This window comes from Azolla caroliniana, unplaced genomic scaffold (genome assembly GCF_043228905.1).
Source record: "Azolla caroliniana isolate FFs.n. ecotype wild unplaced genomic scaffold, voAzoCaro1.0.p SCAF_11, whole genome shotgun sequence".
NCBI classification, from domain to species: Eukaryota; Viridiplantae; Streptophyta; class Polypodiopsida; order Salviniales; family Salviniaceae; genus Azolla; species Azolla caroliniana.
The window spans coordinates 8,871-80,959 of NW_028230446.1; the positions used below are offsets into that span (position 1 = coordinate 8,871).

A 72,089-nucleotide genomic window follows, 5' to 3' on the forward strand; every position below is an offset into this window, starting at 1 on the left:
AGAAATATACAATGGCGAGCTGCAAGGCAACGACCTTGAGCTCGCTATCCTCGCCACAGGCGGCGGTATTACACAGAGGCGTCGACCTCTCCCTCTCTCACGCTCTATCTCTCTCACGGCTGCTCTCTCTTCACTCCTCTTGAGTGGAAAAACAGAAAAATGAGTAGCAACATTAAAACTGTTTGCCCTAAGTCATATTTATACACATATGACTTTGGGGCTATTTACAACTATAGCCTCAAGGGCCCTTGGCAAACATATTCACGGATATGTCCCCGCATCCGGATCTCTCTCTCCGGGTACATTCGTCATCCGGCTCCGAAGCCGGGGTCTTCATCATCCGGTTCCGAAAACCGCAACCGGGCTTGTCGTCATTCATCTCCGACATCCGACCATCCCATCCGAAGGGACCGTAGTCCCAACAAACTCCCCCTTCACTTCGGCATGGGATGTCTCTCCAATCCGATCCTCTTCTGGCATGCTTCCAGCTTGTCGGGTGTGAGCACCTTGGTCAGCATATCCGACCCGTTCTCGTCCGTGTGGACCTTCGTCAGCACGAACTCCTTGTCTTCTATCCTTTCCCGGATCCAGTGATATCTTCGCTGGATGTGCTTCGTCCGGGAGTGATAGGCCGCGTTCTTCGCAAGGTGGATTGCACTCTGACTGTCGCAGTAGAGTCGGTACTCCTCCTGCCGGATACCGAGCTCTCTAATGAAGTCCTTCATCCATATAATTTCCTTGCCGACTTCAACAGCCGCCATGTACTCCGCCTCCGTGGTTGACAACGCAACCGTCTTCTGCAGCCTCGACTGCCACGAAACAGCTCCCCCTGCATACGTCATCACATACCCTGATGTGGACCGGCTGGTATCTGCATCAGCCGACATATCCGAATCGGTAAAGCCGTCGAGTTCGGGCTTACCAGAGCCGAATCGGAGGCACACATTTGCCGTGCCCTTCAGGTATCGGAGTATCCACTTGACCGCGTTCCAGTGCTCTTTGCCGGGATTGCTCATGTACCGGCTCACCACTCCGACTGCATATCCTATGTCCGGTCTTGTACACACCATTGCGTACATCAAGCTTCCGACGGCAGAGGCGTATGGCACTTTCATCATGTCCTCCTTCTCAGCCTTTGTCTTGGGGCTTTGCTTGCTGGACAGCTTGCAGTTTGCCGGGAGGGTCGATCCGACCGGTCTTGCTTCCGACATGTTGAATCGGTGAAGCACCTTTGTCACGTACTTCCCCTGTGACAGCCACAGTTGCTTCTTCTTCCGGTCCCGGATGATGTGCATCCCTAGTATTTGCCTCGCCGGACCCAGGTCCTTCATTGAGAAGGTTCGGTGAAGAGCCTTCTTCAGCATCCGTATCTTGACCTGGTCTCGTCCGACGATCAACATGTCGTCCACGTACAGGAGGAGTATTAGAGAGTCTCCTCCTTCGAACTTCTTCACAAACACGCAGTGATCGGACTGCGTTTTGTGGTACCCTTCGTCGGTCATGAAAGAGTCGAACTTCCGGTACCATTGCCGGGGAGCCTGCTTCAGACCGTAGAGGCTCTTCTTCAACCGTCATACCAGGTGCTCCTTCCCTTTCTTCTCGAATCCTTCCGGTTGCTGCATGTAGATCTCTTCTTCGAGGTCACCGTGAAGGAATGCCGTCTTCACGTCCATCTGTTCTACCTCGAGGTCCATGCTTGCCGCTATGCTCAGCACCGTCCGGATGGAGGTCATCTTCACTACCGGGGCAAATATCTCGTCGAAGTCGACGCCCTTCTTCTGCTGAAACCCCTTCACCACGATCCTGGCTTTGTATCTCGGGGGGTTTCCGGCATCTCCCGGTTTCAGCTTGAACACCCACTTGTTACGGAGTGCCCGTTTTCCTTTCGGCAACTCCACAAGTTCATATGTGTGGTTCTCATGCAGGGAATCCATCTCCTCCTGCATAGCACTTAACCACCTGCGGCTATGGGTGTCATGCTTCGCTTCTTCAAAGCTCTCCGGCTCCCCCTCGTCGGTTAGCAACACGTGCTCTGGTTCCGGAAATCTCCGGGGGGCCCTTCTCTCTCTTAGAGGATATCTCCGTTCCGGAGCTTCGGTAACCGGCTCCTCCGTTTCCTCTTCATCCGAATCCATTTCGGGATCGGGGCCGGTTCTGGTATCATTCTCATCTTCTTTGGCCGGTTCTGTTTCTTCACCATCTTCGGCCGGATCTTCGAGTGTTAACCGGTCCCTTGCCGATCGGGACTGCTCCTCGTAGAGTTTATCCTCACCGGTCGACTTGGAGCTCTTCATCTTCTTCTCCGACTCCCAGTCGGCGAGTGTCTTGTCCTCCATGAAGATGATATCTCGACTCCTGAATATCTTCTTGTCGACCGGGTCCCATACTCGGTAGCCGAACTCGTCGTCGCCGTAACCGAGGAATATGCATGGCCGGGTCTTTGGATCTAGCTTTCCTCTCCGGTCCTTTGCCACATGCACGTATGCGAGACACCCGAACACCTTCAGATGCCGGTAGGATACTTCCCTACCGGTCCACACTCTCTGCGGCGTGTCTCCGTCCAAAGGTACTGAGGGTGATCTGTTTATCACGTATGTCGCCGTTGACATCGCCTCAGCCCAAAACCCCTTGGGTAATTCCGCATGCGCCAGCATACTCCGGACCCTCTCCATTATGGTCCGGTTCATCCTCTCGGCCAGCCCGTTCAGTTCCGGCGTCTTCGGCACAGTAAACTCGAGCCGGATTCCCTTTGAGCGACAGTACTCCGCGAACTGCCCCCGGTATTCCCCTCCGTTATCCGCTCGTATCGCTTTCAGCTTCTTGCCGGATTCCCTTTCCACTCTCGCGTGGAGTTCTTTGAAGACGCACAACACTTGGTCCTTTGTCTTCAGTGGTGCCGTCCACAGCTTCCGGCTATGGTCATCTATAAATGTTACGAAGTACTGGGCTCCGCCATGTGACTTCGTTTCTACCTGGCACACATCAGTGTGTACCAACTCCAATGGTACACTACGTCTCATCGGTGGTCTTGAGCGGAAGGAGGTCCGGTTTTGCTTACCGGCCAGACAGTCGGTACACTTTCCCAGGTGTACGTGCTTTACCGGTATCAGGTTGTCTTCGGCAAGCCTCTTCATCCCCTTCTCACTCATGTGGCACAGTCTCTTGTGCCACAGTTCACCGGCAGTGTCGGCTGCCACGTTCAACTCTTCCGGACACAGCCGGGAATTCATCAGGTACAGTGTGTTGACCTTCCGGGCCCGAGCCACTATCAGGCTCCCTTTGCTGAACTTCATTATGCCGTTCCGGATGCTACCTGTGTAGCCTTCATCGTCTAGCCTCCTGGCCGAAATCAGGTTCAATCGAACCTCCGGAACGTGTCGGACATCCTTCAACAGCATTTTGCATCCGGTCGAGGTTGTCAACCACACGTCTCCTATGCCGGCAATCCGGCACATACCTTCATTTCCCATCCGAACACAGCCATGCTCACCGACTGTGTAGGATGAGAAGTATCTTCTCTCCGGGGTCAGGTGGAACGATGCTCCGGAATCGACCACCCAGGTCGTCTCATCGCCGGCAATGTTTAGTTCACCTTCTTCGGTGATGAGCATGATTTCTTCCTCACTTGCCGCGAGTGCCGTTGTTCCTTTCCGGTCCTGCCCTCGCCGATCCGGACCTCTCCGGCCAGTGGCTCCCCGGTATGCACCGTTTCTCTCCGGTGACTTCTTCGAATCGGTGTCATCGGCTCCGTTGTCCTTTCGGTAATGCCGACAATTCTTCCGGAAGTGCCCCGGCTTCCCATAGTGGAAGCATGTGGGTCTTCCTCTTGACTGCGACCGGGTCCCCGACTTCTCCCGTCTTTGCGGACTCCGGTTCCATTGTCTTCCCCGTTCCGATTCGGTAAGCAGCGCCTTCGAGTCGGAGGCCGGTTCTTTATCTCTCCGACGCGCTTCTTCGTTCAAAATACTTGTCTTTACCGTTTGTAGGGACAAGTTATCTTCCGTGCAGGAGGTGCTGAGAGTCACCACCAAGTTCTCCCAGCTTTCCTGCAATGTACACATCAGAATGATGGCTTGCATTGCATCCTCCAGCGGGAACTTGATCGCCGCAAGCTGGTTCACGAATCCCATGAACGTGCTTACGTGTTCCACCATACTCTCGCCGTCCCGGTACTTGAGGTTCACTATCTTCCTCATCAGGGAGGTCCGGTTCAACGCATTCTTCCTCTCGTAGAGGCCCGACAGCTTCCGCCACATCTCATATGCGTTGATGTCGTTCGCCACATGTTGTAGAACGCTCACGTCGACGTATTGCCGAATGGTTGCAACGGCTTTCCGGTTCAGAAGCCTCCATTCCGACTCAAGTACCCCCTTCGGTATTTCCGACCTGTCAATCGGTTCGTACAAGTCCCGAACAATTAGAAGATCCTCCATCTTGATCTTCCAGTCGGCGTAATTCTGCGCATTCAGCACCATCATCTCCGGCTGCCCGCTGCCGCCGCCTTCCATTTTCTGCAGCAGCCTCGCTCTGATACCACTTTGTTGAGAATCAACGCTCCGATTCGCCTTCACCACTCGGCCACAACCGAGAAATCACGAATCAATGCAGCAGAAAATAGGAAACACAGAGAAAGACACGATAACACAGGGATTAACGTGGAAAACCCTATACGGGAAAAACCACGGGAGTGCAAGACTCCAAACCAAAACTATGCACAGAGAAATATACAATGGCGAGCTGCAAGGCGACGACCTTGAGCTCGCTATCCTCACCACAGGCGGCGGTATTACACAGAGGCGTCGACCTCTCCCTCTCTCACGCTCTATCTCTCTCACGGCTGCTCTCTCTTCACTCCTCTTGAGTGGAAAAACAGAAAAATGAGTAGCAACATTAAAACTGTTTGCCCTAAGTCATATTTATACACATATGACTTTGGGGCTATTTACAACTATAGCCTCAAGGGCCCTTGGCAAACATATTCACGGATATGTCCCCGCATCCGGATCTCTCTCTCCGGGTACATTCGTCATCCGGCTCCGAAGCCGGGGTCTTCATCATCCGGTTCCGAAAACCGCAACCGGGCTTGTCGTCATTCATCTCCGACATCCGACCATCCCATCCAAAGGGACCGTAGTCCCAACACTTCTAACTCTACAAAACGAACTCTCAGAACTCCAGATCCGCTCCAGTCGGCACTTTCAAATGATAGACGAAGCCGAGCAGGAGAAATACACATTGTCGGAGTTCCTCCACCAATTGCAGATCTCCCAGACACTAGAACTCGGACAACAGTGTGACCGATGTCCACAGGAGTTAGCTGATAATTCAAATCGACTCCTCAAACGCTACGACCTACATACGAAGGAAATGGAGAAAAAGCTTGCCAGAGTTACCGTATCCTGCGAGATCCTCAAAGCCAAGCTTGAACGGAACGCCAAGACGTTAAAGAAGAACTAGATACCCTCCGTGCCAAATATGAAATGGGCGAAACCTGAGTGAAGGCACTAGTGGCGAAGCACCGGCTAAAGCTAAATAAAAAAGGCGAAGAAGCACTCGCTCGCGGATGGAATGAATGGTCGGCTCAAGCAACCGAGTTACAAATCTTCCGAGTGGATGCCAAAAACAAAAGAAAAGAAGGCATGGGGTTTTACAAGATGGACGAGAATAACATTCAGATCCTCCACGAAGATCTCACCGAGGAATTCCAACCTTTGGCCTAAACACACACCATGGCCATCGAAATGTCCTAGGGGTTCTCAATGGCCACTATTTTCTCCCATGTCTTTCCCACATTGATAATGAAGATACCGTCAGATCGTCTCTTCCAGACACATCGCTCCATCTGGAAGTCACATCTGACAGAGCGCCATAGCTGCGACCTTGGGCAGGAGCCGCAGAAGTAAACAAAGGTCTCTCTCTCTCTCTCTCTCTCTCTCTCTCTCTCTCTCTCTCTCTCTCCCCTTGAGGCTTGTCATCTGCAAGTATAAAAGCAAAGCGTTTTACCTACAGATTTCAGCTTCCATGGTAAGTCCTGTTTCTTCCTCTGTTTTTTTTTTTTTTTTTGAGAGAGAGAGAGAGAGAGAGGGAGGGAGAGCCAATTTTATCCATAGCTGGCGAACTGATTGATATGGAAATATAACTTTTATAATTTGTCTGTCTAGATGATTATCATATTAAACATTTATTGAATCTTCTAATAAACCTAAGGACATAATAATGCTTCTATTGTTTTGTTTCTATCTAGATGATTATCATACTATCACGAACATTTCTTCCATTCTTTTGAATATTCTGATAGACCTTGAAAGATCCTTGGACGTCCATCTCAGATTTTAACAAAGCATTGAAATTCTATTTTGTCATATTGTCAATTGACAAAATAGAATAGAATTGGATGGATAGTAACAAAGTATTGAAAGGTTACTATGTGTCGCATTAGCAAAGTGTCTATTGGCCTACTGACAAGCTTAAGAGCAGCAAAATTAGAAAGATTTATTTGACACCCCAAAAGAGCAAAGAAGTACTTTTGGGCCTTCTCAAACATGGGGCAATATTTCTCTTTTTATTAAATATGGTGGTATCAAAGTGTCTATTTGCCTATTAACAAGCTAAAGAGCAAAATTAGAAAGATTTATTCGACACCCTTAGGAGGAAAAAAGAAGGTACTGATGGGTTTGAAGCATGGGATCATATTTGTAAAGAGCAGAAAGCAGTTATTTTATGGGTCTTTCCAAACCAAACATGGGGTCATATTTCTCTTAAAAATTTATTAAATATAGCAATTGTTCTCTCTTTTATTTACACAACAGAAATGTCTTATCCTACCAACAACAAAAGAACAACTTCTGTGATTATTGAATCAAAATGTCTTTGCCTGACCATGGGTTTTGTGGTATTATTATTTTTAAAATAACATACTGATCTCTTTTTATGTTTGAAAATAGAAGAGTAAAAATGGAGAGGGGGAAGAGCAAGAGCAGTGCTCGAGTACTTTATAGTTTGACATTCTAGTTTAGGAGAAATGGTATATGGTGTAGCAAAGATGTATAAAAGTAGGGATTTAAACCCAAGATCTTGTGATGGATATCCCCAATAGCTTATTACTAGGGTTAGACCATCGGAGACAAGGAAGGTGAGTGTTAGACTTGTTTGACTCTCGAATTGGTCGTTGATACATTTTGTTCCAATTATAAATTTAATTTTGATTCTAACCGTTGTATATTCTAACACTTTTTGGGCCAATAACGGGTTTTTCTTATTACGTTCAAGCCAAAACAAAAATATCAGATCATCTGTCTTCTTGCTACTAATCCTCTGCATAAACTAATTATGCTACTTTCATAAATACATTTGTTACAATCCTACTATCATTTTTGTATTTAAAGGAATTTGAGTGTCACTAGGAAATAAAATTCCTGTTATGGGTGTCTTTTCTCTATTGCTGCTAGGCTTTTTGGCAACTCACTGCTGTTTCCTCATATGGCATCAGAGTGATGATGTTTCCATACCCTCACTCATATTTTTTTCTCCCATCTTTCTTTGGGGGGCTGACAATCTGTGTTACTTTTTTTCCAAGTAGCCATATTTAGTGCCATTCATACTATCATTTAAGGTGGAGTAGGCAGCCCTTCTGCACCTAGCTTCAAAAATCTGTTTATAGCTTCAAAGGAGGGATTCCATGACTAAACTTAGTGGCCACGGCAACAATTTTCATCTAATATTTTTGTTGTTTAACATCATTCTCGTTAATGGTCAGACTGTCAAATATTGCTGATTCTAACACTGTTTATGGTGTACATTGTCAGAGGGTAATAGACCATAAACATTGGCAGAGGGTGATAGACCATAAACATTGTCAGAGGCCGACAATGTACACCATAAACAGTGTGAGAATGAATGATATTTGACAGTCGGACCATTAGGGAGAATGATGTTAAACAAACAAAAATATTTGATCATTTGTCTTCTTGCCACTAATCCTCTGCTTAAACTAATTATGCTACTTTCATAAATACATTTGTTACAATCCTACTATCATTTTTGTATTTAAAGGAATTTGAGCGTGACTAGGAAATAAAATTCCTGTTTTGGGTGTCTTTTCTCTAATGTTGCTAGGCTTTTTGGGAACTCACTGCTGTTCTTAATAGTTTCCTCATATGGCATCAGAGTAATGAGGTCTCCATACCCTGACTCATTTTTTTTTCTCCCATCTTTCTTTGGGGGGCTGACAATCTGCGTTACTTTTTTACCAAGTAGCCATATTTAGTGCCATTCATACTATCATTTAAGGTGGAGTAGGCAGCCCTTTTGCACCTAGCTGCAAAAGTCTGTTTATAGCTTCAAAGGAGGAATTCCATGACTAAACTTAGTGGGCATGGCTAAGGTTTGAATCAAAAGGCTTGACCCTCAATGCCCATGCATTTAAATTTCTTCGGTCTTAATAAGATAAGCATTTGAGTCTATTTAAGATTGATACTTTCGTCGATCAAGTTAATTTGAATAGTTTGTGACAAGTTAGTTTTCCATTGTGACATATTTGAGCCTTGAAGGTAGTAGCATAATGCCACAAGGATTGGCTTCTCATGGCACGTTGCTAGAAATAAATAACTTCTATGGCTTTGATATGATGCTATATGGTTATTAAGAAAAGGATAGATGAAAACCTGAATTATCCAAATAAGTTTCAGGAAAATTAGTCGGTTTTTATAGATAGGTTTCCTGTTCTCTTGAAGATACATCCAAGCATGTCCAAAGAGGTTGAAATAGGCCTACGAAATGAATCATAAGAATATAAATTTCAACGCTTGGTCTATGTATTGAGAGGAAGACAAAGAAAGCAGGACACTTGAATATGTAATAAAGTCTAACTGTGGCCAATATCGGCCTATGAAACAAATCAGAAAGAGCTAGTTCAAAGCTTCGTCTATGCAAAGCATGCATTGATCGAAAGACATAGAAAAAAAGAAAGAAATAGATGCATTAACATATCTTCAATGCCAAATTAGTTTGCCCATGACACACATCATAATTTGAACTAATTGAAAGATTCATCTATATACAAATATACATTGTAGAGAAAGAAAGAGGATTATTAGCAAAGACAAACACCATAAGGACAAGTTCAGAGAAAATACACATGTACAGATGTGTGTACAAACTCTAGTCACGAAGTCAGTTGGCACAAGAAAATCCGGACATGGTGAGGTCAAATAGAACATATCGCTTACGGTTTGATGAGTCTGATCTTGCGTGAGAATTAATTATCATTTTGTTCTGAGAATTCATTTGGTTGCTCAACTCTTGGGGATGTAGAGGGCCTAACTTAACAACTTGGTTATGGAAAATTGTCTTCAATTAAGCCATTTTTTATCCTATATGTTGTGGCAGACCGTTGTTCGGTATGTAAGGTCAACTTGTGCTTGTACCTGGAGCACTGAACTATCAAATTCCGTATAGTTTGAATTGGGCATGGACCTGTCGATGAGTCATCGATTCGAAGTCTCAAGTCCATAGTTCCAAGGGAACCACAGTGAAGCTGCAATCTTCATTGCAGTTCCACCGTTTACTATTTTATGCTGGGTTCTTTTTCTTCACCATCTTTCCTTGGAGAAGAATCCCTCATACTCCTACCAGTGCATAGCTCTTCGTAAGAACGTTAGGTAACATCAAAGCTCACATAGGGGAATAATGAGCTTAAACAAGTGAGTACCAAGTGCCAAACCAATTCCATAGAGCAATAGATTGTGGATCCATGGGCCATAAGTTGAGGAACCCAAAACTGATTATGAGAATTGAGAAGATAGTTAGGTGGAATAATGATAAAGGACCAAACTTATAAATTTTATAACCAATTGCATGAAAAAGGAACCCATTGATATTTCACAAACACATCAAATGTTTAGAGGAAAAAGGTCACCAAATTACAAGGATCAAATTTGTTAGACCTCATCATAATTTTTATGCCCAAGGATCTAAATTATCCTAAAAAGCACCAGTTCCCAGAAAAAGCGTGGCCTAGGGAGCAACAGTTTGGGCCTCCCCTTATGAAGTCTACGATATTTCCTGAAGATGTTTCTAAACCTTTCCTGGGCGAAGAGGAAACTTGGGTGGAACTTAGACATCGAAAGAAGTTGACGAAATCCTGCGGATACGAAATTGTGAGAGAGCAAAACAAGAGGGATGAGAAGGTGATGACGAGAAATATTATCTGAAGAATGCGTCTCTCTTCATGTAGCCAGAATTCGTAGCCATTTCTATTACTCACATATTATGTGTGTGTGAAACCTCAAAGTCGGTTCTCACACACATACTATCTCTCTCTCTCTCTCTCGGAGACTTGTCCAATGGAAGAATAAAAGCAAGGCTTTACACCTAGAGATTTCAGCGTCAATGGTAAGTTTTGTTTCTTCCTCCTTTGTGCTCTCTCTCTCTCTCTCTCTCTCTCTCCTTGAGGCTTGTCCTCTGCAAGAATAAAAGAAAGGCGTTTTACCTACAGATTTCAGCTTCCATGGTAAGTCTTGTTTCTTCCTCTTTTTTGAGAGAGAGAGACAGAGAGGGAGGGAGAAACAATTTTATCCATAGCTGGAGATGGCTGTCTTGACTTTTTAATTGGTTCTCGAGTTTTTTTTTTTTTAGTAACACTTTTATTACTAGTGGGAAACCCCAAACTGAGGTGAAAACCCACAAAGAATAAAGAAAAATATACAAGTGTCAATTAGACACTACTGAGCTTAAAAGCACTCAAAGTAAAGATTGTAAATTTGGAGTGTTATGTCTCTAAGTTGCAGACAATCAAATAGAGATTGCCCGAGGGATTGCTTAAAGAAGCTAACTTCATGTAGTTGCTTTCGATCAAAGACCTTATAATCAAATTTGGTTTTGACTATACCTCCAAAAACAAAAATCCGATTTGGGTGTGCAAGTAATCAGAAGAATCAGCTCGTAATCTACTTTTTGAAAATGTGAAAATAGAGAAAGATCGCCTCTGCTGCAGCTTTCTATTCAAACTTTTGTTGTTGTAGATGGAGAGGTTTGATGTCTTCTTAGGTGGGAAGAGATAAATAGAAAGATCTGTGATCCCTATTTGGAAGGATAGGATAGAGAAAGTAACCTAAACCTGCTCTGATACCATGTAGAAAAAACATGGATCTAGACTAACTCTCATACAGCAAGATCACTTAGAAGACTTAAGAAAATATCAATAGATTAGGGAAAAACGAGCACTGATTACAAAGATGTAGAATGGTTTATATAACCAGTTTCTACAAGACTTATAGACCCCACAGTTACTATATTAGGTTCACACTATTATAACTATATTCACACCTAACAACCACTAATCTTGGTTCAAACTATTGAGTGTGTTCACACCCAACAGTTACTTGACTAGGTTCACACTATTATAACAATGTTCACACCAAAGCTTTCATAGGATACACGTTAAGTGTAACACGCTATTAGATAATGAGACTACCAATGTCTCCCATGAGTCAGGTAGTGTCATTAATAGGAAAATGGCTTTGAGCTTATCATCAAAAGGAGTTGTTCCTAAGTCTTGCAGCTGTGATAAGGTACTTGTAAACAAGGACAAGTGTTCAGCTGCACTCTTGGACTCATCGAATTGCATGCCAACAAGCTTTTGCGTTAGGTGTACTTGATTAACAATTGCATGAAAAAGGAACCCATTGACATTTCACAAACACAGTATTGAATGTTTAGAGGAAAAAGGTCACCAAATTACAAGGATCAAATTTGCTAGACCTCATCATAAATTTTATGCCCAGGGATCTAAACTATCCTAAAAAGCACCAGTTCCCCGAAAAAGCTTGCCTTAGGGAGCAACAGTTTGGGCCTCCCCTTATGAAATCTACGATATTTCCTCAAGATGTTTCTAATCTTTTCCTGGGCGAAGAGGAAACTTGGATGGGACTAAGACATCTAAAGAAGTTGACGAAATCCTGCGGACACGAAACTGTGAGAGCAAAAGAAGAGGGATAAGAAGGTATTGATCGAAAGATATAGAAAAAAAGAAAGAAATAGATGCATTAACTTATGTTCAATGCCAAATTAGTTTGCCCATGACAATGTAAATTTCTTTTCTTATGGTTGAAATAAATTAGGCATGTGTATGTAATGTGTATTTATCTCATCAACCAAACAGTGTCCAGTCTTTAAATAGCTTTTCTTGATATGTCCAGATCACAGTGTCTGTTGTTCGTGAGTGGGTTGCAAGTAAAGGTGGGAACTTCAGAAGAGTAAGTGCCTTCAACCCTACATGCATTACAGTAATGGAAAAACCAAATTGACACATTTAAGATTATTGTGAAGGTTGTTGCAATGAGTTATGATCATAAATTATGCAACCACTAAGGCATGATTGTAATGATAAATTATATGTAACTGCTTGGTCATGAATCACGATGATACTTTATACATCGTCACTAGATCAGCACAATGCATTATACACACGTCACTAATGGAGTGTTATTTTTGCTTTTTGTTTTTTAGTTGAAAAGCCTTTGGAAGGGTTGGCAACAGCTTGCAACTAGACTGAACCATCCTCATGCCATGGCATCGTCATCATCAGCACCATCATCATCATCATCATCATCAAGGAAAACTACCACTAAAGAAGATTCCACATGGAGAAGAGCTTCTTCTAAAGTTGATAAAAAGGGATATTCCAAAGAGCAGTCTCTAGGCTACATGGCAGACAAAAAATCCCTAACTAAGCAAGATCGGATATACTATCTTGGTAGACTTTTGTAAGTGACCTTAGCTAAAGTTTTGGCATGCAACCACTGTTTGATGAAAATAAAGCATGTTTCATGTTAATATTGCTCCTTGAGACCGTTTATTTTGAAGGCAATGAAATTTGATTACACAATTACATTTGGAATCTTACGGTTTTAATTTTTTACGACTCAACTCGTCCCACCATCACATTTTGAAAATAAACCCTGAGAACACTTGGTAAGGTTATGGTTATGTCCCCAGTTAACTTAAGAGATGCAGTGATACTTTCCCATTTTATTCCCATGTAGCGCCGTCCTCTAAAAGGAAGGATAGCTTAGAAGCTGAGCGTGAGAGGAAACAAATAAACGAGAGTGAAATAGAGAAGAAAGAGAGACAGAACAGAGAAGCTTGTCTCATAAATTTCTTCTTGTCTCATAGTGGAAGTTTCTGTTCGCCGTGGTTTTTCCTTGAAATCAGGGTTTTCCACGTAAATCGTGTGCTCCTTGTTTTTCGTTTTGTTTGTGTCTTAGTATATTAGTGGTTTACGTTGGAGTAACATCTTTCAATAGGGCCATTGAAAAGTTTGGGGTATACTGGTAAATATCCAAACATCGGTGGTATTTCTATTCGGATATTATTTTAAAACAAGTTGAAAAATCCGTCATAAAATGGTGATCATTTGTTCTCCTTATTGGTAGAACAAGTATTTTGAGGCATCGTGCAGTAGACTTGAACCTGAAAATCCGTGCCGATGGCTATGTTGCAGTTGCAGACTTGCTAAAACTTGGAGTCAAAACAATGGCTGGGATACCGTTGACTGTCTACACTGTGGAAGATGTAATGAAGGTGCCACCTTGATCTGCATTAGAATAAGTTCCATAGTTTTAGCAATGGCATATAAATCTTGCAAACAACTTTGATTGAGTCTTTGTGGCCTATGTTTTTCAATTGTTTGATAGTTTTTCATGCACATCTTTCTAACTGTTTTATAGTTGGTTTTGATCATCACATCACAAATGTGGTAGTGACATAATTCATTGGTTTTTCTATCAACATGCAATATCTTTAATGATGGTTTATTTTTTTCACAGATTGGATTTTGCCCATCAAGATAATGATAATTTTTTGTCTCAAGAGATTGAAGATTACAAGAATATACCGTGTTTTCATTCTTTTTGTTTTCTTTCTGTCTATGTCTGTTTTGTTGGAGACTCTGGATTGTTTTCATGTTCTTATGTTCAAATTCTTGGCAAAGGCATATTTGTACATTGTAATTTGTGAGTTTTTTTTGTGTGGAATTGGTTGTGTAGGCTGTAGAACAAGACAATAAGCAACGTTTTGGATTATTGGAGGAAGATGGCATCCTCTTGATAAGGGCTAATCAAGGACATAGTCTAAAAGTAAGTGGAAAGCTATTTGAATCTAGTTTTGAAAGAGTTTCTCCAATTAGGAAATTTTTGCTGTTCTTGAGTGATTGGCTCTTTGTTTTAGGCCGTGAAAACAGAGAAGTTGTTGAAACCAATCTTGTTCGCTGATGAAATTCCTGGTAATTTTTGGGAATTAAATCTATCATGTGTTTATTCTATGAAATTTTATAAGAATGCCATTTGTGAATCATCATACGCCTTTATGGGAGCTTTCAATAGGCACATGTAAATTAGTTCTCAGTTTATATTATTTGACAGTTTGTATACATGGTACTTCAATGAACAATCTCAATTCAATATTGTGTTCTGGATTAAAAAGGATGGGGAGAAATCATGTACATTTTGCAACCGGTTTACCCACGGAGGATGGAGTAATAAGTGGTATGCCAATTATAATATAATCAGGTTAAATTTGAAGTACATATTGAGATCAAACTTAATAGTCATGACTCTCTAAACTTAATCATTTGATTGCAGGAATGAGATCTTCCTGTGATGTTATAATATACTTGGATTCTAAGAAAGCCCTTGAAGGTCTGAGTTTTCATATGCTTCGTTCTGTATATGAATTTGTTCTATCTACATATACATAGACATGCCATATTGTGTTTGAGTTTTCATATGTTTCATTCTATATATGAATTTGTTCTATCTACATAAATACTCACGTGCCATATTGTCTCCAGATGGCATGAAACTATATATGTCTGATAATGGAGTAGTTTTGACGGAGGGGTTCGATGGAGTTGTATTACCCAAGTATTTTGCACAAGTTGCGAAGTGGAGAAAAGGGAAAGTTGTTCCTTTGAATTTGAAGGTTAAGAAAGATTGGGAATAACACATGATCCTGTTGCCTTTCTCATGACCCTATAATGCGATAAAGATCAGAGTGGGATCAAGGAAGGATGATCAGTCAAGGATTGTGGCGATGATTGAGAAAGTACGTGCGAAGGGGGTGGGGGATATCTAAAAATCCAAATGCAATGCATTTATTACCAAATACACTGCTCACATTTCTTATTGAGATTTATCTAAAAAAGGTATTTATGATCATTTTTAATGGAATTCCGAACAAAAGGTATTACGTTCACTGTTTTCCAATAGGTTACTATATGTAAAGTAGCCCATAGATGGACATTTATTTATCTCTAAAGATATGCACACTAGTGAAATGTGGTTGATATGAGTTCATTTAGTTCCTTTGTTTGGCATGCGTACGTGCAAGGACTTCGAATGTTTAGGTGTGTTGTGATCAATGTCAGACTCTATCTTATTCTTCTCAACATCTTTCTTGAAGCTTTTAAGTAAATGAGTTTGCCATGCAAGACCTTGAAAATCACCAAATTTCTTGATCTAGGACTTTGGATAGTATTTTCGCATTGATTAGGAGTTGTTAAAAAGCTCTAGAAATAATGTTTGAGCAACAGAAGGTTCTAATCTTCTTAGACTTATGCAAGAATATTCAATGACCTCATTATGCTTCTAATATCATTAACCCACCCATGGCTCAGGTCCATGGCTCTGTAGTTTTTTGGGTTTTTACCAATTTTATGCAAGTCTTGTATGAAGTAATGCACAAGTCTTGTATTGAGTAATACTGTTTTGTGAAATCTCAACCTTTTATCATTTTGTATTTCATACTTGTACACGTGACAATGTGAATCAGCTACATCATGATATAGCCAGTTGAACCATAATAAGATGTATAGTTTTTACCTTTACAATGCACATCGTTGGATCTTGTCCTTTTCATACCTTAATGAATAACACTATCTCATATCATTGAATCTAATTCATTGAATACTAGAATTTAATGCTCCTCTCCATCAAGAACTTCTTTGAGGGGGATTTGCAGTTATAAGCTCTTCAATAGTGGCTTTAAATGTTCAAGAGCAATTTTTTTCGAGCTCTTGTGACAAATCTTTGTTTATTTGAATAATTATCAATCTCTTTTGTGTGCCAGTATTTTGGCAAGACTCCCACCTTGGACTTGCCTTACTAGTAAGCTTAGAAGTAGTATAGTGAAGATCGTTCATTGTACAGTCGATTATGGTTTTAGATCCATGTCCAAGGAATTTGTGCAATGAGAGAAACATGTTCAAGATCATCTAACATTTGATAAATGATGCAATCAAGCCCCAAAGCTTTCTTCCCAAGCAATATCAATATCAAATACATTTTGGGAATGAGGATATAAATTCGAGATGGAAGCTGGGGGCAAGAACACACAACATTCAAAATTTCAAAATTTGAATAGAAAAGGGATGCATATGTACAAACTTATGAGCAAAAGCACGTCTAAGGACCAACATTTGACCAAATGCATGTTTAGTCAATCATATGTAATAATACTCGAAAGTTTTAAAATGGTTAGAGACTAGTAAAGACATAAAATAATGTGATGCAATGCATGATAAAGTAAGTTTTGAATAGTTTCATTTGAAAACTCTTAAAATGTTGATATTTATTATGTAGAACAATATTGTCAATATCTTGTTCACCATCATGATTTGATGACTCCGTTTCCATTATCCTTTTCCATTATCCTTGTCAACTACAAGTGGAATACTTTCTTCCTCTTGTAAGCAAATAAAACTTTCATTTGCATCATCACAAAGAAACGAAAATTTAGTCAAATGCATATTTGTTGCCAGAAAATCTTAGCCATTGGTTTTTTCTAGTGCCAAGGTAATTTCTCCTCTTGGTTGCAATGTTACCCATGGTGCTAAACAATCTCTCCATTGATGAAGAGCTACAAGACTATAAAAGGATATTAATGGCCAATGCTTGTATTCATTGTTATTTGAATGAGCTCTTTTTGGGTTTCTTTTTGTTTACCTTTTTATTATTTCTCATTTAATACTATGAATGTTGCTCCCAACAGTTGAGAGTGATGCCACATCAATTGATGCCAAAGGTGTCAATCCTTGTTTATGGTGCCGCACCAATTAGAACATTGGCTATATAATATATGGTACATGAGAGTTTTCGTAGATTTGGAAGGAATTACTTTTGTGGCAAAGGGATGCCCACATGACGAGGCATAAAATTAGTCACAAAAATAATTGGTGTTATGGAGCATGGTGTATGAATATACGCATGATTGATTACTAGCCTAGGGAAATCTAAAGATATCATTCCTCATCATGAGACGTTTAAAACATCTCGAACAGTGTTAACAATATCTTATCTTTATTTGTTTGCCAAATCAACATGGGGATGATTACATATGAGAAAATTCTAGGAAGGGTTGCCCACAAGGCATGACATGGTAATTTTTTGCAGTGACATCGGCGGGCATGGCACTATTCCAGACTTGAAATTCTTTTTATAGTGGTCACATTGGTTGTGTCAGTACTTTTCTACACAAACAATGAACATTTATCATGATTTACCTTAAGGCAGATACCTTCGTAGCAAGGAGAGATAAAACATAGAAATAGAAATATTTGAGCACCAAACAAGTTGTTAAATAAACACTTAAAAAAATGTTGACATTTGTAAAGACTAAAAACTTGATATTTGAGGGTCTATTGGAAGAGAATATGCTCATTGCTGCTGACACTACCTACCCTAGAAACATAGCACATAAAGCACTAATGCACATATGATTCCTTAATATCCATATTTTCACAATGTGATTGTATTACACACTGATTCCCCTATCACATGTCTTACTATCTTCATTTGTTCTTGATGGTTTTGCAAACATATTCCAATTGATAAGTGAATGAGAAGTGATGCATTTTAAGATTCGCAACAATGGAAGCATTCCATCTGATTGTCAAATGGAAGGGTGAGAAGAAGGATGCAAAGAAGATATTTAAGGGAAGTGACCCGACTAAAATGTCAGTCATATGACTAAGGATTGTAGAAAGAACCAGAAAGATGGGAAGAACACATCAAGCTTTCTTTGAACATAAAGAATTTGCTAATTTGGTTGGTAGATACATTGGATCTATGGTAGTTGTAAAGAATCTAACTCTCGTAGAGTTGGGGTATGCAAAAGTGTAGTGTGTGTGTGAGAGCGGACATTGAAGAGAAAATTATATTAATAAACTAAAGATCATCAACTAAATACAATGGGCCAAGGCGGTTTCATATATAAGTCCTCAATGGACTGCCACATTAAATGTGGTTGGTAGAATCTAATCAAGATATCCACTTGAGTATGATTGTGTCACAAGAATATCAGATATTCTTTGATCACATTCACACTTGATAACTACACGGATTACAGTAAAGTGTGTTCACACACTTTATCACACATTGTGTTTTATCACACATTGAGCTTGATTCTCAACATAGTGTTGTACTAAAACTTTGTCGACGGATTAATCCTGGCTCCTCGATAATGGAGTCACATGACTAAAAGATTAATGTATCTCTTTGATGCCCCTCAAAGGCCCAATTTGGTGATGAGTAGCAATGCTAAAGTTTGTCTGCAACTTTGCTAGTGAGCCTATTTTTGTTGTTTTGAATTAAATGCTTAAAAACTGATTTGACAACAGCCAAATAAAGGAATTGCTTTATGAAACGTACCATAATGTTAAGCTAAACCTATGGACATGCATGTTTGCAAGTTTCTAAAAGACCCTACTATTAAAGATATAAACCTACAAATACAAGGAGGTAGGAAAAATCACATCCATTGTAACTTTATCATTATTAATAACATTTTACATTTTGTAAGTCAATGCCAACCACCACGAGTCTACGTACTAGAGGCTCTTCGTCCAAGCTACCTAGTGTTCTACCACAATAGACAACTCATCGACCACTTTGGATTCCATAAGTTGCTACATCACATTCAATCCCTCTACAATTGGACCAAGCTCATCGATCCATCTCCCAATTCCTACAAGCATGTCCAATGTGTCAGTCAATGAAGGGTCTGCAACAATCGTACGGGCATTACACCCACAAAGCCCTTCGACTTGGTGGGATGGGACCTCATGGACCCTTTACCGAGTTCGTTGATTCACGACAATAAGTACATTTTGGTGATCACCGAATAACTAACCCGCTGGTGTGAAGCAATTGCCCTATTCGATGCCACAACTTTTTTCGTTACACTTTTATTACTAGTGGGAAACCTCAAAGTGAGGTTAAAACCCACAAAGAATAAAGAAAAATATACAAATGTCGATTAGACACTAAAGATCTTAAAAGCACTCAAAGTAAAGGTTGTATATTTGGAGTGTGATGTCTCTCAATTGCAAACAATCAAATAGAGATTGCCTGAGGGATTTCTTAAAGACGCTAACTTCATGCAGTTGGTTTTGATCAAAGACCTTATTATTGCGGGTTGTCCAAATGGTCCAAAGTGCCCTGAATCGTGTCCATTGGAGAAAATAGGCATTGTCGAGCATTGTCGAATATGGCGCATGGAATTTGTCCAAATATCCAAAAGTAGTTACCAAACCTTCGGCTAGGAAATCTGTGATAAAGAGATGCACTTAGTCTTTGTACAAATGTTGTAGTGAATAACCGAGTCCATAATAAGTGTGGGACCATTTCCAATCGTCCACCACATCTTGCACAATGTAACGAGGCTATTGATCTCTTTTGAAGATTCGACCCAGTCGGGAGCACACCCAATAAGAATCTCCATAGGAATACCCTAATGTCATTCCTGTTTATGACTCCAGTGTTGTTGTTGGAATGACGTCACTCTTGATTATGAGCTCAATGTTCCTTAGTGTTGTTGTTGGAATGATGTCTCTCCTCTTGATTATGAACTCAATGTTCCTCTTGTTTATCTCTGTGTTAACTATAAACCCCTTTTTTCAAAAATGGAGTGTTCCTCTTGTTTATCTCCGCGTTAACTATAAACCCCTTTTTTTCGAAAAGGCAAGAGAGGGAGTGTTTCGTGATAAGCCCTAACGCCAAGGGGGAAGTGTCATGTAGTGGAGCAAGATTAGTAAGTAGTTAGTTAGGAGACGCAACAAGTAACTAAAAATATTACAAATAGAAAGTAAGGAAAAGGTCAAGGGGCATACTTTCAGCTATCTTGTGTATGTTACTATATATCTAATGTGCTATTGGTTCCTACCCACAAATAATGTATTGTTTGATGAATGGGTTGCCCTATCCTAAGCAATACATGGTCTCATGTTGAATAATTTCAATCAGTATATGCCAACTCCCATGCTAAATTAAAGATGGCCCACCTAGAGTTCGATGTAATATCAACACTAATGCACAAATTATTAATATAATTGAATTGAATATTACATAAAGAAAAGTTCAATTCACATGATGAGATGAGGCATGCATTGTTTTTTTATTGTTGTGTTGGTTTGATACACATGCAGACATACATACACACACACACACACACACACACACACACACACACACACACACACACACACACACACACACACAAAACTTTTAGAGATATAAATAGACGATTATATAAGTGTGACCGTACGGGGACAAGGTCCACATGGCTAATCATTGTCATAAAACAATGTCCCCGATTGAGTGGGCGGGGAACTTAGAAATAGAAAGAAGATCTAAAAGCACAAAACATTAAGTTAGTTGTGGATTTCAATGTGATGGTCTTCCATAATGGTTTCGAATAGATGAGTGAAGAGCATGTCTAACGTCACATATAACATTTCACTCCAAACTAGGAGTTCTCAAAAGTTTGCACAACTCTTGTATGAACTCGCCAATCTAATGAAATTAACGAATCAAAGTATATTGATGCAATTTCTTCTTTTTGTATAGAAATCTTGGAAAACCTCCTAATTGACTCGAAAGGGTCATTACTTTTACCAAATGCTTGAAGTTTTCTAGAGCCCACTACAATCGTCCTGGTTAGCAACAAACACCCTTCCCCTCTGCAAGCGCAAAGCGGTTATGATGAGTTCATACCCTTTTTTCTTCATTTTCTTGAATGCTCCAAGTCTCTTTATGATCGCCTTGGTAACCAAATGACTCTCCTCTAGAACAACAAGGGATTAAGGCGAGATTCATCATTGGGCCCTCTCCTCTGTTTAGTCTCAAACGATACATGCTACATAAAATGATACTGGAGCCATTAAAAAAAACGTTGTAAAAACTCAACATCCCCATGTTTCCTTCTCCTCTCTTGGAAGGGGTTTAAAGAGGAGTCGGATTGAATGGTAGAAGAGATTGAGGTTGTGGGTTCAATTCTCCAATCTCTTGTTTCTTCTCTCAAACGATGCGTGAAACATAAAGTGCTATTGCAGCCAATCAAAACAAACGGTAAAAACTCAATATCCCCATGTTTCCTTCTTCTATAAGTTGGAAGGGGTTTAAAGCAGAGTCAGATTGAATAGTAGAAGAGAGGGAGGTCGTGGGTTCAAATCTCCACCCTCTATTTCTTCTCATGGGATATGTAATGTCATCATCATCCATTCATATTTCTATTCCTCCTCCCCTCCCCCTCCCCCTTATAAGAGAAATTAAAGAGACAAAAGAAAGAGAGAAGAGAGAGGAAGATTGAGGGAGAGAGAGGGGGAGAGAGAGAGAGCAAAATTGTAATATTGAATTAGTTAGTGTAAAGTTACATCATCACGTTTGATATGTGGGAGACAATACTAAAAGGTACACCTCTTCCTCTAACGTTTAGTTGAAGGGGTGTATACATATTATTTCCCAATCTAAAATGTTTCTATATTATTTATTCTAACACCCCCCCTTAATGTAAAACATTTTAGTTCTTGGCCTTTTGTAGGTAGAGGCCAATTTTATTGCAACAATTCCAATGCTTTTGGTGTGACACCGGCTTCGTTAAAAAATCTGCCCACATTGTTGTTGTTGAGGTGTAATGTAGTAGCATTTCTTTAGATTCTACCAATTCTCGAATAAAATGATGTCTTGCTTGGATATGCTTGTTTTGATCGGTGATCTTAGGAGTTGTTGATAACTTAATACATGATTGTTTATCACAAAATATCTTTATTTCCATAAGCTTAAAGATGTCAAGCTCTTCAATTATCGTTTTGATCCATAATCCTTCTTTAGCCGTTAGAGCGGCTGCCACATACTCGGCTTCGGTGCTTGAAAGTGCTACAGATACTTGGCGTTTGCTTTTCCAAGTGATTGTGGCACCACCAAATATAAAAACCATGCCTGATGTTGAGCGGGAGGTATCAAGATCCCCCCCCCCGAAATCCGAATCCGTCCATCCAACTTGTGAAGTATCGATCCATCCACTAGGTTGTGACGAATTCTTGGATTGGAAGCTTCGATATGTGAGACCCATATCCTTGGTATATTTGAGATATCGTAGGACACGTTTAAGGGCTTGCCAATGTGCAAGTCCAGGATTTCACATAAATCTAGAAAGGAATCCCGCACAATAAGAAAGATCGGGAGGAGTGCAACTCACAAGATACCTTATACTTCCTAAGATTTGCCGATAAGGAAGTGACTTCATAATTTGTTCTTCTTCAATTGACATTGGGCTATCATTTGTTGAAAGCTTGCATGGAACTGTCATAGGAGTCGAAATTGGCTTGCAATCCACCATCTCAAACTTTTGAAGAATATCATCCACCAATTTTTGTTGTGTTAAAGTTAGAGTTCCTTCTATGCGATTTCGAGTGACCTTGATTCCAAGACAATATTCGAGAGGTCCAAGATCTTTCACTAGGAACTTCTCCTTTAATTGGTTTATTGTCTTCCTTATTGAAGCTATAGAATTCGAAGAAATCGGTAAATCATCCATATAAACACCAATGATTACATAGATAGTGCCATCCTTGCGAATATAGATATTTGGTTCAGCTTGAAGATGATTGAAGCCGATGGAAACAAGATACGTATGTAGTTTGAAATGCCACATCCGCGTAGATTGCTTTAGACTATATAATGATTTGTGGAGTTTACAAACATAATTCGAAAATTGAGGATCCAAAAAGTGACTTGGTTGCTCCATATAAATCTCCTCCTCAAGATCTCCATGTAGAAAAGCGGTCTCGATGTCAAGATGGAGTTCAAGGTTGAGGCTAGCCGAAATTGAGAACATTAACCAAAGAGGCACCATCTTTAAAGTAGGTGCAAAAATATCTTTGAAATCTATGCCAGGGATTTGTGAAAATCCTCAACCACAACAACATGTGCCATAAATCAAACCACAATACCATGGGCATCCGTTTTCTTTGTAAGGACCCATTTGCATGAAATTACATTTCGATCTTTGGCACGTGGAACTAAGGTCCAAGTCTTATTCCGATGTAAAGCATCCATCTCGGCTTGCATTGCGGCCTCCCATTGCGTAGCATCGGGACCATGAAGAGCCTTTTCCGGTGTTAAGTCAAAAACTTGATCATGATTATCCATATCATTATTGTGGACATCAACCAATAGCATTTCAATTGGTTCAGTAATCTCCATAAGTTCATTAATATTCTTAAATTTTCTTTTGCTTCTAGGTTTCCTTGGTATTAATTTTTGAAAATACTCTTCATTCTTAAGATTTGAATGTGAGAAATTATCATGTGAGACTTCCTTATTAGTTCCTCCTGGGTCATCGAAATTATCACCATCTTTAGGGGAAAAATCAAGAGACGATGAAGATGACAAAACATGAGTTAGAGTACAGATAGTCTTTCTTCATTGATTTCATGAAGTTTGTCCATTGATGATTGTTGTTCTTGTTCATCATCTTCATCTTTACTTGGTTGATTTGGATGGTAGTGGTGGACATTCGATTTAAATGGATTTTGATGATGATAATGTGTTAATTCCTTTTGAATTGTTGCATCCTCATCAAGCTTTTGCACTTGTTCTCTAGGAATAGGGCCTTTGTACTATTTTCTATGCGAGATATTCAACTGCATTAGTAAATTTGTATTAAAACATTTTGAGAATGTTCTACCTTTGCTGGGAGATTTGAGAGAAGGCCCTCCTCATCGAACGTAACCGACCGGCTAGAAATAAAAATTTCTTTGTCTTGAGATCAAGTAATTTGTAGGCTTTGACTCCAGCCGATTCTCCATAGCCAACGAAAATTCCTTTTCTAGCATGTGGATCTAACTTTCTCCTTTTCTCTAGTGGAATATGACCATATGCCGTTGCACCAAATACACGAAGATGTGAAACATTTGGTTTGTGACCAAACCACTTTGAATATGGAGTATTCAATCCAAGAGCTTTATGATGTGATCGATTTTGAAGGTAGGAAGCCGTTGCGATCGCTTCTTGCCAAAATTGATTTTGAAACCCTGTGACTTGTAGCATACTCCGACTAGCATCCAAGAGTGCTCGATTCTTTCGTTCGGCAACTCCATTTTGTTGTGGAGTATAAGGAACGGTATGTTGATGCCTAATGCCATGCTCTTGACAAAACTTTATCCATACATGTGAGAAATATTCACCACCATTGTCCGTTCTTATTGTGTTTATTTTACTTTGGCATTGATTTTCCACATAAGCTTTATACGTTTTGAAAGCATTAAAAGCCTCGGATTTTGCTTTCAAGAAATATATAATTGTGAATCTTGTATGATCATCAATGAATGAAATAAAGTACTTGTTACCATTCAATGATGTAGTCGGCATTGGTCCACATAAATCCGAGTGAACTAATTGTAGCCTTCTTTCGGTTTGACTCACACTATGTGGGAATGGTTGACAACTTTGTTTTCCAAAAATACATCCTTCACATAATGGTAAATGCCTAAACGGTGTTGTCGGCATTCCTTCACTTGACTTGTGTGTTTGAATGGTTTTCATGGACTTTGTATTTAGATGTCCAAGACGATAATGCCAAAGTAGGGTTGTATTGGTGATGATGTTGCCTAATGTTGTGTGTGCTTCAATTTGGGTTTCCTCCATCATTTGAAGAGGATAGAGGCGACCAAGTTTTGGGCATGATGTTCTTAACATTTCACCATTTGGTAGTTTATGTTTAATAATAGCACAATTTGAATGGAATTCAATAATAGTTCCGTTTGTGGTTGCTTCACTAACCGATAATAAATTCTTTGTGATACTTGGAACATAGTGAGCGTTTGGAATACTCATTCTCCTTGTTTGATTAATGGAAAGTTGAACTTCTCCTTTCCCAATTGCGGCTTTGGTACCATTGTCTCCTAATCGAACTTCTAGGGCTTGTGGAAGCGCTTTATAATTGAGGAGCAAGCTCTTGTTGTGAGTGAGATGGTGTGTTGCACCGGTGTCAAGAAACCAAAGATTTGCGCCATTCTCCGATTTTGCTACCGCCATATATGCTTCTATTTTATTGGATCCACTTCGGAATCCACCTTTTGTTGGTTTTACTTCCATCTCACACATGAATGCTTGTATAAAATTGTTGTCTCCATCTTCATATTCTTTATTATTAGATTGTAATGAAGCATTGTTTGCTTGTGGATTAGAATCTTCTACCTTTTCCCTTTTGGTCGTATTGCTTCTTTCGACACTCATGTTCAAGATGGCCCGGTTTGTTGCAATATCTACAAAAAATTGTAGACATGGTGATGGCTCCCGCTCCTCCTTGAGGAGGCTTATTCCTTGGATGAAATTTTTGAAATGTCTTCGGCTTGTGGTAATTGCCTTTGTATGAGTTGCCTTTGTAATGATGTCTCATGGACACCGCCATCGCCATGTAACTTGTGTGACTTGTGTCCATTTGACCATTTGGTTTCTTTCTTCGTAGTTCGTCTTGCTTGATTTTTGCAATCAAGGTTTGGAGATTGAGATCCTTCTCGTTGCTATAGATACTCACAAATGTGATCCATGATTCTGGCAAAGAACCCATTAGTATTTCACATTTTGATGTCTCATCAATAATGTTACATGCTGAGATTGCAGCATCTAGTTGTCTTTGCCAATTGCTTATGAAGGTGTCCGTTGGTTCACCTTCACGCATCTCCATGTTCATTAGGGTTCGGTACGAGAAAATTTTGGTCGTACCATCGGAGGGTTGGTGTAATTGTTTAAGATGATCCCACATTGCTCGTGCGGATCCAAGACTTCGAACATGATCAACTTGTCGATCACTTAGATGCATGATTATCTCCATTCTTGCATCTAGGTCTCTACTTTTCCAATCACTCAAATCCGGTTCTGTTGACGGAATGACTTCAGAACCATTAACGATTCCAATAAGATTTGTTCTTTCGAGAATTAACTCCATTCTCGTTCTCCACATTCTATAGTTGTGATCGGTGAGTTTCTCCACCACATATTTTCTTGCCATTTGATTTGCTGATGTACCATTGATTGGATTTCCACCAGACTCTGAGTGATTTTCCATATCGGTGGTCGTTGACATCTTGGATCAATCTAACATGATGTACGCCACTTATTTGTTCACAAACTACTTATCTAACGTGATGAATGTCGCTTTGATACCATATAAGAGAAATTAAAGAGACAAAAGAAAGAGAGAAGAGAGAAGAAGAGAGAGGAAGACTGAGGGAGAGAGATGGGGGGAGAGAGAGAGAGAGCAAAATTGTAATATTGAATTAGTTAGTGTAAAGTTACATCATCACGTTTGATATGTGGGAGATGGTACTAAAAGGTACACCTCTTCCTCTAACATTTAGTTGAAGGGGTGTATACATATATATATTTATTTATTTCCCAATCTAAAATATTTCTATATTATTTATTCTAATACCCCTCCCCACCAAATCATTCCATTTTTCTTCTCCATGTTTGTCCCTACTACCACAACTATGCGAGTTCAACCAAGCTCATTGTAAGTTCCGGTTGAAACCATCTAGTTTCTCTTTGCTTTTCTATGTTTTTCTTTTTGCTCTTTCCATCTTCAGTTTCCATTCAATGTATTTCTTTCCCGATTGATTGATCGAGATTGTTTTCTCTCTATTTGTTATAGTACATAGAGATGACCGATCTATCTACTCATGTATAACTTTGAATCTTTTGTTTATTTATTTATTTACTTTTTCATGTGTTCATGTTTTGCACTCCATTTAAACACCTAATTTGAATCTTTCTTTTGCTAGTTTTATGGTATTTTTTGCGTTCTCTTCTATATACATGTAGAACGGGTATAATAATTACCTCTTTTTACATACTTCACTTTGCCTTTTCTTTTTTTGGTTCAATACACACGAAGATCATGGTAAATATTCAACCACCCTTTTACCTTTATTAGCCTTAAGATTTGATATGCATTTTTGAGCAATTTTACTATTTTGATTATTTCCCATTCTTCATCATCAAGCTTTGTTCTTAGAAAATCTATTCCATGATTTGTAAAGGTAGTTGTGGTTTAGCAGTTAATTTAATGTTTCCTCATATGTTTTATATGTGAATTCTCTCGCAAATGTTTTGTTTGTTCATTTAAATATGATCATTGTAAAATGATGAATTACTGTCTTAAAATTTCAAAAACATTATATATGAAAATAAAATCTTGTACCAGAGAAATTCAAACCATCACACACACACACACACTGACAATAGAAAAAATCAGATATCGTCACCAATGATAGGTTATATATATTGTCACCTTATCATATGTTTTGGATTGTACATAGTCACTGATGATAAGGTATATATAGCCACTTGATTGTGGTTATGATACGCCCATATTCCATAGGTCATGAATAATTGGTTAAACTATAGATAAAATGATGCCTTATATATGTTCACTAGCACATGAATCACAATGATAAATTATACATATTCACCCAATCAAGATGTTGCATCATGTATAGTCAGTAGATCGGGAATCATGATGATGAATTATACATAGTCACTAGGTCATAAATCATGATGATAAATTATTCATAGTCACTAGGTCATGAATCATGATGATAAACTATACTAGTCACTAGATCATGATGATGCATAATCTTAGTTCCTAGATCTTGAATCATGATGATGATTTATGTATAGTCAATATGTCATGAATCATGATCATTTAAATTATACATAATCACGTAGTCAGGATGATGCATTATTCATAGTTATAATTGCTCATGAATTAATCACTAGGTCACCAAATTAGTTTGCCCATGACAATGTAAATTTCTTTTCTTATGGTTGAAATAAATTAGGCATGTGTATGTAATGTGTATTTATCTCATCAACGAAATAGTGTTCAGTCTTTAAATAGCTTTTCTTGATATGTCTAGATCACAATGTCTGTTGTTTGTGAGTGGGTTGCAAGTCAAGGTGGGAACTTCAGAAGAGTAAGTGCCTTCAACCCTACATGCATGACAGTAATGGAAAGACCAAATTGACACAGTTAAGATTATTGTGAAGGTTGTTGCAATGAGTCATGATCATAAATTATGCAACCACTAAGGCATGATTGTAATGATAAATTATATGTAACCACTTGGTCATGAATCACGATGATACTTTATACATCGTCACTAGATCAACACAATGCATTATACACATGTCACTCATGGAGTGTTACTTTTGCTTTTTGTGTTTGAGTTGAAAAGCCTTTGGAAGGATTGGAAACAACTTGCAACTAGATTGAACCATCCTCATGCCATGGCATCATCATCATCAACACCATCATCATCATCATCATCAAGGAAAACTACCACTAAAGAAGATTCCACATGGAGAAGAGCTTCTTCTACTGTTGATAAAAAGGGATATTCCAAAGAGCAGTCTCGGGGCTCCATGGTAGAGAAAAAATCCCTAACTAAGCAAGATCGGATATATTATCTTGGTAGACTTTTGTAAGTGACCTTAGCTAAAGTTTTAGCATGCAACCACTGTTTGATGAAAATAAAGCATGTTTCATGTTAATATTGCTCCGTGAGACCGTTTATTTTGAAGGCAATGAAATTTGGAATCCTATAGTTTTAATTTTTTATGACTCAACTCGTACCACCATCACATTTGAAAATAATTCCTAAGAACACTTGGTAAGGTTAAGGTTATGTATGTCAGGAATAGTACTAAAATAGAGAGAGAATTAGTACTTGAGAAGGGAAGTACTATTAGTACTAAGAGTATGGGACTGCGTAAGACTCCCGAGAGAGGAAGAGAGAAGAGGAGAGAGAGAGAGATAGCGAGGATGAGAGAGAGAGAGAGAGATGGTGATAACAAATAATATATTATGTGAAGAGTAAGTACAAAGGGCTATGAGGCTTAAGACTGGCACTGAACCAATTTGGTTCAAAACAATGCCTTGTGCCTCCTTTTATAGTGTTCTCAAGAGTAGTCCTAAAGCTTCTAGAATGTTCCAGAGAAATCTGGAATATACATTAATTTCCTATAATAAAACATAAATGAAAATAATATTCTACATATTACAATAGATGGTGAAATGGTTAAGAGCTCAACTCATATAATACACGGTCATGGGTTCGAGTCTTGCCATATCATGACACTATCCCCCCCCTTAAGACGACGAGTGGAACGAGTCGACGCTGCTTGAGGATTGGGTTTGTCTGGATGGCAACAACTTCATACTCCGGGCCGGCGTCTAACTGAAACGGGGGTGGCGGTGGTGTAACACGATCGGGAATAGTGTTTGCTTTATAAGGTTCAAGAAGAGAACTATGGAAGACCGGATGTATCTGAAGATGCGGAGGAAGATCAAGGCGGAACATGACATCATTAATCTTACCGGTAATATGGAAAAGACCGAGTCGTCGATAATCCAACTTGTCGCATGGTCGAGTAGTCTTGATGTGACGACGTAAGAGCTATACTCAATCTCTGATGGCAAAAGAGGAGGGAAGCCGATGACGATCCACATAAGTCTTCTATGTGTGTTGAGCATGACGAAGATGAGTAGAGAGATCCATCTGGATCTTGCGTAGTCTCTCCAAATGATCCTCGGCACGAGGATGGGTAGGTAGCTCCGGGGTGTCAATCACCAACCAACGAGGATGAGAACCGGTATAAGCGTAGAATGGGGAGACTCGAGTCGAGGAGTGAACAACATTATTATACGCAAACTCTGCAAAGTGGAGAATCTCGGCCCAATCGTCCTGTTGATAACTCAAAAAACACCAGAGATATTGTTCCAGTGTTTGGTTTGTTCATTCCGCTTGCCCATCAGTCTGGGGATGGTAACCAAAGGAGAGGTTGCAAGAGACCTTGAGCATCTTGAAGAGATGCTGCCAAAATTTGGAGACGAATTGCGGCCCTTGGTCACTGATGATATTGTTTGGGAGGCCATGATGCCGAAATACCTCACGCATGACAAGGGCGGCGGTTTCCTTGCTAGTAATGGCCTTAGTACACGGCACAAAATGTGCCATCTTAGTATATCGATCGACGATGGTTAAGATAGCATTGAACCCCTTCGAGACCGGCAAATCTGTGATAAAATCAAGACAAATAGACTGCCACGACTTACTTGGAATCGGTAAGGGTTCCAACAAGCCATAGGGATGGTGTTGTGGCATCTTTGCTCGACAACAAGCACCACAAGTCCGAACGTAGTCGTCGACAAAACGTCGCATATGGGGCCACCAAAAGGATCGTTGAACTAGATCCAACGTCTTAATGCCATAGGGGTGTCATGACAACTTTGGACGATTTGAAGGCGACAGGAGAAATCGGGGACATATACAAGCTTTTTAAAGAATAACAAACCATCCTGATATTCGAATTGTCGGTAGTCTATACCTGGTTTTTGAGACTGGGAACAAGATGCCTGAGAGGTATCAATGTGCGCTAGAATGTCTTGAGCAAAATTGTCCGTCTTCAAGTTTGCACGTATGGTATTGGTAATCTAAACCCTAAACCCTAAACCCTTTCGCACACGAGCATTTTGGAAATAAGAAAGATTCTTGTGATCACTGAAGATGATGACTTGATGTGGAGAGCCCTCCAAAAAATGCCACCATTGTACAAATGAATCCACGATGGCTAATAACTCCTTATCATGTATTTTGTAGATGATTTCCACGGCATCGAATTTGTGCGAATGGAAATCCATAGGATGTAACTCTTCTTTATCTCCTTGTTGAGAAAGGATGCTACTGAGGGCGAAATCCGATGCGTCAACCTCCATGATGAATGGTTTGCTTGTATCCACATGAGCTAGAATAAGTGCTGATGTAAAGGCTTTCTTAAGATGCCGAAAAGCCATTTCCGCTTCATTGGACCAAAGGAATGCTTGTCCCTTCTTCGTAAGTTGTGTCAAAGGTAAAATAATCTTTGAGTAATCTTGGATAGACTTGCGGTAGAAGTTAGCAAAACCTAGGAAACATTGTACATCTCGTAACGAACAGGAAGTTTGCCACTCTAGCACAGTTTTGACTTTAGGTGGATCCATGGAGATGCCCTCTGAGGAAATGACGTAGCCTAGAAATTCCACTTGCTTGTAGTCAAAGCTACATTTTTCTAGCTTGGCATAAAGACCATTCTCATGGAGTGGTTTTAGTACTAATAGTACATGAGAATCATGCTCTTCCTGGGTCTTCGAATAAATCAATAGATCATCTAGATAGATGATCAAACAGATATCCAAGAGGTCTCTGAATATATCATTTGCCATGTGTTGGAAGACTACGGGTGCATTGGTTAGGCCAAACGGCATAACAGTATACTCGAAATGCCCATACCACGTGCGAAAGGCGGTCTTCCATTCATCTCTCGGTCGGATCTGCACGAGGTTATACGCTCCTCGTAGATCGATTTTGGAAAAAAACTTGGCACCATTAACTCGCTCTAAAAGACTTGATATAAGAGGAAGTGCATACCTATTCCGGATGGTGACCTTATTCGAGCCGTAGTAATCAACGACGAGATGAACTGAGCCATCTTTCTTCTTGACAAAGAAGATGGATGAGCTAATGATGGATAAACCCGCTTGCCAAGTTCTCCTCTATGTAGGCCCGAATGACTTCTAACTCAGTGGGTGACAAGTTGTAAATTGGTCCCCATGGTGGCTCTATTCCTGGTTGTAAATCGATGGGACAGTCATAGGGACGATGATGAGGAAGAGTACCGTCTTTTACCTTGTCAAATACATCGGCATAAGGATGATATTTTGCCGGAAGTTGCACCGAGGATTCCTTCTTAATAGTGCTGGAAGGATGTACTGATATTGCAAATAGGAACATTGCCTCCTTGTGTCCTTCCTCACGTAATTGATGGAGTAAAATGGTCGAAACTCGATGAGTAGATTCTTGGGGTTGTCGATATCGGATTTCACTTGTTCTCCAATCTATGTCTGGATTATGTAATTCAAACCAAGATAATCCTATAACAATGGGATGATTTGGACTACTAATTATATTAAATGATACTACACACACAAAACTACCTAGGACAACTTGAATGAGTTATGAATCTTTTACAATATTCCCGGAAGCAATGGGACGACCATCAATGACTACTACAGATGCAGGACAAGGCAGTTTTCTTAAGGATATTTGAGAAGCTTGGGAAAAATTTCGATCCATGAAACAGGAATTAGCTCCGGAATCTAAAAGTGCTAGGATGTGTACAGGGGGAGTACTTTTAGTACTAACCATGACTTGGGCTAGGAACACATTGCTAACTTGCTTGGACGGAATGGAACCACTAATGGGTTGTACAGATCTAGGGTTGTCCAACCAAACGGCTCCTATTTTGGTTGGGCTCAATCATTTAACTCTTCATCTAATTGAGTAAGGATTTCAAATTTGTTTGAGATACTTGGGCTATTAGTACTTGTTAAGGATCTATGTATCGATGGAGTAAGCTCCTCGATGTCGTGGCGGGATTCGGACCGGCGTATACCCTCTTGATGGCGAATCGGGCGGAGATAGTTGTCGGATACCTCCGAGCCTCACACTCACTCAATGATTAGTAAATGATTAAGCATGATATCTCTCTCACTCTCTCAAGCTCTCTTTCATAGACAATAGATAAATAGATATAGACAATAAGAAGCAAGAGTATGTCTATTATTAACCCTCTTTGTTAAGAGGTCTAGCACCAACAAGGAGAGAGATTAGTGATCTCTAACTCAACACATCACTAATCTCTCTTGTCATTCCCTCTTCGTAGGTGCTTTAACCATATTGTGTCCTTGTTGATGCACTCTTGTTCACAACTAGTCGTGGTGTTATCCAAGGGCTTAACATCCCCCCCAACCTAATGAGTGCACACTCCTGGGTGCACTGTGGGAGGGGAGCTTCGGGTGGTAGTTCTATGGGGCATTCGGACTCTTAGTTGCCAAGTCCGGTCGGAGCCTTTGGCCTTAACCTAGGCGGGGTATTTGGTCGATGTGCGCAGTTGTCGGGTGTCCCATGCAGTCGTGGTATAGTCGTGGGTGGGAAGCCGGCTTGGTTTCGGGACCCAGAAGCTAGTGGCACCTTTGTGCCAACCTTGGGCGTTTGTGAGTGCTTTTTTGACTCGCCAAATAGCACGTTCTCCGCGGCGTGGTCCTTCGGTGAAAGTTGCATTCACCCATTTGCGTGGCGGAGATGACTTTGTTCCGATGTTAGTGTTTCTCTGGCTGTGGGTGGCCGCCGGTTGTGCGTGTTCTTTTTGGTTGGGTGGGTTCGCGCTCTCAAGTTTGTCGACATCGGTGGTGCGTGATTCGAGAGTTGTTGTAACAAGTTTCTCGGACCTCACACCATTTGTAGTTTGGAAGGAGACGATGTTCTTGCTTGGCAATAGGAGACATTTGCTTATGTGACACCAATCCAAACCGAGGAGGCACGGGGTGTACAACACTTTTGGTGGGAGGACCCAAACACGAATTGAGTGGTCACTATATTTTTCCTTGATGTTACACACGAAGGTTCCAAGGCAGGGCAATGTACAACAATCGCAGCCAAGGAATTTGTCGTTGCATACTTCGAGGTTTGGGGAACCTAGATGTTCCCACGTTTCGAAGGAGAAAAGGGTTAGTGATGCTCGAGTGTTGATCACCGCTGTTAGAGGTACATTGTCGGCAAAGCATGGTAGGTGTGTCGTCACGTCAATAGAGGTGCGTTGTGGTCTCTTACAAGCCATCGCCCTACTCCCTTGTTCATAGAGTTTGAATTGTTCTGGGAAGTCCACCTCTCTCGAGGTCTGCCGAGTGGTCACATCCTCTTCTTGGCGCGTGATTCGTTGCACTAGGCCTACGTCTCTTACGTCTGCCTGTTTTCGTCAGGTTACGAGAGTGGTGACCTTAAAACACGAGATCATGTCTCCATCCTCATCGCAACACTTTGTACCAATAGGGTACATTGCATCGGTCGTGGCGAGGGCGTCCACCCAATTCATCTCTGACACATCGGAGGCTACAGATTGGTCCTCTCTTTCTCTTGCGTTCTCCGCCTTAGGATTAGTGGATTATTTAGGAAATGGCTGACCGCTAGCAAAGATTTGGACTGTCTTTGTAGGGTTACACGCTAGGAGGTTAGTCTCGAACTCGGTGGTTTTTGAGCAGTCGTCCACGAGAGGGCTGCCTTCTTGTTCGTGCACCTTTTGTGTGTATGCTTTGATGCGGAAGGTTTTGTTGTTTTTGCGCATGTAGATTGTATCATTCCCAAAATCCATGACGAGGCGGCTTACACATAGGAATGGTCTCCCTAGTAAACACCCGTAAGCCACATGATTGGATGATCTTGTGATGACGAAGGTGAGATTGAACTCGACCCCGTGGATAGTGAAGTGGTGGCAAGGATCATGCCTTCTGGCCGTTGGATAGACCCATCTGCCATTCAAAGTGTGACGTCCGAAGGAAACATTTTTGGGCTCCCCCACTTACACCAACCTTTGTAGTTGACTATGCTTACCCCCGCTCTAGTGTCGATGATCGCATCACACGTCATGCCGTTGACGCAAACGGGGAGAGTGAAACTAGTGTCGTCGCTCTCGAAGTGAGCTTCACATATATCGACCGGCGTTCCTTTGGGTTGTTTGGAGACTGTGGTCGTATGAGGGATGAGTGTGTGTATCTTTTCTCCATAACCTGCTAACAAGTGTCAAGATTCGAACTCTTGACACGACCATGTTATAATCTACTATTATGAGTTAACCAAGATATCTAGTACTAGTTATGTATGTAATTGTTCCTTATTATTTTGCTAGCATCATGTGCATAGTTGCTCCCTTGTAGTATTTACACTTGGCACATGCATGCATACCTACATGCTCTATTGTAGATTCACATGCGTGCAACAAGTATGCATGCCATGTAGTATAAATAGAGGAGTTCACCTTGAAGGAATTCAAGGTGAACAACACCAGTTATGGAGTCTTTCCTTTAGTACTATATTCTTTCTTGTCCATTTGGTTATCTTCTTGGTTGTCTCTTGAGTTTATGATCCGTGACAGTTTGTTCACCTTCCCATCCTCATAGCTCTCCCTCTCATAAGCCATAGCTATGTCCGACTCAACTAGTGAGTTAGGCCAAATAATGGTAGCCTTACGACAACTACAACTTGAAAATGAAGCCCTTCGAAATTCTTTACAAGAACTTCAAGTCGGTACCTCCTTATCCTCACAACCCCCGAACCCTAGTCTCCCACAACAACCTAGCCTAGAGCCCGATCTTCTACCAACATCTAGCCTAGCTTCGTCACAGTTTCTTGAGCCTAAGGTTAGCCTCCCAGAAAAATTTGATGGAACGAGGTCGCGTTTCCGAGGGTTCATCAACCAAGTTCGACTTATCATTCGGCTACAACCTCAACGTTATGGAGATGGTCTTCGACAAGTCGGTCTTGTGGGCACCCTTCTCTCCGGTCCGGCCCAAGCTTGGTTTGCACCATTGGTAGAAACCTCATCACCTTTATTGGAGGACTTTCCCGCCTTCCTCGCCGAGTTAGAGGCCACATTTGGAGAGACGGACCGACGACGTACAGCTCTTAACAAGATTTATGCACTCGAACAAGGTTCACGTGCAGCTTCGATCTATGCTTCCGAATTTCGACAACTAGCATGCGACGTCAATTGGGATGATCAAGCTTTAGTTGATCACTTTCGGCGCGGTCTTCGAAGCAATGTCAAGAATCTTCTCTTAAACTTTCCGGAGCCCACCTCGTTATCCCAAGCGATTTCACAAGCAGTCCATTGTGACAATCGTCTTTTCGAATTTCGCCAAGAAGAGCGCCGGACTTGGGTTCCACCTCATTCACTTCCACGCCACGCCCCGGTCATACAACCCCAAGCATCCTCACACTCGCCTACTTCGGCAGATGCTCCTGTCCCCATGGAAATTGATCAAGCCCGATTTCGGCCATTGACTGATGCTGAACGACAATTTCGGCGGGCTAATGGCTTGTGCATGTATTGTGGCGCCTCCGGTCATGTCGTTCGCCATTGTCCTAGGAGTACTCGCCCACAATTCCATCGAGCTACCGGACCCCAACATCCGGAAAACGACATCGTTCGGTTGCAGTAGGAGCCATGCAACTGGACATCTCCCGTCGCCCACATTCTCTTGGTTCCATTGCCGGACCATCAGGCAATTTCACATTGGAGGTATGGCTTTCGTTTAACTCTAGTTCCATTCAGTCTGTTGCTTTACTTGATTCTGGGGCATCTTCTTGCTTCATCGACGTCGCGTTTGCCCAAGCACATGGCGTACCTGTCGTTGGCCTCTCAAAACCCATTCCAGTTGAAGCCATCGACGGGTGCATCCTCTCGTCAGGTGCAATTACTCAAGCTACAATCCCATTAGGGCTTCGGGTGGGCTCACACCAAGAGGAGCTCACCTTTTACCTCATCGCATCTCCTCGACATCCGATCGTCTTAGGACTAACGTGGTTGGAGGCGCACAATCCAATAGTAGATTGGTGCAACCGCTCGATCACATTTAGCAAGCCAAGATGCTCGTGCAAAAGTATGAAGGTAAATTCAGTTTCCTATCCTTTGGAGACGGTCGACTCCGAATTGACTACCCCATCATCCGTCCAGGATGGGTTTGTTTGTGGTGCCATTTCTAACACACTCCATGTTATTCCCGAAAAATACCAACACTTCTCCGACGTATTTGAAAAATGTAATGCTGATCGGTTGCCTGAACACCGGCTCTACGACTGTCCGATTGATCTTCAAGAAGGTGCGTGTCCACCCTTTGGTCCTCTATATGCGTTGTCTGCACCAGAGTTGAAGGCCCTTCGTGTGTATCTTGATGAGAACCTCGCGAAAGGCTTTATTCAACCTTCTAAGTCACCAGCTGGGGCCCCCATTTTATTTGTGAAGAAGAAGGACGGCTCTCTACGCTTATGCGTCGACTACCGAGGTCTCAACAAACTCACTGTGCGCAACCGCTATCCGCTACCTCTGATCCCCGAACTCCTTGATCGGCTCCGAGTTGCGCGTGTCTTCTCCAAAGTTGATCTGCGTGGCGCGTACAATCTAGTACGCATCAAGCCGGGGGATGAATGGAAAACCGCATTTCGAACACGGTATGGGCATTTCGAATACAAGGTAATGCCTTTTGGTCTTACTAACGCTCCCGCAGTTTTTCAACATATGATGAACGATATTTTCCGGGAATATCTTGATCTTTTTGTTGTCATTTACCTCGATGATATTCTCATTTTCTCGCCAAACATGGAGGAGCACACTCGCCAAGTCCGATTAGTTCTGGCCAAACTTCGCGAGCATGGCCTTTATGCCAAAGGCGAGAAATGCGAGTTCGACCGTACCTCGATCGAATTTCTGGGCTACATCATCTCGCCCACTGGCATCACCATGGATATGAAGAAGGTCTCTGTCATTCAGGCGTGGGCAACTCCAAGGCGACTTAAAGATGTGCAATCCTTCCTCGGCTTCGCAAATTTTTACCGTCGCTTCATCAAGGGGTTTTCCACCCTAGCACAACCTCTTATCGCTCTCACCCATAAGGGCACTCCATTTTTATGGACCTCGGAGGCACAAAATGCGTTCGACTCACTCAAACACGCATTCATCACTGCCCCGGTGCTGCTACATGCCGACCCCACAAAACCCTTCCAAGTCGAAACCGATGCCTCTGACTTTGCCATTGGCGCCATCTTATCCCAAGCAGATGACAACAACCTAATGCACCCAGTGGCTTACTATTCCCGAAAATTTACGGCATCCGAAATCAATTATCCCATTTACGACAAGGAGCTTGCTGCTATCATTGCTGCCTTTGAAGAATGGCGACCCTACTTGGCCGGCGCACAACATCGTGTCCAGGTAGTGATTGATCATAAAAATTTAGTTTATTTTTCCACCACTCGTACTTTGAATCGAAGGCAGGCCCGTTGGTCTACATTTCTCGCTGACTACGATTTTGAGATTGTATTTCGACCTGGTGGCCAACATGGGAAGGCTGATGCCCTTTCTCGCCGAGCTGACCTTGCACTCCGCCCTGGGGATGCTGCTTATGCTCAACAATCTAGACGTTTGTTGAAACCCGACCAATTGCATATGTTTGCCACTTGTATGTTGCAGGATGATTCTTTACTCCAACAAATCACTGATGCATCCAAGACCGATGCGTTCGCCAACGAGATTCGAGATAGTCTGCAAAACCCCTCCAAGGCGACCAAAAGGAAGGATCTTGACACCTTCACCATACAAGAGGGTTTGTTGTTCCGAGATCATCTCTTATACGTCCCAGAGGGCCCATGTCGCACCCGGGTGTTGCGGGAATGCCACGATGACCCACTTGCAGGTCATTTCAGGGTCGCGAAAACCCTCGAGCTAATCTCTCGGGGGTATTGGTGGCCACAACCATGGAAGCTGGTCAAAGAATACATAAAGAGTTGTGAGGTTTGTGCTCGCTCCAAAGCCATTCATCATCGGCCATACGGCTTACTACAGCCGCTTCCATGTCCTCGTCGTCCTTGGGCCTCTATTTCTATGGACCTGATAACTGATCTACCCTTGGTCAATAGTTATGACTCGGTGTTGGTCGTTGTCGATCGGTTTACGAAGATGGCTCACTTCACTCCATGCTCCAAAACCATTTCCGGAGAAGGAATGGTGCATCTCCTACTCAACAATGTAGTACGCTTGCATGGACTCCCCGATGATGTCATCTCGGATCGCGGACCCCAGTTTGTCTCTCACTTCTGGCAGCGCCTGCTACAAACTTTAGGCATCTCTGTCAAGTTGTCCTCCGCTTATCACCCCCAAACTGACGGGCAAACGGAGCGTGTCAACCAAATCCTTGAGCAGTATCTTCGGTGCTCGGTTAGTTACCAACAAGATGATTGGGTCAACTTACTTTCGCTCGCGGAATTCGCCTATAATAATTCTCTCCATGCATCGACTGGCGTCACTCCCTTCTTTGCCAACTATGGTTTACATCCTCGCTTCAACATTTCCCTTCCTACCACTTCCGTGAACCCTTCGGCGGAGGATCGTGCCCGCATTTTGGAAGAAGTACATCATGATTTATCCTTGGAGCTTAGTCTTGCTAATGAACGATACAAGAAGCAGGCTGATCGCCATCGATCTTCCACTCCACACTTTGTCGTTGGAGACATGGTCTGGTTGTTACGTCGACACATCTCTACTACTCGTCCATGTGCGAAACTTGATTACAAGAAGTTGGGACCATTCCGTATCATCGAGTGCATCAATCCCGTCGCCTTCCGGCTCGCCCTTCCATCCCACTTCCGGATTCACGATGTTTTTCATGTCTCCCTCCTCGAACCCCATTATGCTTCACAACTCCCAGGACATCAAGCCCCACCACCACCACCTGTGCAATTGACGACAGGGGAGGAATACGAGGTCGACCAAATCCTTGACTCGCGTTGGCACCGTCGACACTTGCAATACCTCGTCCTATGGAGGGGTTACCCCATGTCTGAGGCCACATGGGAACCATCGGCAAATTTACAAAATGCCCCAGAGGTCGTCCAAGATTTTCATCACCGATATCCCCACAAACCAGCGGCCGATTTGGGAAGGCGGCGTAAGAGGGGGGATAATGTCAAGATTCGAACTCTTGACACGACCATGTTATAATCTACTATTATGAGTTAACCAAGATATCTAGTACTAGTTATGTATGTAATTGTTCCTTATTATTTTGCTAGCATCATGTGCATAGTTGCTCCCTTGTAGTATTTACACTTGGCACATGCATGCATACCTACATGCTCTATTGTAGATTCACATGCGTGCAACAAGTATGCATGCCATGTAGTATAAATAGAGGAGTTCACCTTGAAGGAATTCAAGGTGAACAACACCAGTTATGGAGTCTTTCCTTTAGTACTATATTCTTTCTTGTCCATTTGGTTATCTTCTTGGTTGTCTCTTGAGTTTATGATCCGTGACAACAAGCCTCCATTGAGGCGCCGAAGGACGTCGTGCCATGGTTGGATGTCGAGTTGGAGCAGCTCTTCAAGTGTGAACTCTATTTCCTTGGCGAGTATAGGTTGTAGTTGGGGGTTGTTAGTCACGAAGGTGCTGGTGTAGCTCTGTACTTCGCGTAATGTGAGTCATAATTTCAAATTTAATATTTGTTGGAGCAAGACTGTGTTGACTTCTTTGATTGGGGCAGATTGGGAGATGGGAATGTCGGTTGGTGTTACGATGAGGGGGGGTGTACCCGTGTGTTGGGGTGCAGGATTTACCCATTCTTCGAGTTGCTTGAAGTTTAGGCTCGAAAGACTAAGCAATCTTTTGCACAGTTCGGTTCGGATGAGTTTGATGTACTCTTCAACCTTTTGTTTTTCAGCTATTGGGTTTGGGTATGCTGCTAGGTGTGCGGGCAGCTCTTGGTTAGGGTTGACGGGTATTGTTTCTACGTCTCCCTCCGGTTCTTGTTCTTGCTTTGAGGCCTGCGTGGATGCATTTTTTTTGGATTTTCATCTCTTACACGTAGTCGTGGGGAGGCCTTGGTCGTGACACTTTAAGTTATGAGCTATTCTTTGAGCTCGTGTGATGACATTGGCGCCAACCGTTGATGGTACGATAGATAATAGGTTTGCGCCAATCCTTTTCTTTTTTTCTGGGCAATCGGGTACTAAGTGATCTTTACCACACCCTGGGCATGATGCTTCTCTTTGGAACCACTCGATAACGTCTTGTGACTGTTGAGTGAGACTTTGCACTGGTGGTTGTGGGGTTGTTTCGAGTGAGGGGTGTCGTGGTCGTTGTGCCATCGGGTTGTAGTATTCATGTTTGGTTGGGCACTCGCTAACCATGTGTGGGCCTTGGCAATTGAAACATTTCAATTCTGGCCTCCTTAGACCACTATTGTTTTAATATCCCATCGACGATTCCTATTGTTCTCCTCTCAAGACGTAGACCGGTATTTGGTCACCTTCGAAGTCGACAAAGTGGGAAAGCACCTCTTCTTCAACACCATACCCCTGGTATGCTTCATATTCGGGGGTGACCCCCCCAACCTGAGTTTGGTTATCGGTGGTATATTCTAGTTCGGCGAGGCGAGTGCCGATATGCAGTAGTGGGGGTTGTTGGGGAAGTATTTCTGGTAGTTGTGGGCGGCTAAACGGTGGAGGTGAGCATGGGTGCTCTACCATTGGTGTTTGGCTATACCTTCCGTTTGGGGCTTGCCAACAGTTCTCTTGAGAATGCATCACGAAAGCTTTGCACCACTTACAATATTGCGACCGTCGTTGGTGGAGGAGGGGGCACTCATGCCCCTTGTGATGGCCATGGCATACTGTACACCTTACATTTTCTCTTTGGGTGTATGCTTGGGGTCTTTCTATACGGGGTGGTCTCGGTGGCATGGGTAGAGTAGGGTCTGAGGGCTTCTCACGGTTGTTCGTAGGCTCTTGAGTGGGTATTCGTAACCCGCTCATTGAATCCTCGAAGGTCATCACTACCGTGCAAGCTTCAGTGAACGACCGACACATCCTGGCAATCAGAAAGTTTTGGAGCGTCGGATCGAACAGCCCATTGATGAAGCGGCTCATCAATTTGTCATCTGACATCTTGTCACTCGGGCTACAACGATGGTGTAGGCTTTTCATGCGGCGTATGTAGTCCCTGACCGTCTCATTTGCTTCTTGCTTGAGGGCGAAAAGTTGGTCGATCGGGTTCCATTTATTCCCTCAACGAGCAAAGTTTATCAAGAAATCTTTGATGACGTTCCCGAAGTCCGCGACGATGTCTTCATTCAAGGTTCTAAACCAAATTCTGGCTTGGTCATCTAGTGTAAACCCAAATGCGGTTACTTTGGTGGTCTCTATGAGGGGTTCATAAGCGCGACATATCTGTTTGAACCTCTCGACGTGATCATAGGCGTCACCGAAACCGAGAAAACGGGGTACTAGTTTAGAAATGGAAGCACTCTTCCCGCTGTCGTTTGTAGGGTTTCTCGAATGGTCCATAGGTGCTCGCTCTTTTTCCATCAATGCCATGAGGGTTTGGATGGATTGTAACGCTAGTGCGAGTTTGGTGATTGGGGATGTCGAGGAAGTTTGGTCGGGTGTAGGGGTCGTGTCCATACGTGGTGGTCTCGGGTGTCGTTGCGTGTGGGCTTCGTTTGGACTGTCGCCCGTTGTGCTTGAATGCGGTGGGGGGCTGCGCTCACGGCCTCGATGGTGCATATGCGACGATGGTTCTAGGAGGTGAAGTTTTTGTTGCACTCGTGCGAATCTGTCTTTCCTTTCTACCAAAGCGTCTTCGATATCTCGGGTGATGCTTTCCGGTTGTCCTCCTTTCGCGAGTTGTACCGCCCATATATTGATTTCTTGTTCTATCACTCGTAACTCCCGTGCGGCATCCCGTATGTGTCGCTCTACGTTGAATGGGTATGCCATTGGACTCTCCTGTAGTGGGGGCGTGGTGAGAGGTGCTTTAGTTCCTAGGCTCGATGGGAGGTTCATGTTTGGTAGCGTCCCTGGAGTTAGCCACCCTCCGTGGTACCGAGTCGGGTTAGGTGGGTTAGCATCATGTGTTTGGTTGGTTTGGGGGGACTCCTCGTGGCGTGTGGGTCAGGTTTTGAACATCTCTGTCCATGAGGATCCGGCCATGTTTTCTTGTCAAGCTTTCATAAGTTCGTCGAACTTTAAATCTTTTGTTGAACTTTGAATCTTTCGTCGAATGATGAGGGTTCGTCGAATGATGAACCTTCGTCGAATGATGAGGGTTCGTTGAATGATGAAGCTTCGTCGACGAATGATTAACCTTCGATGAATGATTAACCTTCGTCGAATGATGAAGGTTCGTCGAAGGATGAACCTTCGTCGAATGATGAGGGTTCGTCGAAGGATGAACCTTCGTCGAATGATGTGAACCTTCGTCGAATGATCAACCTTCGTCGAATGATGAAGGTTCGTCGAATGATCAACCTTCATCGAAGGATGAACCTTCGTCGAATGATGAGGGTTCGTCGAATGATGAACCTTCGTCGAATGATGTGAACCTTCGTCGAATGCTGAACCTTCGTCGAATGATGTGAACCTTCGTCGAAGGATGCTTCTCTTATCGAACTCTGTTCTTTTGACGAACTTTGCGTGGGAAATTTGAATTTTTTTGGTGCCAACGGTCGTTTCGTGCCCCGTGGGATGATCGTAATCCATGAGAATCGCGGTGGTTATGCTTGCCTTGTAACGGCTCAATCTCCACAATGTTTAGTGTTAACCGAACAAATAGCTTGTTGATGTCCGGGCGATTAAGAGGTGGTAGTTCAAAACTTCTTTTAAAAAATAGAAAATCAACTTAATTAAACTATGAATTAGTGAGAAAAAACAGAAAATCAACTTAATTAAACTATGAAATAGTGAGAAAAATAGAAAATCAACTTAATTAAACTATGAGTTAGTGAGAAAAAACAAAAAATCAACTTAATTAAACTATGAATTAGTGAGGAAAAACAAAAAATCAACTTAATTAAACTATGAATTAGTCAGAAAAACACAAAATCAACTTAATTAAACTATGAAATAGTGAGGAAAACAGAAAATAGTGGTTCTCTTTTGATTTCTTCCTTCGTTAAGTGGGTTGCCTCCGAGTTTTCGACTACTTGAAATAGGCTTCAAGTGTCGGTCGTATCCCCGGCAACGGCGCCAAATAGATGTTAAGGATCTATGTATCGATGGAGTAAGCTCCTCAATGTCGTGGCGGGATTCGGACCGGTGTATACCCTCTTGATGGCGAATCGGGCGGAGATGGTTGTCGGATACCTCTGAGCCTCACACTCACTCAACGATTAGTAAATGATTAACTACGATATCTCTCTCACTCTCTCAAGCTCTTTGTCATAGACAATAGATCAATAGATATAGACAATAAGAAGCAAGAGTATGTCTATTATTAACCCTCTTTGCTAAGAGGTCTAGCACCAACAAGGAGAGAGATTAGTGTTCTCTAACTCAACACTTCACTAATCTCTCTTAAGCTCAAAGGTTACAAGAAAGAGGAGAGGAAGCTCTAGCTCTAATCAATAGGAGATCTTTACAAATGGGAGAACCCCCACAAAGCCACTACTATGTGGTTTATATAGCTTTCACGTTTAGGGTATGGGCCTTTCACACTCCGATGTCCTTTAGCCCTCTTTCCTCTTGTCAATCCCTCTTCGTAGGTCCTTTAACCATATTGTGTCCTTGTTGATGCGCTCTTCTTCACAACTAGTTGTGGTGTTATTCAAGGTCTTAACAGTATTATGAATACTATCTGACACTCTATTCGTACTATTAATACTATCAGACACTCCTAAGGGAAGAATTGACTCTAGTACATGCTATGATTTGATTTACTTGTCTTCTTGGCCTATGGGGACAATTGATTGTGATATGCCCTGGTCCACCGCAATAAAGACATAATCGATTAGCACATCTTCGTTGCTTTTCTTCTTCCAATAACGGGCCACATCGACGCATGGTGTCGATCTCCATTGGTGTTGGATTATTTGTTTGAGATATGTCTCACGCAAACGGTTTAGTTGCAACTGAGCCATATGTGGGCTCCGGGCTAGGGCGTGGTATTTGGAGTTTGTGTTCTGAATGTCGTTCGAAAAGGCGGTTGTCGCAACGAACCGCTCGACTGATTGCCTCTATAAGAGACTTTGGTTCTTCTGGGAAGGTTAGAAGTAAATCTTTGACATCATTTCCCAAGCCGTAGAGAAACTGCTCCATGAGTGTTTGATCATCCTAGGGGGTATCTGAGGCGAGTAGTCGGAAATTCGTCGTGTAGGCAAAGATTGGACGATCGCCTTGACGCAATCGTCGGATTTTGTTGATCGATGTCCTGATGTTGTCTGTATCTCCAAAGCAAGCTTTAAACTCCCTAATAAAGTCTTCAAAGTGATTAAGTAAAGGTGATTGTTTTTCTAGAAGCGGAGCAAACCATGCCAAGGCTGAGCCGCTAAGCAACGTGCCTATTAGGCCAACTCGGGATGCATTAGTGGGGTATCTAGTAGGATGCATTTGAATGACAAAGTGTACCTGATTAAGGAATCCCCTAAATTGTGATCGCGTTCCATCAAATTTCACAGGAAGTCCAATCTTGGGCTCTTTATGAAATCCTTGGGGACTTGATCCTTGTTGTTGCAACGCTGCTTTGAGTTGTTGCACACATAACGCTAACTCCCCATGTTGCTGCGTTTGCTGTTTTTCTAGGGCGATTTGTTGAAGATCCCCTAGCAATCGTTGGTTTTCTTGTTCCAAGGCAACAAATTTTTCTTTTAGACACTGAAGCTCAGAGAAAACGGATTGGTATTGGGCACTAACAGAAGCTATTGTATAGAAAAAAGATAAGAGGATGAGGGAAACCAAAAGGAATACTAGAGACAAAATTGGTCCAAACTGTCAGGAATAGTACTAAAACAGAGTGAGAATTAGTACTTGAGAAGGGAAGTATTATTAGTACTAAGAGTACGGGACTACGTAAGACTCCCGAGAGAGGAAGAGAGAAGAGGAGAGAGAGAGAGATAGCGAGGATGAGAGAGAGAGAGAGAGAGATGGTGATAATAGATAATATATTATGTGAAGAGTAAGTACAAAGGGATATGAGGCTTAAGACTAGCGTTGAACCAATTTAAGAGCTCGACCTATATAATATAAGGTCATGGGTTCGAGTCTCGCCATATCATGACAATGTCCCCAATCAACTTAAGAGATGCAGTGATACTTTCCCATTTTATTCCCATGTAGCGCCATCCTCTAAAAGGAAGGATGGTGACTTATCAAGTTCAGCCTTTCATTTCTTTTTCAATATCAAACCTAAAAGATGTCTTACAACCTGATGCCGACTATGATAAGTTTGTTCTTGTTGACTTAAATTGTGTAAGGTAAAATACTCAAGTATTTTGAATACTAGCCAGAATACTTCAAACTTTCTGAGCAAATTACCAGAAGGCCCCTATATAATAGTAAATTTTGCACTACATAGGTGTTATGTAAGATTGTCCCTTCTTATGGGGGAGTCGGCCGAAAAGCCGACTGGAGAGTCGACTGGTTGAAATCGGCTGAGAAGTCGAAATGAGTCGACTGACCAAAATCGACCAAAAAGCCAAAACGAGAGTCGGCTTGCCGAAATCGGTCGAGAAGTCGAAACAAGAGTTGGCTGGCCGAATTCGGTCAGAAAGCCAAAATGGGATTCAGTCGAATGGGAGTCAACCGAATAGAAGTTCGAACGAAAATATGTATTCTACCGGACACTTGGTAAAACCTATTAGTGACACTCAGTACCTCATGTAAAGAAGACAACGTATCTTTACAAGTAGTAAAGACAAGTATTTTAAAAGAAGAGACAAGAAGAAAGGATAAAAGTGTCTTGTCTCAATCGGAAGCTAATGTGACCCAAGAGCTTAGACGAAGAAACAAACATAGAAGTCCCGAAAATGGTCTCATTGGTTAATCATAACAATTTCATAGAAATGCTACACAAACCCATATATACGAACGGAAAGAAAATAACCTTTGTGCCACCCAGATTGAACCTGAAATTCCCTGGAAACAAGATCTAAAATGGATGGCCAACCTAGGTCCCGGGAAAGGCGGTGTACATAGACTAGGAGAGTGAGGGCGCTTCTCTGTGGCCCTTAGCCCAATAGGTGTATCCACACCTCTCTCAAACAACCCTACCTGTCAGAACCAAGAGTAAAAGATAGAGAGATGGAAGAAAGATATAAGAGAACACGAGAAGAAAGGAAGGAAGTGTTAAGAGAAGAATGAGTGTATTAAGATAGGAAAAGAATGAGAATAGATACAAGATATGTAATCAGAGCTAAAGACTAGTGTTGATTCGAATTGATTTGAGAATATATGTATGCCCTTATTTATAGGTTCCTATAGAATAGCTTAGAGATTTCTATAATGTTCTAGAATGTTCTAGACCTAGAATGCTCTAGGACATTCTAGAACATTCTAGAATAATCTAGAGTTTTTACAATAATCAATGTAATACGAGAAGTAGCTTTTATTTTTTCACATAACAATGAGCTATCTTAATGGTTGAGGTTTTCATGTATGGATTACAAGGTTCGAGGTTCAAGTCAGGGTGATGCCATAATGGTCATGTATTCATGACACTATCCCTCCTTCGAGAACGCCGAGTGGAAGTCGGCGTTAACATTGTTGGGCCGGGTTTGTTTGGATAGTGACGATGGAAGTCGTCGACAAGAGCTTGAGCATTACAAACGTTATCAACAAGTTCCCAACTGCGATCACTCAGAGGATAGCCAAGCCAATCAACTAGATAATAAAGCTTATTGCGCACAATCTTAGAATCGAGAATAGCAGCTACCTCGTATTCGGGGCCGTCCACAAGTTGTACAGAAGGCGGTGGTGGCACGACACAATTAGGAATTAAAGAGGTGCGGCAATGTTCCAAAACAGAGCTATGAAAGACAGGGTGAAGCCGCATATGTACAAGAAGGTTAAGAGGAAATGTTGCATCATTAATCCGCACCGTGATGACAAAAGGACCTGAGCGTTGATAATCGAGCTTAGCATACGGTCGGGTAGTCTTGATGTGACAACAAAGCAACCATACTCAGTCACCAACCTTAAAAGGAGACTTAAGACGATGTCGATCAGCATTGGTCATATGGTGCGCTTGAGCTTTCTGAAGATGTGAAGATAACTCGAACTGCATTTGTTGTAGTCGGTGGAGGTGATGCGCCACACTAGGGTTTCGTGACACCTCGGGAAGATCCAGTATACACCATCGAGGGTGGTTGCCAATGTAGGCAGTGTACCGTGTTGTTGTATGCAAACTCGGCAAGATGTAAAATATTACTCCAATCATCTTGTTGATAACTGATGAAACATCGAAGACATTGCTCGAGCGTTTGATTTGTGCGCTCTGTTTGTCCATTAGTTTGTGGATGATAAGCCGAAGAGAGTTTGCAAGAGATTTTGAGGCCTGCCCATAGGTGCTTCCAAAAGTATGAGATAAATTGAGGACCTCGATCGCTAATAATATCATTTGGGAGACCATGATGGCAAAAACTTCACGCATAATGAGATTTGTAGTTTCTTCACTATTGATGGTCTTTACACACGGTACAAAATGTGTTATCTTGGTGAACCGATCCACTACTGTTAAAATAGTATCAAAGCCTTTGGAAGGTGATAGATCCGTAATGAAATCCATAGAAATAGACTGCCATGGCTTGTTGGGAGGAGGTAGTGGTTGTAGTAAGCCATAAGGATGATGTCAAGGTATTTTGGCGCGACAACAGGTGTCACAAGTGCGAACATAATCTTCGACAAATTGTTGCAAGTGAGGCCACCAAAATGAACGTTTCACCAGCTCAATGGTCTTGGCAATACCAAAATGTCCAGCCATGAGGGCATCATGACAATGTTCTAACACTTAAAGTCGGGGCGATCCGTCAGGGACGTAAAGGAGATTCTTGTAAAAGAGTAAGCCATCTTGCCACTCGAAGTCTTGATAATGTTGAGATGACCCTTGCAATGTGGAGCAAGATGGATTACTTGAACCAATGTGGGATAAGAAATCCTTATCGAAATCATCAGAGTGAAGTTGCTACCGAATAGTGTCAAGAAGGCTTGAATCAAGTCACGGTGTGGCATAAATTGTTGTTGCCTGTAGCTTTGATGGCCCGAGGAGAATCTGCTTTTGATTGCCAAAGGCCGGGTCTCTAGGTCGAAGTGCTAGATACAACCGTCGAGACAAAGCATCTACTTTCCCTTGTTGTTTTTCGGGGCGAAAAATGATCTTGAAATCGAAATGCGTTAGAAATTGGGCCCACCGAGCTTGTCGTCTATTTAATACTCGAGCTGTTTGAAAATATGTGAGATTTTTGTGATCACTAGAAAGGATAATTTGATGAGGCGATCTTTTAGAGACATGTACTAATGTAAGCGTAAAATAAGGATAGAATATAGATAGATAGATAGAAAGTAGAGAGAGAAAGAAGGGTGCCGATCCACCCGACCACCCCCAAGCGAAGGGATCGAGACGGACTCGAGCCTCGATCGGCGTCCCATACCACTGCCGTGGCGTCGAGTCATACATGGTGCTAGCACGCTCGCTACAAGAGTCGAACCACTCACAAATAGAGTCTCGACGTTGGCAATAGATGCTGAAATGAGGGTAGTTAGGCCTCTTATTTATAGCGATACCCAAGGCCCCCTGCCATGTTCACACTTGGCCTAATGGGTTGTCTCATTCCCGAGGATTAAAAGTAATCCTCCCCTTCTTTACACTCTTATTTAACCCTCACACTTATCCACGTGTATAGAATACTACGGTAAATTCTCACCACGGGATATTATATGGCCATGCCCGTAACATACTCCCCCTCTTTAAAACATTGCACTCTTGCAATGGAAAGTTAGGGAAGTTTGTTCTTAGAGTATTTTTGCGTTCCCATGTTGCTTCTTTTATTGATTTATCCATTTATTTTATTTTAAATTCTCAGATTTCTTTAGTGCGTTTTTTTTTGTTTTAACATCGAGAATTCTTTTTGGTACATGTGGTTTAGAAAATAAATCTTCAGAAGTAACTAGAGTTTCAGTTGTAACTGTATTATCGCCAGAACCTAGAAGTTCTTTTAGATGACTTACATGACAGACTGGATGAATTCCAACACCATCGGGAAGATCGAGACGATAGGCTGATGACCCAATGCGTTTGAGGATTGTAAAAGGTCCACAAAACCGTGGAGCTAACTTAGCGTACTTACCCGTAGACAATGTCTTAGACTTGTGAGGTACATGTAAAAATACCTTCTGTCTAGGGTTGAATGATGATCTGCATAAAAACATGCTCCATCTTGAGTTGTTTTTATATTATCTCATGCAATATGCAACATATCTTGCATATCCCGAAGGAAGTTTTGTGTACTTCGCAACTCATCTTTTTGTAGAATACGCAAAAAGGATGTTGTCGCTTACAATTGTGATCCATGAATTTGTTGGGTGTCTTGTGTTTCCCTACGAATTGCGACTGCTTAGTCCCAGGCACTTCGTTGGGTTTGTTGTGGTCCTTCTTCGAAGTGCGTTGATAGCGAAGAACTATTTCAATGGCCTCTTCGAAGGATTTTGGATCCTTCTCGTGCATTATCCAGTGATAGTCCGAATTGGGGATGTCGTTGACAAAACAAGCTATTAACCAGTTGTCCCCTTCTAGACCCGATTTTTGGATTTGGGTTCTAGCATGGTTGACATAGTCTTCTAGCGAGAAAATTTCTGGCTAGAGAGGTTCATTAAGGCTTGTGCTGCCTCGGTTCGAGAGGAAGGTTGCAGAAATTGGCCCTTGAAAGCTGTGACAAAATCGGTCCAGGTATCAGGCATTTTCCCCAAAGTGCGGAGCCCACGCCACCAGGTGGCGGCCTTACCCCCAAGTTCTCGGCTGACATATGCAATCTTCGTACTATCTGGCGTGGGATAGAGCTCAAAATGAGACTCCCATCGACCCAGCCACATGCAGATTGCTTTTTCGGTTTTTTCCTTTTTGTCTCCCGTAAATGGCTTAACGACAAACGATGGTTCACCCTGTCGCTCATCAGGTTTATTAGTCTCACGTTGTAAACTAATGACATGTGCCTCGAGAGCACTCTGAGATTGCCGAAGTTTGGTCATCTGTTGAGCGGTGAAACTAAGGTATTGGCTTATTTGCGAAAAATACATCTCAATAGACATTTGTCCAGGAGGATTCCCTTGAGTTCCTTCCGCTTGAGCGAATGACATCGGGTCATTATTTTGAGCCATTGAATGATTATTTCTAGCAAAGAAATAGGATAAGGTCAGACAAATAGTCATAACATCATGTCGTGATGCAAACATATCATGGATAAACATTAATCGATATCATGATCTCACGTCAATACCCCTCTACACGTATGAGATGAGGTTCAAGATCAGGTTACTATGGTAACACAAAGGTGTTTTAAAAACCATGGGGGTGACAAATTAATGTCTTTCCCTAATCTCTATATCGATTTTGTCATGGCGGCTCCTCGAGGCTCAACCATGTATGTTCACGTCATCAGTAGTTTATACACGAAAAAAATGTTAACACTAAACTATGTTCCGGGGCCCACATATGTGGTTTCGGCTCTTTGAGTCCTATTACGAGGACCCCGAAGTGCACTTAGACCTCAAGTCTAAACATGTGTTATAGTCATATGTATCAACGATGTTGTATGGTCTTGGTCATATTTGTACTTGAGACCTCGAGGACAAATACATTAAACACTTGAACTTATATACACATATATGTATATTATCACATATATACGATCAACTACGTATACACGTGACCACATATGCCTATATTAAACAAATCATTATATTTAATAGCCAAAAATGACGTAATCGAGGCATATACCTCTACGCACATGAGACATCCAAAAAGAAGGGTTAATTGTAATACGCAATTGAGGTATTGACCTCTTATGCATATGAGACCAAACGCATATCATTTACAACGAATCGAGGTATTGACCTCATACGCAAACATAACATATGTTTGTGAATGTAATACGCAATTGAGGTATTAACCTCGTGCGCATACGACACTCATCACATATTCAATATACGTCAAATGAGGTATTGACCTCATACACATATGTAAACGTTTTATACAACCAATGAATTACTACTACAAAATCATTTAATTAATGAAAAAATCTACAAATTAACCATACACATTATTAGATGGGAGAAGAAAAAAAATAGAAAAAAAAGGAAAGATTACCGAAGTTCCTTTGTTGATCGTTGTCTGCATGAAGGCCGACCGCACAACAATCGATCACTATCCATCGTGAAGGCAAAAGAAACATTAGAACATAGGCTCAGATACCAACTTTTGGAGACATGTACTAATGTAAGCATAAAATAAGGGTAGAATATAGATAGATAGATAGAAAGCAAAGAGAGAAAGAAGGGTGCCGATCCACCCGACCACCCCTAAGCGAAGGGATCGAGATGGACTCGAGTCTCGATCGGCATCCCATACCACCACCGTAGCGTCGAGTCGTACCTAGTGCTGGCACACTCACGACAAGAGTTGAACCACTCACGGACAAAGTCTAGACGTAGGCAATAGATGCTGAAATGAGGGTAGCTAGGCCTCTTATTTATAACGATACCCAAGGCCCCCAACCATGTTCACACTTGGCATAATGGGTTGTCTCAATCGCGAGGATTAAAAGTAATCCTCCCCTTCTTTACACTCTTGTTTAACCCTCACACTTATCCACGTGTATAGAGTACTATGGTAAATTCTCAACACGGGATATTATATGGTCATGCCCACAACACGATCCTTCTAGGAAATGACACCATTGTTCGAATGAGTCGACCATAGCTAGTAACTCCCTGTCATGCACCTCATAGTTTATCTCCGCACCAGTAAATTTCCTCAAGTGAAACATGACTGGATGAGTGTGCCTGTCCTCGCCTAGTTGTGATAGGACACTCCCCAATGCGAAGTCTGACGCATTTGCCTCAATAGTAAATGACTTTTCGAGATGAATATGCGCTAGGATATGTGCTGATGTGAATGCCTCTTTTAGCTAAGTAAAAGCCTCGTTCGCTTCGATACTCCAAGAAAATGCTTGATTTTTCTCGGTGAGTTGGCTGAGGGGCAACACAATGCTTGAATAATTGCGTATGAATTTACGATAGAAGTTCGCAAATCCGAGGAAACATTGGGCGTCCCAAGTTGAGCATGGGGGTTTCCATTCCAATATTGTTCGAAGTTTTGCCGGATCCATGAAAATACCCTTGGATGAAATAGCGTATCCCAAAAATTCGACTTGTTTGCAATCAAAACTGCATTTCTCAAGTTTGGCATAAAGACCATACTTTCTTAGGCGTTCAAGTACTTTCCGCACATGTATATCATGCTCCTTCTATGTTTTAGAGTAAATCAACAAATCATACAGGTAGATGATGAGAAAGATATCCAAGAAATCCCGAAAAATGTCATTTGCCATATGTTGAAAAACTGTTGGTGCATTTGTGAGCCCAAAAGGCATGACTCTATGCTCGAAATGACCATACCAAGTATGAAATGCAGTTTTCCACTCATCTCTCGATCGAATTCGAACAAGATTATATGCATCCCTTAGATCAATTTTGGTAAAATGCTTGGCCCCATCAATGCGTTCTAAAAGACTGGAGATTAAAGGAAGAGCATACCTATTCCTTATGGTGACTTTATTTAAGCCTCGATAGTCCACGACCAAACGAAGGGAGCCGTCCTTTTTCTTCACGAAAAAGATAGGAGCACCAGCTGGAGACTTTGAATGTCGAATAAACCCATGTTCAAGATTTTCCTCAATGTATTCTCGAAGAACCTCAAGCTCAGTGGGTGATAAATTGTAAATCGGACCCCACGATGGCTCTTTTCCTAGTTGGAGATCAATAGGACAGTCGTACAGCCGATGCTTTGGAAGAACACTAAACTTGACTTTGTCGAAAACATCAGCATAGTCTTGATCTTTTTTGGGAATTTAGATGTCGGAATTCCCTTGAGTCGCACTAGAAGGTGTCACTAATACTGCAAATAAGAAGAGGACCTCCTTGCCTCCCATTTGGCACAATTGTTCTAAGGTGATGGCTAAAATTCGATGAGAAGGAAATGGTGCATTGGTAGCACTATATTCTTTAAGAGAATAATCCTGAGTTTGATCCTTGGCAATGATATTTTCTGCCAAAGGGTACCAAATTTCTTGCTTCCTCCAATCGATTCTAGGGTTATGTAGCTCGAACCATGGCAAACCGAGGATAATTGGATGTGCAGGACTACGGATTATGTTAAAGGAAACTACACACCTAAATCACCTAAGAGTATGTGTATTAGCTCAGACTCTTCGAATATCTTCCCAAAAGCAATGGGATGTCCATCAATCACTACTACAGAAACTGGGCAAGGAAGTATATGCAAGGATATTTGGTGTTTTTGGGTAAAATCTCTATCCATGAAACAAAAATTGGCTCCAGTATCTAAGAGGGCTTGGACTTGAAGTTGACAACTCGGTGTCCTAACCTGTACTTGGGCTGAGAAGACTCAACTAACATGCTTGGAAGAAATGGAACCCACACTAGGTTGTACATATCAAGGGTTGTTCAACCAAATGGCTCCTATTTTGGCCAGACTTATTCGTTTGACTCCTCTTCTAATTGGCTTAGTACTTCAAACATATTGAACAAGGGTGGATTATTCATAATATTAGATTCACTAACTGCTTCTAAAATGTTGGACTCATTTTTATTGTCATAGTGAATTTGATTTACCTGATGTCTCGGCCTATGGGAGCAATGAATGGTTATATGTCCTGGACCTCTGCAATATAAGCACAAATGGTTTGCTAGGCGTCGTTGCTTCTCTTTCTCCGACAACGGCCCTCGTCGTTGAGTCATGTCAATCTCCATGGGCGTTGTCGTGAAGTTTCTGGCCTGTAGTGAGAAACTGGAAGATATTGAAAGAAACGGCAAGGTGCAACGTGTGCACCCACTCTTGTACAAAATTAGCATAGGAGTTAGGGGCGCCGAATGGTAAATAACTCGGGACAAAGGATCCCATGTAATAGGGATTTATCCCCATGAATACGAAGCAAGAAGATAACCAAATGGACAAGAAAGAAGATAGTATTAAAGGAAAGAGTCCATAACTGGTGTTGTTCACCTTGAATTCCTTCAAGGTGAACTCCTCTATTTATACTACATGGCCTGCATACTTCTTGCACGCATGTGAATCTACAATAGAGCATGTAGGTATGCATGCATGTGCCAAGTGTAAATACTACAAGGGAGCAACTATGCACATGATGCTAGCAAAATAATAAGGACCAATTACATACATAACTATGTACTAGATATCTTGGTTAACTCATAATACTAGATTATAACATGGTCGTTTTTGTTTCTCTCCTGAGGGTCTGCTTGTGTGTGGGTTAGGGTTCGCAGAGTACCCGTTTACGGGCTCTGTTCGTTGTAACATATTCCCTTTTGCAGGTTCCATCTCGTGAATACATCTTTGTTTATGTCCCTATTCTATTTTGTCTTGGATCCTCTCTATTTCTGTAAGGGTTTTGTGTGTGTTTCTGATAGGATTCCTTGTGGGTTTCTCCACTCTTCAAGTGGCGTCCGCGTGCGTGCGTGGACGTGAATGTTCAGTTAGTTTCTGTTTTTGGTAGCGTCTCAGGGCTCCGCGTTCCAGTGCTCTATGTTTGTTGGTGCGCGCATGTTGGTTTCTATCGTGCGGCGATTTGGTATGAATAGTGGTTCGTTGCTGGATTTCCTCCCTCTTGGCGTGCAAGACCCCACTCGAGATGGCGAGCTCGTGTGCTACCTTAGGCGGCTTGGAGATAAGAGGCGAATGTGGTGAGGAGAGGTGTGCCCTGCACGAGGACCCTATTGCGCGAAAGAGCTTGGGCTCCCCAACCGGTCCTGGGATGCAGGCTCCCTCTTCCTCTCTGTTCTATGCCGGCTCCATAATAGACGACTTGCATGTAGGTGAGTGTGCCCGTGTAGCTTAGGGCTAGGGTTGTGTGTGTGCGTGATACCCGGCGTAGAGGTGTCGGGTACTACCGGATATATATATATATATATGTATGTATGTATGTATGTATGTATGTATGTATGTATGTATGTATGTATGTATGTATGTATGTATGTATATGTATGTATGTATATATGTATGTATGTATGTATGTATGTATGTATGTATGTGTGTGTGTGTGCGCGGGTGCGGTTAACCAGGCTAGGACCCATGCCTATTTTGGAGCCCTTGTACATACATCCGTGAGGGCGGTAAGGATATGCGCACGCCTTCCCGCTCCGCCAATGGCCACAGGTCGCAACCGGAGAGACACCGGCTTCGCGGCAAGCTCTGAAGGATCCAAACCTCCGGCAGTCTCCTCTCTCCTGGTCCATGACCCCGGTGGTCCCGCCTGGATTTGACACGTACTCGCGGAGTCCCGCACCATCATTGGTGAAGCCGACGTGAAAGGTTGCAAAGGAGAATGGAGTTGGAGGCCGAAGACTTCAAGAAGAGGAGTCGAGAAGCGGCACATCATCATGAGTGAGGTTGATCGAGTCGACCGTTATAGCGGCGGAAGGGGGTGCGAAACAAATCACCCTCTTTACATGGAGAGAAAAACCGGCCAGACAAAGGTTGTAGTTCAGCATACCGGTGATCGAGGTAGCAGAGAAAGACCGACGGTTTTGGACACCGCTGTCAAAAGCTCCGGACATTGGAGAATCAAGCCCAGGCAGGGCTTGATCGATCAAAGACCAAATGCTTCCCACCGGTGGTGCTTGGGAGTCGGTACCCCGAACAAGTCGTCGGCTAGCTGTCAGAGAATCCCCTCACATCTCATCCGAAGACTCCGGCGGCCGGCAACGAGAGCCCGTGTGAGACCTAGAGAGATGGGAGATGGAGGCAGGAATGCAAGGAGGAGGAGGAGGACAAGTTCGACAGAAGCACAGGTGGGTGAGGATAAAGGAAACCGATCCTTCAATTTCCTCACACTGGACCGGAGACTCCGGCAGTTCGGCCAACATGGCAATGTGAGACCTAGAGAGATGGCCAGTGGTGGTGGAAATTGGGAAAGGTGGATGTGAGTTGACCCAGACAGTAACCGGGAGGACATGTTTCCGGATAACTGATCTGAAAAGGGAAAGAGTCGGTACGATGGTACCATGGGAGAGGGTGTGGAACGAGCCGCCCTCTTGACATGTGGAAAAGGACGACCCAGGACAAGGTCGAGAAACTTATCGTAAGCCCGAGGGGGATCCTTCACACCGGGCCAAGAGTCTTCAGCGATCGGCAACGGATCTATCGTAAGACCAAGAGACTGGCGATGCGGCGAGGGGACGAAGGCAAGGAGCAAAAAGAGGTATCCGGTCAGCGAGGCGGCCACAAACCGAATCGGACCTTCCGGCAAGGTCGAATGGAGGATAATGAAGACCCGGTCCTACGATTTCCTCACACCGATACGGAGACTCCATCAACCCACAACAAGAGCTGACGTGAGACCTAGAGAGATGGACGGTGGCAGCAAAAATCGGGACCCGACAATGCAGAAGACACGAGGAGAGTCCGGAGAGACTTAAACAAAAGACGCCCAAGCAGGAAACGAAGTCCGGGTCCCATGGGTTCCCCATGCCGATCCGGAGACTCTGGCAGCCCGCAATGAGAGCTGGCGTGAGACCTAGAGAGATGGACGGTGGCGGTGGGAAACGGGACCCGGCAGCCGAGAAGCCAACGGCAGTGAACAAAGTGCGAGACCTATACCGGCCGATTACGGTTTCTGAAGGAGCCGGTAGGGTCAAGCACAAAGCGGTGTGTCGAGCCGGAAAGGCACACCCAGAGTTGAAGAAGAGTCGTGCATGTGGCCATCAAGGGCCGAATCGGAGCACGACTAAGGGCCGCATTCAACACGAGTAGTGCCGAACGGGAGAGATGGTAGACAGCACGCGGCTGTGCCGAGAACAAGAACGTGGGCACGCGACAAGCTGCATGGTTAAATGTCGGAGGCGACATCAAGGGCCGGAGGAGGATCCTCCACACCCGCTTCAAAGATCTTGGTGGCTCAATCGGAGTGGCAACGATTGGCGTGGCAAGCCAGGCCCGAGATAACGAGCTGGTGAGGGCGAGGGGACAACAGCGGACGAGGGAAAGGCTTCGAACCAGATGCAGTAGCGCGGGACGAAGGATAGCCATGCGGGCTACTGCGGGGTGTCTCTCGGCGTAGAGGACTCCAGGATGCGGGAACGATGGAGCACGATATGGTCGGATGAGGACCAACGAAACGTCCAGGGACAGCAATCGGGCTTCGGCACGACGGAGCCGAACTATGGAGAACGGGATTGCCGATGAAGGGCCGGAGGATCCTCCACATTGGTAGCGAAGGCCTTGGCAGTACAAGCTGGCAAGGTGACGAAAGACCAAGGAGAACGAAGGTGGCGATGGGCGCGAACGAGCAACCAAGACTTTGTGGACGATCGACTGAGGCTGAACAGGCCATTAGGAGTGTAAGCGAGCGGGCATGCAGCCAAAAATGGGCCAACGGAAAGCACGTGTACTACGGGGTCGCGGCAATCGACCTATTTACCGGGTCGAACGAGCCTACAAGAGGCAAGCACGAGAAGAGACCCGAAGCCGACGGTTCAGACCGGCAAGACCAACACGGCAGCCAGATGCAGGAGCATAAAGATCGGTTTCTCACTAACCAGAACCCTTCACCCTTTCCCAGATTGGCACGTACCGGAGGACATGCGGTTTGGTGGGGGTAGATGTCGTGAAGTTTCCGGCCCGTAGTGAGAAAGTGGAAGATATTGAAAGAATCGGCAAGGTGCAGTGTGTGCACCCACTCTTGTACAAAATTAGCATAGGAGTTAGGGGCATCTTTAAGGCGCCAAACAGTAAATAACTCAAGACAAAGGATCCCATCTAATAAGGGATTTATCCTCATGAATACGCGACCCTGACCTTGCTCTATAAAAGGGAGGGTGCGCCTCTTGTACAGGGGTTCCCAATTTTGCTTTGGGTTCCGTTTTTGTTTGTTTCTCTCCTTAGGGTCTGCTTGTGTGTGGGTTAGGGTTCGCAGAGTACCCGTTTACGGGCTTTGTTCGTTGTAACATATTCCCTTTTGCAGGTTCCATCTCGTGAATACATCTTTGTTTCTGTCCCTATTCTGTTTCATCTTGCATCCTCTCTGTTTCTGTTAGGGTTTTGTGTGTGTTTCCGATAGGGTTCCTTGTGGGTTTCGCCACTCGTCAAGTGGCATCCCCGTGCATGCACGGATGTGAGTATTCAGTTAGTTTCTATTTTCGGTAGCGTCTCAGGGCTCCGCGTTCCAGTGCTCTGTATTTGCTAGTGTGCGCATGTCGGTTTCTGTCGCGCGGCGATTTGGTACAAACAATGGTTTGTTGGTGGATTTCCTCCCTCTTGGCGTGCAAGACCCCACTCGAGATGGCGAGCCCGTGTGCTCCCTTAGGCGGCTTGGCTATAAGAGGCGAATGTGGTGAGGAGAGGCGTGCCCTGCATGAGGATTGTGTTGCGCGAAAGAGCTTAGGCTCCCCAACCAGTCCTGGGATGCAAGCTCCCTCTTCCTCGTTGTTCTATGATGGCTCCGTGACAGACGACTAGCATGTGCTTGAGCGTGCCCGTGTAGCTTAGGGCTAGGGTTGTGTGTGTGCGTGATACCCGGCGTAGAGGTGTCGGGTACTACCAGATAAATATATATATGTGTGTGTGTGTGTGTGTGTGTGCATGCAAGCGTGGTTAACCAGACCGGGACCCCTGCCTGTTTTGGAGCCCTTGTACATACATCCGTGAGGGCGGTAAGGATATGCGCACGCCTTCTCGCTCTGCCAATGGCCACAGGTCGCAACCGGAGAGACATCGGCCTCGCGGCAAGCTCCGAAGGATCCGAACCTCCGGCAATCTCCTCTCTCCTGGTTCATGACCCCGGTGGTCCTGCTTGGATCCGACACGTACTCGCGGAGTCCCGCAACAGCATAGGACTATCCATTGGGACTGGACTATGTGTTTGCCTTGGAGTTGGATCAGGGCTATATGTTGCCTTGGGGATGGTTGCCCCGTTACTGATGCATAAGTTGGTGTGAATGTTGATCTTGTTATTTGTTGTTGTCGCTCACATCGTTGCTCAAAAAGACGATTATCACACCGTATTGCTCAACTAATAGCTTCTGTAAGTGACCTTGGATCCTTGGGGAAGGTAAGAAGTAAGTCTTTCACATCACTACGAAGGCCGGAACGAAATTGCTCCATTAAGGCTTGTTCATCCCAAGGAATATCGCTTGCGATGAGACGGAGATTGGTTGTATATGTCGAAGCTGGCTGATCACCTTGACGTAGTGTACGAATCTTGTTGATTGTTGTTCTCGCCCCATCAGTATCACCGAAACAAGCTTTAAATTCTTTGATAAATTCCTCAGATGCATTTGAATCACCAACCATACTTGATTCAAGAAACCTCGGAAATGCACCCTTGAACCATCAAATTTAGCTGGGAGGCTAATTTTGGGCTCCTTGATAAGTCCTTGACCTTCAACCCTTTGTTGTTGTAACACTACGATTGTCGACTCTAACTGTTGAACCCATCGCATGAACTCCTCTTGTTGTTGTTGCTTCTCTATAGTAACCTTTTGTAGATCCTCAAGTAGATGTTGATTCTCTACTTCAAGAGATGCGAACATGGATTTCAGATTTTCCATTTCTCCAACAAGGGTGAGATATTCTTCTGAGTTGATGACGGCCATGGTTTCGAGATGGTTATAGAGGAGGATACGAGAAAGAGAGAATTCGAATCAAACTGTCAGAACCAAGAGTAAAAGATATAGAGATGGAAGAAGGACATAAGAGAACACGAGAAGAAAGGAAGGAAGTGTTAAGAGAAGAATGGGTGTATTAAGATAGGAAAAGAATGAGAATAGATACAAGATATGTAATCAGAGCTGAAGACTAGTGTTGATTCGAATTGATTTGAGAATATATGTATGCTCTTATTTATAGGTTTCTATAGAATAGCTTAGAGATTTCTATAATGTTCTAGAATGTTCTAGACCTAGAATGCTCTAGGACATTCTAGAATAATCTAGAGTTTTTACAATAATCAATGTAATACAAGAAGTAGCTTTTATTCTTTCATATAACAATAAGCTATCTTAATGGTTGATGTTTTTTATGTATGGATTACAAGGTTCGAGGTTCAAGTTCGGGTGACGCCATAATGGTCATGTGTTCATGACACTACGTGACACTCTCGCGTCATACGGCTCCGTCTCGTGAATATTGAGTTTCCTCTTCTCCAACCAATGCAACGTTTCGGTCTTCGAATCCGATCTCTCTCTCGCATGGATGTCTCGGTGGTGGTTGGCACAACAGTAGTAGAGTGGGATCCACTTACAGTTCAGGCTGGCCTACAAGGCGGTTCATCAAACCCACTCCTTTTTCATCATGAAGGCCTTCATGATGAACCGGTTCATCAGCTTAGAGCCCGCATAGACGGAGAAAAATCTCTAAAGTGAGTGAGTCCCCAATAGAACAATCAGAGGTAGGTGGTCAAAGGCCGAGCAAGAAAGTTCCTGCTTGCCTGCCAGGGCCACTCAACCTACAGAAAGGGCAGTTGAAAACAACCAACCGGGTTTGTGCTTGCTACTGATAAGCACACTTTCTTTAGGTTTTAACCCAGTAGCTGGTAGAGAATGCAATAGCATTAAAGTGAGTTGGCTACCAGACTAGGGTACTCCTCCTTCCTCTAACTTGGAAATAATATCGGAGTGTTAGTAGGGAGCTATGAGATACAATGCTTTACCTTCTGACTCCGAGAACGAATTTTTGGAAATAAACAGTACCATAACTTCTCCCTCGGGCTCAAGTAAGGCGCCTAACAAGAGGCGCAACGAGTCTTTCTCCGACCATTCCAAAAGGATGCCCTTTAACGTAAGGAACAAGTTTTTAGCACAAATCCCTCTTCGTTGGGGGTTAAGTCGCCTAGTTCAGACTCAAGTTTCTCATGGGACGCCTCGTTCACAACATGAGTACATGGGGCTATCATTGTCTCGGTGATTCTGTTTTGCTAACCTTTCAGACTAGTGTCTACCACTGTTGTTGGTGAGTCTTCTCTCCAGGACCAGAATGATTACCCCTGTCCAATGACTTTACATTCATTCCTAGATGTCGGGTATTGTTTCCTTACCTACCATCTTTGTAGCCATCACCTGTAATCCGTGCAAGTGTGTCCGCAACCCCTAGAGGAAACAAGAAGGGATTTCTCGGAGCAACCCTCCCTAGTTCCAGACCTAAGAGTGCACTTTCCCATATGAGCATTTGATAGTATAGGTTTGGGGAAGAGTTGTGGGATAACCACCTGAGATATCCTCCTAATCTTAGATAGGTCGTCTGACGGGTTCGCAGTTCATTGTTGTGCTTACACACTAGGCTACCCCTCTTCGAAAGCTTCGCGGGACCTACTAGTATTCATATCGTTGCCCAAAGGAGTTTATTGCACAAAGCCCTTGAGGGGACATTGGCCCCTGCAAGGAGCGGAAGCCTAACGAATGTCGGATGCAAGGCTCCACACCTCATTAAGATCATATTAGCATATTCTCCCAAAAGAGAGGGAGCAAATCCCATTAAAAGATATTCCACATTATAGCCCATGACTGATTCAAACTTTTACTTCTAGTAGATCAGACGTAGCTCGATTAGTATCTACTGAGCAAAAGATAGAAAACAAAATCAATACAGAGAACAAGAGAATGCGAAACCATATATGCTCTTACGCTATGACAATCTCACTAAAATTACAAAAACCTACACAAATTAGTGCAATAATGATAATAGGACCAATAGATACTTCGTACAAAACCATTTGGACGACAAATCATGATACTCCTGAAAAAGCATATTTGGAATAAGGAGTGAAGCTACTTTTCCACCAATCAACAGGATCAGTGTACACTGAATCCTCTCCGAACCATACAAGCATGTCACCGCGCATACGGCTCTCTACCCCAACAACTTGCTTTAGATCGCATGGGAAACCCGCCCGTCGATGTTCCTTCCGTAGAGGCACATTGACACGTGGTTGGCGGGGAGGGCAAAGCCGTACGTGATAGTCTACCACCATCTAGATTTCCTTTTCACTTCGAGAGGTCTGATGTAGTTGCAGGGGTTCATCATCTCTTGCTTCTCTGTCATCCTCTTTAGTTTAGTGGAGTGGAAAATTCTGACTCTGCACCTTCCTGATGAACGGGTGTCGTGAAGTTGTATTTCACAATGTGAAAATAATGTCAAAAATCTATAAAATTACATTTCCCGTCTGGGAAGCATGTAGGAATTTTCAGTTCGTGAATCGGAGTTCAGAAGCCCAAGATACAAGCTTCGGAAGGATTAATGTTACTCGAGACACAAATGTAATTATATCAAAAGGGGGAGTCAAAATTAGATGAGAGTTATTTCTATAATTTCTCAAATGTACAGCTACAAAATTGAAATATAGCATCAATAAATAAAATAATAATAAATATATAAAAATAAAAATAAAATAAATCGTCTGCATGAAGCAGTTTGTCAACCGCCTCAAGAGGGTGGTAGGGCAGTTGACCACCCTATATAAGCCACGCCCATGGTGGCTAAAGGGAAAGGAGGAGAAGGGGAATAGAAGGGGAAGAAGAAGAGGAAGGAAAAGCGAGTGGAGATGCTTGTGTGGGTGTGGGATGCAGAGCTCGCCAAAGAAGATGATGGCCTACATAAGATAAGTCAACAATTAATAAAAAAAAATGAAATACAACAAGTTGAAGTGGTGTATGTCAAATGCCTCTTTGAAAACAAAAGGGTGTGAGATCAAATCCTCTCAAATGGTCTATCCTTTCTTTTGGTAATCAAATTTTCTAATATAAATTTGTTATATGTAAAGTGAAAGAGACAAGAGTAAATACAAGTTAAAGAGTTTGAAATGGTCTATCTCAAATGCTTCTTTTCAAATAGAGTTCGTGAGTTCAAGTCTTGCCAAGTAACTTTCAGCAAATAAATGTCATAAGTATTTTTTATCAATAAAGTTCTTTTTCGCGACAATGTCGCATCTATTTGCCTTCTCGGCTTCTTGTCATTGCACCATCTACGATTAAGCCTTGTCACCCTAATCATCCCCGAGTCACAAAACCCCAGCGGTTGCAACACACAACCACAATCTTCTTGACATAAATTTGGTGAACCCGACGTGAAGTGTCGCCGACAAGGGGAGTTTTGGAGTTAAAGTTTTCCAAAGAGAAGATCGGAAAATCAAAGAAAATGGCGGATAAAGGTGCCCAACACAGAGATGACAAACAAGGGCTTCAATGAAGAGATGGAAAGTTTCATGATGACGATGATGAATCGGATGCTTCAAGAACAAAGTGTGATGAACTGGATGGAAAGTGAGTTAACACTCGTCATACAAACGGTCATCGAAAGGATAAGCCAATTTAATGGCAAGGATGTCACTCCATTCCTCAAGGTCTATGAATACGAGATGAAGATAGGGACAGGGCAAACAAAAGACTTTGGGTGTCTCAAGAAAAGTACATTGAGAAGGTACTTGAGAGATTCAACATGGCTAAGAGTACACCGGTCAACACTCCACTCGCGGGCCACTTTAAACTTAGCTCAGCTCAATGCCCTACGAGTGATGAAGATCAAGAAGGAATGAAACAAATACCATATGCCTCTACAGTCGATAGTTTAATGTATGCTATGGTATGCACAAGGCCAGACATTGCTCACACATTTGGTGTTGTGTGTCTTTTCCTCTCAAACCCTGGAAAAGATATTGGGAAGCAGTGAAATGGATCCTGCGATATCTGAGGGGTACCTCAAGAGTCTATCTGAAATTTGGTGAGAACCAAACTATAGTAGATGGATATACAGATGCCGATATGGCTAGGGATGTTGACTCCAGAAAGTCTAGATCTGGTTACCTAATGATCTTTGTAGAGGGAGCGGTCTCTTGGCAATCGAGATTGCAAAAATGTGTGGCATTATCCATAACAGAGGCCGAGTATATTGTTGTCACAGAAGCTAGTAAGGAATTATTATGGCTAAAGAAATTCCAACAAGAGTTGGGGCTTATTCAAGAAAGATACATTTTGTATTCAACAAGTGTTATACATGTAAGTAAGAATTCTTCCTTTCATTCAAAGTCAAAACACATAGATGTTAGATACCATTGGATTAGAGATGTGCTTGAAGAAAAGCAAATGCACATTGAAAAGATTCACACAAATGAGAATGGCTCCGACATGATGACAAAATGTTTGTCAAGGGAGAAGCTTGAAGTTTGCAAACAAAAGGAAAACCTAGTTGTGCCCCCCACTTGAGATGGAGGGGGAGAATTGTTGGGGCTTGTCCACTCAAGTGGAGCCCACAACATTGAGTCGGTTGAACGCCGAATAGGCTTAATGCTAATTAGTTGCATTTATATATATATATATATGCCTCTATTTTTCCTTTTTGTATGTTTTCTTTCCTTTGGGTCTTTTGTGTGTGTGAGTGTGAACACAGGTATGTAGACGTTGGACAACAAGAAGAAAAAGAAAAAGGGGGGGGAAACAGGCAGTGCAGAGCAAAAACAGAAAACTGAGGGAAGAACAGAAAACTGAGAGAGAGAGAGAGAAACAGAAAACGAAAGAGCGAGCAAGAGGAAGAGTGAACTATTGTCACAGATACAGAGACCTGCGAGGGGTTGTTCATGCTATCGAAGAACCACGATCAAACAACACATGTCTTGTCTACTTGTTTCAGGTTTCTTCATTTTATGTTTTTCTAGTTTCCGTTTCCTTTTGGTTTTCATCCACCCAGTTGGGTGAAGAACTGTAAGGTTATTTGCTTGTTGGTTTATCCACCCAATCGGGTCAGAATCGTAGCCAAGGTTGTTGCCTTAAGGCTAGTACATCCTCTCTAGTCAAAACCTAGAGAGTCTGTACTCAGTTGTATTCGTTATTGTGTAGCCAAGGCTATTGCCTTGAGGTTTGTACACTCCTCTAGTGAGGTCGTATCTCATTGTACTCCAAATCATAGTGAAATTGTTTGGAACCTACAGTTCCTGTGGTTTTTCCCTATTTTGGGTTTTCCACATTAAAAACCTTGGTGTACTCTCATTTTGTCTTGTGATTTCATCTAGTATTAATTGTGCTTGAAGTTTTTTAATCATCTCGATTCCACTCGATATTCCCATCACTTTCTACCAAGCGTGTGAAAAGCAAGCGATGAAAACCTAACTAAAGGTCCAATTTTTCCCTTATGGTTGAAGCAATGTTCGGTGGCGTGGCGACTAGTGGATGTGGGACGTGTAACTATCCGATTCTGAAATGAACGCCGATGGTCTCATTAACCCAATTTACCAAGAGAGAATTCCCCTAACCATCATAATGTGATTAGGTCTGTTGGTTTTCATCGGGGAGGTCCTATGAGATGATTAGAGTGTATCTCATCACATTCCAAATCTATCAAATAATTGTAAAAGAGTAATGAATACAACGGATAAATACTTCTGGCAAAACTTGAAAGTATTCTCCTGCTTGCATACACTCCATAGCTAGGAAAAACAAAGCTTGCTAAAGTTCCCATCATTCTGACCATTTTATGATCTGGCATAGCTTCTTCCGACACTCCTCTTCATAGTGTCCGGGTTTTCCGCAGTACCCACATTCTGCTGGGTTTCGACGACTGCTTGGTCCAGCGTTGTGGTTCCCCCTTGCGCCAAACTCCCTGGGACCGCGTCTGTCCGCTTGCCATTGGTTGGATTTTGCGCTCTTGGTTTTGTCGGCCTTGGCTGTATTGGCCTCTCCTGCCGCGATTGTGTCCTCTTCCTCCATCGAGGCTTGAGTATAACATTTGTCCATCGTGCGCCTTGTTCCTTTGACACACCTGATTCTCTTCGACCAGCAATAGTGATTGAAGATCGAAAAAGGAGGGAGGATTCTCCCTTGCGAGAACAACGGATCTTATCGCGCCGAACCGTGGTGCTAGGCCACCGAGGCAAATCTGCACCATTTCTTCATCATCAATACTGACATTGATGGATCCGAGGGCATCGCACAACTCCTTGATCTTCAAGGTGTAGTTTTCGATCGACATGTCCCTCTGTTGAATGTCGTTCAGCTCCTGGCGAAGCTGAAGCTTGCGTGTGGCCGTATTGGCTGCGAAAATCTTCTTAAGATTTTCCCATGCCTGTTTTGGTGTTTTTGCTTCTCTGATGTATCCTAGCATATGATCATGTACGCATGATGCTAGGCAGTACAACACACGGCTTGCGGCCTGCTCCCACGTGGGATAGCTTTCGTGTATCGGGTTGGGCTGGTGTTCATGAGCTCCTTCGATGTAGCTCCAGTATCCTTGTCTGACAAGGTACTGATGCATCTTGTATTCCCAAGATGCGAAGTTCGTTTTGTCAAGCTTCTCAGTAGGAAGAGCGCTTCCCATTTGATTATACGGCCTGAATCAAGGAATTTGTGACTCTCTCGCCTCTGTCAACGTGAATGTCGAGGAGGACGAGATGGTTCAAGTGTGCCTTGGTGGGCTAGCATCCAAGTTTGGAGCTTTCTGAACAGTAGTCTGCATGAGGGAGAATACGCCTTCGTTCTTCGAGCTTCAGTCAATGTTGCTCGTGGAGGAAAACCACGCGGGTGCGTCGACCGAGTACGCACACCGATGACAAGATGTTATACACGGAGGAGGATAGGCCTCGTAGTCATGGTGGATGAGGCGAGTCGATGTGTAATGGAGGCGAACGAAAAGAGCAGAACGTGTGCCATAATCGAAATAACGGGAGCAATTCCATACCCTCTAGAAGCAGGGGAAGTCGCCGGAAGACGGCAAGAGAAGGCCGCATCGGAATGCTCATAATCTAGCAAGAAAGGCCACGCAGAGAGTGAGTATTGGAAGAAGAGAGACGATTCGAACTGAGCCGGATCGAGCAAAAGAGACGCAGAGAGGCGTTAGAGGTTGCACTACACTGAGGGCTCTGAATGAGCCGAAAATGGATCGGGCCCTGCCTTCATAATGAAGCACAAGGCCAACTCAATGGTCGTGAACACCTCGAAATCAAGAGAGGTGTGGTATGTTGATTCCAGAGTGTCGAATCATATGGTGAGTCACAAGGAATGGTTCTCGTACTTGGAGAAATCGGAAAATAAAGGAGTGGTCGAAACGGGAGACGACACTCCCCATACCATCGAACATGTCGGTGAAGTTCCCTTTCATCACGTCGGACAAAAAGGGAAACTCATGAACGTGTTGCACGTCCTGACAATAACGAAAAACCTAGTGTCGGTCGGTCAGATCGTCGACCAGGGCATGCAAGTTTGATTCATGCATATCGGTTGCTACATTGAAGAAGAAGGTAAAGTCATCGCACAAGGGCGCCATAAAGGGAGGATGTTTATCCTCAATACAAATCAAATCGGAACCACGTTGTTCACGAAAGGATAGAAAGTCGAGTCGGATATCGACCTGTGGCACAAACGGTTCGGCCACGCAAACTTCCCACAGCTTCATGAAATGCAAATGAAGAATATCGTTTTCGGGTTGCCGAAATTTCGGGGCCGTTGTCGTGAAGATTTCCGGCCACGGTGTGAAACCGGGATAGAATGGGCAAATCGGTGGTGTGCAACATGTGCACATGCACTTGTATATTTGTGTAGTAAGAATAAGATAGCCAAAATGTAAGGGAAGGGTAATAATCTAAGGTACCAAAGGGGCACCACGGAATTCGTGGAGTGTAAATGTGATGTGCACTTGTAGACTAGGGAGAGGTACATAAGGAATAAGAGTGTAGGAGTGATGGGCATTGAATAGGACGGCTAGGTGAGTGAGAGTTATGGCTAACGGTCTCAAGATCGAGATCAAATATTCTCCTTTGAAAAGGAGAAGGGGGAATTTGACCACTCATCTTGTATTGTGCCTCTCCCCTTACATCTATAAAAGGGAGTGAGGGGTCACATTTGAAGGGGTTGCCTAATTTTGAGTGTGAGTGAGGTATACCACTTAGTCTAGGGTTCGCCTTCTTCCCATTTCATTTTAGGGTTAGGGTTTCGCTTAGGGTTTTCTTATTCTTCTTCTTCCTATTTATTCGCTTACGGTTTCTTATATCGTTTGGTGCAGCCTATGCGGCCACCATTATTGTAATCATTCATTTCTTAATATAACTTCTTGTTGAGTATCTTGACTCCATCTTCTTCTTATTCTATCATAATGTCATATTCGTTCTCTTCTCCTCTTGAGCTAATCTTCCATTCGTTGTCTTAACCTTTCTCCTCTTCTCCCTAGTCCAAGACCCCCGTGGTCCCACCTAGGATCTACACGTACTCGCGGAACTTCGCGACACCGTAATGCCCAAGTTTGCGAAGCCTATCAAATGGGAAAACACCACGGACTTCCATTCCCCAATGAGCATAATCGCAGTCGAAATCCGCTAGATTTGATCCATTTGGATGTTTGGGGACCGGCACAGAATGTGAGTCTCGGTGGAAACCGTTACTTCATAACCTTCATCGATGACTTCACTCGACACACATGGGCATGCACGATCACGAAGAAGAGCGAAGTCTTCACATGTTTCCTGGAGGTGAAGAGCCTTGCGGAAAGGGAAACATGGTGCAAGATCAAATGCCTACAGTCCGATGGCGGGAAGGAGTATTTGTCCGACCAGTTCACAAGCTATCTACAGAAGGAAAGAATTCGACGCGAATTCTCGTGCAGCTATACGTCGGAGCAAAATGACATAGCCGAGCAGAAGAATCTATTGAGAAATCGAATGCGGAATAGATCACAATAAGCAACTTACGTGCTAAAATACGAAATACACAAAAATACCAAAAAGACAAGTTCAACAATTCGGCGCACAGAGATTTACGTGGAAACCCTACAACGGGGAAAACCACGGGAACAGATTCTTCACTATACAAAATAGTGGATATACAATACGGATATGAATACAACACTCTCCTGTTGTAGGTTTTAGAGTTAGGGTTAGGGTTAATGAGAATGATGATGATGATGATTGATGATGACGAAGATAGACATGGTGAAATCGCAAAGATGATGAAGAGTATGATGGTGAGAGAGATTGAGATGAAGATGTTGAGAATTATTGAGAAGCATCGCGGGGTGGGGGGTGGTGCCTAGAATGGATCCACCCCCCTCCCAAGGGGGTTCAATGTTGAGGGGAGAGAGAGAGAGAGAGAGAGAGAGAGAGAGAGAGAGAGAGAGAGAGAGAGAGAGAGAGAGATGAAAAGAGAGATAGAGAGAAATGTTCATTCATGTTTCATTCATTCCCCATAAGGGGTTAAATAGTACAAGAGGGGGTAGATACATAGGGGTGTAAGTCCCCTCGAGCATTCATACTGGACACTCACTCACATCTCCTCATATCCATCCACATGCACACACGTGTGCATGTGTTCACATACGTATAGACTCACAATTACATTTATGTCCCCTACACATACACAACAACATCATGATAACATTCGACCCTCGCTCATCACATTGACTCTCCGTACATCTCATACGGGGTAACACAATATGGCACGCCCGTGGGAGAGTGCCTTGCACGTCGATCCCACATGCCTTGATGATGATATTTCTTCGACCGGAACTTCCATCGGTCCTTTCAACGATCGACTCCCTCGATCGGAGTGCTTGACTCGAACATCTTTGTCGGTCAGCAAATCTTTCCGCGACACAAACATTCTTGTTCTGTCGGCTTACGAACTTCGTCATGGGTCTAAAATAACATTGTGTGTATGTGTGTTCTTCTTTCTATTTTGTGAGTTATCGTGATTCAATTACATTGATTTCATTCAAGTTGATGAGTTTTAAAAATGATGTATTATACCCTCAAATTTCTAAAATTTCGTTCCGTACCCTCACGGTTTTGAAATTTCATTTGCTAACCTCAAGTTTTTAAAATCTCACAAATGCCCCTCTCTTCTCTTTTTTCCTCTCTCTTGTTTTTCGGTTTCATCTATAATTTCACTTTTACTTTTAGGTCATTTTTTCCATTTTTCTATTTGTCTTCTTCTCATTTTCTTACATTTTTTTTTTCCCCCCCTTACATTTTGCGTCTTCTCTAGTCTTCTACTCTTGCGTGCTTCCTTCTTCTTGGTGTTAAGTGTTGCATCTTCTGTTCTTCTTGTCTTTCATTTCCTTTTCTCTGTTCTTCCACTGCTAATGGTGCTTCTCTTTCCTCTTTGTTTCATCGTTTCTCTTCTTTCTTTCTTTGCGAGTTCTTCTTGTTTGATGTCTTCTGCAAATCTTCTCTCTTTCTTCCTTTGTTTCTTCCACTTCTTCCTGTTCTATTTTGGTGTTTCGGGGTAGGGAGGAAACACGACCGTCACTCTCCCTTTGCTTGCACGTCATCTCCTTCTTTGTGCTGCCGCCGTCATTTCCGTTGCCCAACCGTGGTTGTCCGTCTTTGTCTGGTCCTTACGCCTGCTACCGCATCATCCTGCCGCTCTAATCGTTGATGTTCGGCCCGTCCGTTCTCGGCTGTTTGTCTGTGTCTCCGACTCCGTCCGGTCAGTCAGTCAGATCCGGCCGTTATTGTTTGTCCGGCCCATCGTTTCAACGTCATCGCCGTTCTGGCCGTCGGTTCTCCGGCCATTCTTGTCGCTTTTCGGCAGTGTCGTTGTTCTAGTTGTTGTCCAGTCGCTTCTCGGGCCGCTCCGATTGCTCATGTCCGGTCACTCTCCGGCCTATCCAACCGCTCGAATTGCTATTCGTCGTTGTCATCGTCTCCTTCGCTTTTCGGCGGCTCTGTCCTCGTCGCCGGCTCCGTCGCTTTTCGGTGTCCATGTCCCATCGTTTGGTTGTTGCCATTGTCATGGCTGTGCATTTCGGATATCGTCTCTGTTGCTCTTCGGCTCTGTCCGGCCATCGTCCCACTGTCTTCCAATCGTGTGTCTGGTCTGTCCGTCTGTGTGGTCGCCTGTTCAGCCCATTTGACCCATCCTACTGTGTCTTGTGTCTTTTTGGTCGCCTTTGTCTAGTGCATCCATCCGTATCTTTCCAGCGCTATTGGTTGATGTCGGGTTTGCATCTGCATCTCCTCCGTCTTCTTCGGCCCTTCGGTGTTAACCGTCTCCGGTTCTGGTTCCGATTCCGGTTTCGACTCACTCTGTGTTGCTTCTTTTAGAACCACCTCTCGTGCATTCT

The 72,089-nt window shown here is 42.9% G+C and overlaps 2 protein-coding genes across 5 annotated transcripts; both read left to right on the forward strand.

Moving 5' to 3' along the window:
- Positions 1-5,801: 5,801 nt before the first annotated feature.
- LOC147857484 (uncharacterized) lies at positions 5,802-28,925 on the forward strand. Of its 2 annotated transcripts, XM_087327310.1 has the most exons (3): positions 5,802-5,909; positions 28,256-28,312; positions 28,566-28,925. In XM_087327310.1, exons 2-3 carry the CDS (start codon positions 28,262-28,264, stop codon positions 28,821-28,823), a joined length of 309 nt encoding a protein of 102 aa, XP_087183436.1. In that variant the 5' UTR covers positions 5,802-5,909; positions 28,256-28,261; the 3' UTR covers positions 28,824-28,925. The 2 variants fall into 2 exon arrangements, with proteins under 2 accessions (XP_087183436.1, XP_087183438.1); XM_087327312.1 differs by lacking the exons at positions 5,802-5,909; positions 28,256-28,312 and adding an exon at positions 26,820-26,850 and having other exon boundaries at positions 28,574-28,925.
- Positions 5,909-15,348, forward strand: LOC147857485 (uncharacterized). 3 transcript variants are annotated; one of them, XM_087327307.1, is made up of 9 exons: positions 5,909-6,024; positions 12,198-12,254; positions 12,508-12,764; positions 13,434-13,581; positions 14,046-14,135; positions 14,227-14,281; positions 14,421-14,543; positions 14,640-14,696; positions 14,849-15,348. In XM_087327307.1, exons 1-9 carry the CDS (start codon positions 6,022-6,024, stop codon positions 14,998-15,000), a joined length of 942 nt encoding a protein of 313 aa, XP_087183433.1. In that variant the 5' UTR covers positions 5,909-6,021; the 3' UTR covers positions 15,001-15,348. The 3 variants fall into 3 exon arrangements, with proteins under 3 accessions (XP_087183433.1, XP_087183434.1, XP_087183435.1); XM_087327308.1 differs by lacking the exon at positions 5,909-6,024 and adding an exon at positions 10,477-10,510; XM_087327309.1 differs by lacking the exon at positions 5,909-6,024 and having other exon boundaries at positions 12,209-12,254; positions 12,516-12,764.
- Positions 28,926-72,089: the final 43,164 nt, after the last annotated feature.

What these genes read in the sequence shown, in the direction of transcription:
- LOC147857484 (XM_087327310.1), top strand. Translation starts at nt 28,262, where the DNA reads ATGTCTGTTGTTTGTGAGTGGGTTGCAAGTCAAGGTGGGAACTTCAGA. An exon ending in AAGGTGGGAACTTCAGAAGA is followed by an intron (nt 28,313 to 28,565) that starts GTAAGTGCCTTC and finishes TTTGTGTTTGAG; the next exon opens with TTGAAAAGCCTTTGGAAGGA.
- LOC147857485 (XM_087327307.1), top strand. An exon ending in AAGGTGGGAACTTCAGAAGA is followed by an intron (nt 12,255 to 12,507) that starts GTAAGTGCCTTC and finishes TTTGTTTTTTAG; the next exon opens with TTGAAAAGCCTTTGGAAGGG. An exon ending in ATCAAGGACATAGTCTAAAA is followed by an intron (nt 14,136 to 14,226) that starts GTAAGTGGAAAG and finishes TCTTTGTTTTAG; the next exon opens with GCCGTGAAAACAGAGAAGTT.